This window comes from Sturnus vulgaris, chromosome Z (assembly GCF_052056855.1).
Source record: "Sturnus vulgaris isolate bStuVul1 chromosome Z, bStuVul1.hap1, whole genome shotgun sequence".
In the NCBI taxonomy this organism is placed as follows: domain Eukaryota; kingdom Metazoa; phylum Chordata; class Aves; order Passeriformes; family Sturnidae; genus Sturnus; species Sturnus vulgaris.
In genome coordinates this window covers 43,184,386-43,256,474 of record NC_142283.1, presented here as the reverse complement: position 1 = coordinate 43,256,474, position 72,089 = coordinate 43,184,386, and the positions used below count along the sequence as shown (strand labels likewise).

The 72,089-nt window shown below is 39.7% G+C and overlaps 1 long non-coding RNA gene across 2 annotated transcripts; it reads left to right on the top strand.

The window, feature by feature from the left end:
- The first annotated feature begins 17,704 nt into the window (after positions 1–17,704).
- Positions 17,705–64,930, top strand: LOC148219824 (uncharacterized). Of its 2 annotated transcripts, none has more exons than XR_015799282.1 (3): positions 17,705–18,004; positions 52,144–52,254; positions 64,586–64,930. It is a non-coding gene; the product is annotated as an uncharacterized LOC148219824 (long non-coding RNA). The 2 variants fall into 2 exon arrangements; XR_015799283.1 differs by lacking the exon at positions 17,705–18,004 and adding an exon at positions 42,503–42,960.
- The last annotated feature ends 7,159 nt before the right edge of the window (positions 64,931–72,089 follow it).

Below are 72,089 nucleotides of genomic sequence, written 5' to 3'. Positions count from 1 at the left end.
AAAAAAAAGAAGTAAAGTGATTTGTGTGCATGATAAAAGTGTTTTTCTGCAATAACACAGCATGTGGTCAAGAATTACACAGGTTGCATTTGCCACTTTGTATCTCCTGCCAGACGAATACAATTCAGGGCCTGTTACCCTCGCCTGCAGTACTGTTTCATAGTTATGAAGTCATGACAGCTGTGATTGCCGGTGTAGAGAATAAAGTCTGTGGAAAAAGTCTGGATAGCTTCCCACTGTACACAAGCCAAAAATAAGTTAGCTGGAATTAAAACAGAAGAGGAGAAAATTTGCAGGGGGAGAAAAGCAAGGGAAGCAAACAGCATTTCATACTGGGCCATGAGCTGAGGCAAATAGACTCTGGGACAGATCCTGACTCCACTGCCATCTCTGCAGCATCCTGGAACTGATAAAAAGTCTGAGGTGTAAATAAGAACCCATTTTGGCCAAGTGTACTCTACCTCATGGAAATTGGTACTTCCCATTTCCTGCCTCCCTGGAGATTCACAAGTCATTTGAATTAATTTCATTCCCAGCTTAACAATAACTGTGCAAACACACCACCTCAGTTCTTGCACCTGAGGAAACATTATGATCTATAAACTCACAATGTCCCACTTGAACATGGGGAGCAGGTGCTAATCAATAATGCGTTGCCGACATTTAAACAGACACAGTCTCCCAGAGCTGGAACAAACGCCACAGCTCCCTCCCCCCTCAGGTTCAGAGCTGTATGATTTGCAAAGCAGGATCTGATTTCCTCTTACTTCATCAACCATCTGTGGAAAAATCTTCTCATATAATCAAAGAGACAATGCTTTGCCAATGAATATTAATGGAAAATGTTTCTGTTATGTTCTTGAAAAATAGTGCCAGGGTATGCAGAACAGTATAATGATCAGTACATCGTTTGGTTCTGCACGTTGCTGTGTAAGTACCACAGAGAAGAACGTCATTGTTTGGGATTTTTTGCATCTAGTAACTGATATTTGCCACAACAAAAGACTTATCATGAAGGTGAGATCTGTGTTCTTCAGAAGGCCTTGGAGGAATCTTAAAGAGAGGTTATTTTTTTCTCTCAAAGAGAGGGATGAAAAAAATACCTAGGGAGAGTGATGTGCTGGATACAGAGAAAAAGAAGCTGATTGCAGACCTTTCATGGACCACAAAGAACCACTCTGCTTATCTGTATCTCTGGCTGATGCAGGTAGACAGTATAATTTGAAATCAGTATGATTATTGTGATTGCAATTGCACTGAACAGCATTTACCCCTCATCCCAGGAAAAGCAAGTGTGGTGACACAAGATACATGGCAAAAGCTCTTGAGAAAAAGGCTCAGTCAACAAAGGACAAAAGCAGGACTAAAATGGAGGACTATTCAATTTTGACTTCAAGGGCATCAAGTTGTCCATGACCATATTTAAAGGGTGTACTTCTGCCTTACTCAGGGAGAAGAGCTTTAACTGGTTCTTACAATGACAGTTCACATGGGCCCAGCATTATGCTGCTGACCAATTTCAGTTGCATGTCTCAGAAATCGTCCCTTTCCTCAAACCCCTGCTAGATGGTGATAAAGTTTCCTAGAACATACCAGTGACAACAGCAGCAATGATTTTTTTCTTTTTATTGCTCCTCCTTATGTGGTCAGAACTCATCTTTGCCTTATTTAGAAATAAAGTTATATATTATGAAAGTATCCATTATGTTAACACAGAGGCAGACTCAGACTGTTTGACTTTTCTAATCTTTATTTGTTTATGATTTTAAAATATTTAAAGCCAGAAAAAAATAGATTGAAAAATTAAACATGGTGAAAGCCACATGCAAGGGGAAGATTAGAGAATTAAGTCTTCCCCTTCTGTCTGTCCTGCCTCAGCAATTACATCATCAGTGTAGCACCTCCCTCATGCAGTTCTGTGGGGTCTTGAGAAACAGCTGACCTGCCATCAAAATACAAGAAAACAAAGATATTAATAGGTGATTTTAAGCACTTGTTAAAAGTTTCTCCAATGCCATTTGACAGCCAGGGATTTGTGCAGGGCTAAAGGAGAGGTAAGAAAATGTGACCTGCTGCTCGAATTTTGAAACTGACTGTAAACAGGAGAAAGAAGAGCCAGTAACAAAGCTGGGAAAATATCAAGGGCAAAATTTGACCCATTCTGTAACTGCAGCTATAGTACAATCCTACAACATGTATTACCACAAAGAAAGCTAAACTTTCCTGTGTCCAGATAATTCAGACAGATATTTCCACTTCCACACCAAACAGTGCATTAAATATAAACACCTAAACATATTTTTCCTACAATTTTCCTTCACTACATTTTTCCTTTGCATTTGTTTTCTTCCTCTGTCTTATCTTTAGCTTTTGTCAGGGAAACAAAGTTTCTGAAGTTGAAGTCTTTTCTCACTTCATCCAGAGGACAGTGCCAAGGCTGCAACTGGTCCATGCTTGGCACCTAAGCCAGCAGTCTCAAAGTCAGAGTGAGGCTTTCAACTACCAGAGTTGGTCACTGTCCCCAGGCTAGTCCCTGACACAAATGGCACAGCAGAAGAAGAGAATAAAGAAACCTGTGAATTGAAGCACTGGATTTTAAAACAACAGACATATGCAGGTTTATTTCAAAATGAGCACCAGCACACTTGACCAATTGGATGGGGAAGGGTGGGAAAATAATTTAGCAAGGAGTATTCTGATGGTAAAAGTGCATTGCCCTGGCCTTGCAGATACAGGCTGAGATGTTTTATTAAGATGTAATTATGCTGATTTCCAGTCCTATAGAGTAGACTAAAAGAAAAACCAGAACATCACTTGCTCTGCGGCCTCTTCCTGCTAAATACAGAGAGCATCCTTGGAATACTTCTCATTTAAAAACTTGATTGCAGTCGGAAGACCTTTGTTTTATGTAAGACTACCCCTCACTTCTCTGAGTCCTTAGGATTACAGGAGAAGGAAGTTGGATTGTACAAAGATATGTCCTTGAGGCAAGTGATAGGGCACTGCGGTTGAACAAAGGCAGGGAAGAGTAGCCCTTGGTGCTCATCAAGACTGCAGGGCAGCACTTAAGGATTTCACTCTGTATCATGGCTGCTCCTCTGCTTCTGTGACTGGCTTTTTCAGAGGCCATTTCCAATATAGGCACAGAGTAAACTGAAGCAACACGATTTTTTGTTGTAGGGCACACGGTCCACTTGCATTTGCTTAAATTACAAATCATAGACATGCTTCCTCTCCATTCCTGTTTTCCCATTGATCTCACTTTTATGCATTGTATTTGCTGTGCATTGCACAGCTGCCTGAACTTGAGTCTAGCTTCAACTTTTCAGCTGCTGTGTGTCCTTCCCACTGCTTGATCCTAGTTAGGATTTGGATGAACAGGTTAATGCACCTGAAGTCGAATTTGGACGAATGGGTCCAAAAGTTAACATAAGCCTCATATATTTTCTTTTTGTGCTGTTTTCTCCCTCCACACAAAAGCATTGTACATGTGATTTCCATGTTCCTTACCACGCATTATGTTCTGTGGGCCTATAGTCTGTGGCAAATAACTATGCACAAAAAAACCCAAAGAAGCACTGGGCAAGATCAATCCTGGCATCTTCTCATAAATACAAGTTCTCAAATTCTCATGCTTCATGTAGTGCATAATGCATTGAAATAATAATCCAGGGAAACAAATTAAATCAAGAGCAAAACTGCTGTGTGTTTTTGGTTGTTTTGTTGTTGTATTTCTGGTTGTTGGTTTGTTGGGAGTTTTTTGGGGGTTGTTTTGTTTTGTTTTAGTTTTTGATTTTGGTTCTGGGGTTTTTTTTGTCCTGGGGACAGAACAAATTAAATGAACAAAACTATTTTACTTTTTCTTATCAACCAGAAGGAACCTCTAAGCTTACAAGGTTTCCATTCTGAGCAAAAAATACCCACATTTCCTTTTTATTTGTTTTTAATGTTTCTGGAAAGGGTAGGCCAATTTTCTCTACTTTCATTGCCCAATGAAGGATGACAGAACACCGGAAAGGGCACAAGTTCTTGTGACTGACCCTCTGTGTCTATTTTACTTACATAATAAAACTCAAGAAATGCATAAACACTGAAAAGCAGTACAGTATTGACAAGCACAGCTGGATCTCCATATGGTCTTTTTCTATACAGTATCTAGATGTTACCTGTGTTTGCCCATGAGATCAGGGCAAGTCAATTGACTGCTATTATCAGAGTCCCCATGACTCTTTTCAAGAGTCATGACATAAAACCCCTACAAAGATAATTTCCTTTTGTGCAAAACACTAGTGCACAGAAGGAAGACTCCAGTCTTTTCCTTTAAAGCTGCTATACAGTGGAGAAGAAAAAGGTCCCTGCAGTGTGCTGTGTGCTGTACACTATACTCATTACAGCTCCTGTGAGCTGCCTTCTATGGCCCACATCCAGGAAAACACAAAGTGTGCATTTCATTTTCAGCATGTGCATAGAGTCATTAACTACAAGCACATTCCTACATACCTTCCTCATTGCTTCTTTTCATTGTACTATAGAATATAAAAGGCAGTAGTGGCTTTCAGAGGCTAAGAATGTTTCGGAGGGGACATAAATTAAAGTTCTGAAACCTCCTCACTCTACATAAGAATAGCAAGACAGTAATATTCTTCTGATTGACATGACATTCCTGCATGGAATACTGTACTGTGAACAAACTTTGTCAGGCAAACTTCTGTTTGCATGCATGTTGAGTCATGGTACTAAACTGAGCAGTAGGTTGAGAAGGGAAAACTGTCAAATGATGTACAATGCTCTCACTCAGACAACATTATGCAGCTATCTTGCATCTGTAAAGAGACTAACTTTTTCTTAAATTATAGCACTGAAATAGTAATACAGTCTAGTCCAATTTATATTCCAACATGCACATGGCTGCCTTCATGCATGAATCTCCCTTGTTCCCCCTAGGCAAGGATCTGCCAGGAAGGAAATGCCTTCCTGAGACAGAATTGCTGGGTTTGAGAGCTTCCTCTGCAGTCAGTTTCGCTGAGGAACTCTTCAGATGTCATTTCCTGCCCTGTGTCTCTTCCTGCATATTACCCTGTGATATGTCATGTGGGGAGATGTGCAAAGTGAACTCCTGGCTCCAATGAAGTCACAAAAGACAGGTGGAATTATATTTTATCACATTTTCATGCTTTCTTTAGTGTCACTGCAAAATGACAGTCTCTCCTTCATATACCTCCGTCTCAAGCTGATGCAAGTACATTATTATGCTTACTTCACCCGTGGAAGAACAGACATAAGCTAGTACCATGGCCAAATGCAGTGCTAGAAGAAAAGTTTTAAATTAAGTAGTAGTGGAGTGGTGAGCTTGTGCCCAAATCATTAGACAGTGTCATTTATTTTGGGATCTGACAGAGACTTGCTGCACAAGGACAAGCTGCACAGGCTCATGTCCATTTACAGGAGCTGCCTGTCCTCTCTGTTGCAAACTTTCTGTGGACACTGTGAGGACTGCCCAACTTTCAGCAGCTTTTGTGATTGGAAGCCCAGAGAGCTGCCACATAGCTGGCAGCTTCTGGGCATGAGAAAGGCTTCAGCAGCAGGGCAGCTGTGCTCAAGGACTAGTCTCTCTGGAAAAGCTGGTCTGTGCTACTGTACTCACGATCAGTCCTCTTTGAGCATTGTAAAGCATGGCAAGTGTAAATTAAATCATCTGTTAACATTCCCCACAAAAAAATAAATCCAGATTTGCCCTGGGAATTTGGAGAAACATTCAGTGTAGGGCTAAATTTATCAAAACTGGGTTTTACCCACTAGAAAATATCCTTGTATTGCAAAAAATAGGAATGTATGAGCATAAAATTCAAGCTCAGATTCTGAAGTTCCACAACCAATCAGACTTTCCTTTAACCAATATTATTTGTCTTATATATGGCATATATATGTTTCAAAGTAGCCTCTTTTACACAGTCCAGTAAACAGTAAACAAAATCCCATTGCATTTGATTGGGAAAAAAATGGTGATACACTGTATGTGCCAGATATCTTTTGAAACTTCCCTGCAGAAAAGAATACACACAGGCACTGAGATTTATTAAAATCCAAGACATTTTTGAAGAAGTCAGCTTTACTAATGAGACAGCCTGAAAAACAGAGATTGTCCATTCTGGCATATGTGCATCATATGAAAGCCAGTAATTTTTTATTATCTCAGTATTACCAGAAATGACATTAAGCTGAAACACAGCTCCAGCTAACAAAAGCTTCAAGTATGTACTAAGACCTTTTAATGCTAGAACAATAAGCCAGCTTTATTACACTGATTATTGATAATATAAGGGTTGTACTGGTATTTAGTCATAACTACATAAAATTATTGTTTTTCTGCCATAATCATTGGCTACACGATTACAAGGGACCAATAATATGTTTGCAAGTAATTACTGACAAAGATTTCTTTTGTTGTATATAAACGTAGTAAAGGCCTCAGGCTAATTTTACCAGCATGTTCATATGATATCACTTCCTGAAAATACATGAAAGTTAAAAAAAAAAAAGGTATTTACACAAAGGAAAGGCTGTACAAGTCCTACAGAAAAAAAAGTGACCTCAAGAAATATCCTGGGTTTCTACATCAGAAACCTGTTTTAACATTGAGGTCATTGCAAGAGGAATTAAAGTAAAAACATTGTTTCTGTATTGACGCAAGGCTAGAGAGAATTTCTTTAACAGTGAGTAACCCGGTTAGAGAACCATAATTCAATGTTAATATTTTCTGAGTCGCTCTGTTGATTTGGCGAGACTTTGATTTCCCATGTTTCTACACTGTCACTTTTATATAGGTTGGAGCCAAATGTAATCAATCTCTGATCTAAATTACTGGTAGGCAAATCTGAATCAATTCAGCTGATTTTATAGGCTATTCTATTGAGTTTGCAGGCTTCTCTCTTAATTTCCCCCAGTGAAGCATAATTTGGTCAGTTTTATGTTTGCAAGAAAATGCAATTATGCATGACAGACATGCTTATCCTAAAAAGTATTATGGTAAATATATACTGTAAAAAAAGAAAATATTACTGTCAAAATATACTGAAAATATACTGTAAAAAAGATAACAAAGATACCACTCCTTTAAATCCACAAAGCCTTTTTATGATGTCCTAAAACCTGTTTTGACTTTTTGCTGGCTTACCCACATACAACACTAATTTTCTAAAAGATTTCTAAACCCCAGATGAGTGTAGAGTTGTATTTGAATTGAAAAAAAAAATGTTGTTGATACTTCTTTTCTGGCAGAAATCTCTCATGTCTTGTCTTTGGCCAACCAACATGCTTCTACTTTCCCTCCAATTCTGGGTAGAAATGATCTTGAATTTCTTTTTGCATAGGAAACTGATTTTGTTCTTATATTGCTGTATAGAATAGTGTCAAATTTCCTGTGAACTCTTGAGCTATTCAGAAAAAAATAAGAACCAGCTCCGATCCAACCCCAAAATGAATGATGCCACTGAAACTGGCTATAGTGAACTTACTTGTTATATAGTTTTTTCTTTACTCTCTGGATTTGGCTAGCACCAAAGCTTACTAAGCGCTGTGAAAAAGATTAAGAGGTTTAACAAAAAATTCTGATGAGATTTTCTGTCAGTTCCTCTTTAAGTATACAGTCTTCTGATGAATACTACATGCTAAAATGAATTAGAGCAAAGGTGTGAAAACTTCCAACTTTGAAGTGCAACTCATTCTTAACTCTGGGAATCTAATTTTTCTTCATATGGGTCGTAAAAATATGACTTTTAAATGTTTCACATTAATCCAAAATGCCTTAATGCTTCATGTCACATCACTAGGGCTGATAAGGTAAAATATTGTGGCATTTTGGGGTCATTCAGTTATTCTATGTAGGGTTACAAAATGGAGACATTTCTGTGACACTTCTGATAAAGAAAATCATAATGGTCCTGACCTTTGCTGTACGGAGACCTCTTTACACTAAACTGAATATTTGCCCTTCAATTTAAAGACTGCAAAGATAATATTTCCCTTCTAAACGTGTACCACAGGCCTGTAGATTACAAGGGATGTCTTGTCACAGAGCCATGATACAATATAGCAAAGCCATACTTCTCAGCATGGGTAGTTTTTCATCCTCAGTGTCTGAGCTATGCTCCCTATCTCTGTCCAGAAAAGAAAATATGGCATAATATATTGCAATATAATAAAATAAAGTGAGACAATTTTGTATGTAAGAAGGCCCGACTAATGTGCACTCACTACTATAACTCCATAGGTGTACAGAAAATATTGGAAGCAGTTTCATGGAAAATTACTTTAAGAATTCATTACCTGCCTGAGTGGAAGTATACTAAATCATGTCCAACACAGAGACAACTATTGTGTTTGCAAAGAAGTGCCAAAAACATATTTTGAGTAAAGGAATAGTTCTGGCAGATGCGCCAATTTGCTGGCATAAAGCACATCTTTCCCTAAGGGTTTTCAACAAAAAAGTGCTGCCAGTCAGAACCTGGACCTTGACATCACACCTCCCAAACTGACACTTTATTTTCGTACAAATCTGTGAAGGTGAGTATCAAAGAAGGAAAATTTTAATTTTTCACACAGTCATAGACTCTGGTGGTTGCTTAGTAGTGCAGAATTTGCAAACATCCAATGATGATAAAAGCAATACATCACAAAAACACAGAATCACATAGTTGTTAGAGTTGAAAGGGACCTCTGGAGATGATCCAGTCCAATCCCCCTGCCCAGGCAAGGTCACCTAGAGCAGGTTACACAGGAGCTCATCCAGGTGGATTTTTAATATCTCCAGTGAGGCAGACTCCACAAATTCCCAGAGCAGCCTGTTCCAGTGCTCTGCCACCCTCAGTGTAAAGAAATTCTTCCTCATGCTGAGGTGAAACTTCCTGTGTTTTAGTTTATGGCCATTGTTCCTTGTTCTGTCACTGGGCACCACTGAAGAGTCTGGCACCATCCTCTTGGCACCCACCTTTGAGATATTTCTGTGTGTTAATGAGATCCCCTCTCAGTATTCCCTTCTCCAAACTAAACAGGCCGAGCTCCTGCAGTCTCTCCTCGTAACAGAGGGGCTCCAGACCCCAAATTGTCTTTGTGACCCTCTGCTGGACCCTCTGCAGTACTCCTTGTCTCTCTTTTACTGAGGAGCCCAGAACTGGACACAGCACTCCAGGTGTGGCCTCACCAGGGCCAAGTAGAGGCACAACTCCTTCAGCCTTCTGGCCGTGATCTTCCCAGTGCATCCCAGGACACCATTGGCCCTCCTGGCCACCAGGGCACTGACGGCTCATGGACAGCTTGTGATGCACCAGGAGTGCCAGGTCCTTCTCCACAGAGCTGCTCTGTAGGAGCAACCTCTGCCCTGTGCTGGCACTTGGGGCTGTTCCTCTCCAGGTGCAGCACCTGACACTGGCTCTTGTTGAACTCATTTTCCCTCTGCCCAGCTCTCCAGACTATCATGGTCCCAAGGAATTGCAGCAGAACCTTCAGGTGGATCAGCCACTCCCTCAGTTTAGTGCCCCAGCAAACTTGCTGAGGGTATTTTCTATCATTTCATCTGGGTCATTGACAAACAAGTTGAACAAGACTGGTCCCAGGATTGATCCCAGAGAATGCCACTGGCTGTTGGTCTCCAGATGGATTCTGCTCTGCTGATCATGACCCCCTGAGCTCTGTCACTCAGCCAGTCCTCAATCCACCTCACCATTCATTCCTCTAACTCCCATTTCCTGAGCTTACCTGAGAGGATGTTACGGGAAACAGTGTCAAAACCCTTGCTGAAGCCAAGGCAAACAACAACACTGTTGTTTTCATCAGTCTGTCCTGCCATACCAACCAGACATGCATATTCAGAACTGTATGTTTTCTTTATTTCTTTAAGCCTCTGAAGATCTGAACCTTAAATTAGTGATAAAACAAATATTCATACAATTCATTCACTGCTTTTCTGGATAAATTTGAAGGTGCTGTGCTAAAATCAGGTCTCTTGTGAGCTCATAAACAAAAGGCTGGCCATTAGGATTGCCATTAAGTTATCTGTGTGCCATTAGGATTCTGGCACACAAATAACCAGGGCAAGTACCACACCCAGCCTTGCCTGTTTGCTCTCCTCCACTGGGAAAGTACTGCAGGAAGACAGGTAAAATAATACAAGCAAGAACTCACTAGAGATCTAGCATATAAATACCAGTTTGACAACAGCATATCTCTTGAACTAAGCATCAGTACAGGTTTCTCAAGGGCAAAGCCTCTACTTCAGCTGCAAAACCACCTGGAAAGCACTTGGCTTCTTAACTGGCCACAAAGCAGAGCCCCTGACACATGCAGCAAAGGGATGGATGGGGAGGGTGCCAGAGTTGGCAGAGTGTCTGCAGGCTTGAGTGTCTGCACCAGCACCAAACCCGTGTGTGCAACCACTGTCCTTCATTACAGTTGCTGCAGCAATGTTGTCTGACATTGCAGCAGAGATTGGGGCCTATAATAAATTAAGAGCATACACACAAACCCCAAAATTTAAATAGCTTTGAGGTGATAAGGACAGTAGAAAGTAAAACAGAACAGCACTTTATTCACTTGATAAGGATAGTAGAAAAAGTGAAAATTGTTCTACTTTTCTGTGAAAATTATTTTACTCTTATCAAGAGTATTTTACTCTTATCAATGACATCAGAACAGAATAGCACAGCTTTGGAGAAATAGATGAAGGATGTAATGTAGGGAAACAGAAACGATGCAAAACTCAAGCAGGGTGCCAGCTCAGCTCTGCAAATCTGACAAAGCAGAAGTTATCCAAAACAACAATATTGCACCTACTCAAAAGTGGAGGTCAAGGAACAGCTACCTAAAAAGGACACTGGACATTGAAGACAGTCCCCCAGTAAGCTTGAGGCTGTGCAGGTCACCTGTCTGGTTTCTTAGAATGAAACAAGAGTTAAATGTTATGAACAACATTTTAGGAGCTTTCACAAATATATAGGAGTATTAATTAGGATGGTAATTTGTACTGTATCAAATAACACAGTTATTAACACCTCCTTCAAACTCTTCAACCTTACTTACTAAACAAACATCTTTCTGGAACAATAAGAGTTGAGGGATATTTAGGGCTTGCCACCAGCTGCTGTTTTATTGAGTTTCTAGTCCAAATTGTTTTGGCTTTCCACCTTTCTAAAGTCCACAAAAACCCTTCATCCCCCTCAAAAAAGGCATATGTATGGGAGGACTTAAAATCTTAGTAGGCATTTTTCTACTGGTTCTGAAAGGTTTTAGAGAAGAGATTTTTGGAATAGGATTTTAATTTTTAAAAAGATTTAAAATCTTTTGTTGATGTGGAGAAAACAAAGAGAAAGAAAATCAAAGTTAATTTGTCCCTCTTAGCTGACATATTGCAATGAATACTAGCATTCACTAAACTAATCTTGAATAACAAACATTAATCATGTTTTATTGCTTTATTTAAGTATATTAAAACATAAGCCTAGACAGCTTTGTACCCATGATGAGTAATAATATTAGACTTGTAGTTTTCTCTATAGAAAAAAACCCTTCAACCCTTTTTCATGCACATACAAAGATACAAGATAAAATACAAGATATAATGAAATAGCTAGGAAGAGGTTACTATGTAAAAATGCCTGGCAAACAGTGAGAAATTCTGTTGACAGCCCAGGTGAATTGAGTTTACAGATCAGTTTATGGAAGCATATGATCAGAGCAATATGCAGTCTTCGATACTTTCTGCTATATCTCTAGTCTTGCAAATGAACTGGAAGGCTCGGGAATATAATTGGATGTCCTGAACATTTTTAGGAAAACCAGCATATTTGAACTGCGGTCACAGAACATTCTAATTCATTTGCCAAGCAGTATTTTTCTGAAGTCTGACTGAAAAAAAAAAAAAAAAGAATCCACTGCAGCTTATAGCCAAATGTAGCCACTTAGAAATTTATCCATAACTATTCCATACCACCATTAATAATTTTTACATTAAATCCTGTCAATTACCAGGTATGCATAAACCACAGTACAGCTGCTGGCAGAAGTACAGGACTTGCTGGAGCTATAAAAGCAGCCTAGACACATTCAGGTAGAAAATTACCGTGCCTAACTTTTCAAAAGTTGAGTACAGTCCACCCCATAGAGGGACTTATGGAAACACTTCTAGCTCTAGACTCATATGGGGCCCGGAACAAGAGAGGCTTAGTTTGCCCAGATTCAGACCTTCTGCATAAGGGCTTACCTTAGCTTTTTAAATACATCAACCAATTTTTTATTTCATCTGTCCTTGAATCTAATGAGTAGTCTGGACCTGCTTCTTCCAATATATTATCCTGCAAGGTATTTTTTTGACCTAAGGATGAATGTTGTTTGCACACGGCTGGACAAAGACTCTCTTGGTTATCTCACATGCTGACTGAAGAAACTACATCCTAGAGGTGTTACAAATGTTGCAATCTTATCATTCCTTTCAGTGAGGGAGATTAGATAAATACACAAGGATCATATCAATCCAAGGGGAGGACTGGACTTTGCCAGAGGTAGAGGTAGCAGAGGGTGCATATTTCTCATATCACCTCTTTTTGGGGTGATCAACTGGAGACAGATCTCCCTGTTACAGTTGGGTAGAACTTGGCAGACAAGTAACCTTGAAACCTCCTCTGCCTGCAGCATGAAAGAGGGATGTGTCATATCAGCTGGAGAAGTCTTCAGACGAGGTGGTGGAGACAAATGCAAACAGCATGCCTTCCCACAGCCTCCCTCCTCTCATCACTCATTCTAGTCTCTTGGGCCACTATCCAGTGCATATCTGTCTGCTGCTTAACAAACTCTAGCTGTGGTTTCAGGCTGATAAATAATTATGCTAATTAACAGGTTGAAGGAAAATGTGATGTTGTTTCTGTGGAATGTTCTGAGAGGCTGGAAACACTTAAATGTAAAAACGACATGTGGTGAAATAACCAATAATTTGCTTAAGAAACCCACATCTGGTATTCCTGCTAGAAACAGGGGTTAATAGTCTGTCAGGGGCAGGCAGTGGCAGTGAGTAGCTCTAGGATAAACAAAAAAGCCTTAACGGCAGGAAATGGGCTTGTTCTCCTAGCATAAGCATTTACATTGGCTGCTAACCAGCAAGAGATGTAAAAGCAGTTGTTTAGCTTACACTTGGAAAAAAAATAGAGACAGAAACAAACAGACTTCTTCATTTTGTGTATCTGTGAAAAAAAGTTATAGCAAGTCTAGCTAAAAATGGTAATAATATATATGCTCCACATTTCAAGATGGAGCCATAGACTCAGGACAAGATTCCAGTCATAAAAGGGGGGAGGGATTACTAAAATTATTTTTGCATTATTGAAATAACTGTCATAATTACATGCATGAGTTTAGTTTACTCATGCAGAAAAGGGGAAAGAGCAAGAGAACAGAAGAGTGAGGAAACTTGATTAATTGGTGCAAGTTGACCTCCTGATTCTTTTATCTTTTTTTTTTTTTTAATATAAGAAGATTGATCCTGTTTTTTGTTTTGAGGAAGGTCCAAATACCACTTGGTAAGAGGAAAGGCTTTCCCATTTGACACCACTGTAGTCAGGAAAGGATACAGTCCACAATGTAGTAACACATGCTTGTGTTATTGAGGCAATGCTACCGCACTTACAAGCTTAAAAGAGAAAGCCACATTTTAAGATGGGATGAAATGTAAATAATGTACTCATTTGACAAGATTCAGATGAAGTTCTCTGTGTGTGGCAAGCTGAATCTGTATTTATAGCAGTTAAAGAAACACACAAGATTCTCAGGATACACTGAAGACTGTGAATAATACATTCTTGGTTCCTAATTTTGTTTCAAATAAACAGACAATGTTCTACCTTAGGTGGTGTTTTTCTTCTGAAATTGTGCAACTCTTGCAAAGATTACTGCTACAATCTGAGATGCAATTTTCACACGAGAAAACATGACACCTCAGCAGATGTTAGCAGCTTTCTGTTGCATGTTGGACTGCTTGACATCTCAAGCTAAATTTTCTTTCATAGTCACTCTCAAAGATGCATATTATCCCTTGTCGAAATAAAGTGTTGTGGTCACATTCCAGACGAGAGAAATGTGGTAAGTGCACATTAACACCATAGTATCTAAGTTGTTCTCTCTTTCACTATGCTGGGGCATATTATAGCCTTGCAAATGACAGGCTTTCACAGCCTCATATTTTAGTGTCATATCTTATTCTATAATGACACTGTGTTTTTTCAAGTGATCCTAGAACAGCTTTGCAACCTTTCTCAAAGCAGTGAGGAAGGAGGTCTTGAGGTCTTCAAGGCTACATGCTGATACCTGAGGTGGGAAGCAACAGCAATGAAATTCCTCAAAAGCATCATTTGTCAGCCAAAGCAACTAATATGGCTCAGTTCATATGGATGTAGCTGGCACTACGTCCTCCACCATGTAATGTTTTTAGGTCTGAGGCTGAAGTCTTCTGTACAAAAGTTGAATCAATTCTGGTGCTTTTTGAAGCATTCTGTAAGGCACTCAGCTGCAGAGTCTGTTCTTTAGCATTGTACTCTTATGAAACGCCAGATCAGAGAAGCTTACTTCTTGTAAACAAGAAATGTCAGGGAGAGGCCATCTCAGACAGTGGCACTTCCACTTTTTCCCCATGCTGTGCTTACACTAAGCTGAGATCACACAGCCCTCTATGTGCAATATGTTTCCATGGGCTCATGTCTACTTACATTGTCTTTAGATCATCACATGAATAGCATAAGGAGACAGTAATTGATGCCTTCTAGGAACAAAGCTGAAGGTGGAAACCATAACATCTATGCTCGACTTTTTGTTCCTCTGTGTTCTGGCTCAGATATGTAAATATTAGTCAAAGAGTCCATTTCTGAAACCAAGACTACATCTCATTTGTGAATGTATAAATTTAAGATTCCAATAAAGACAGAGCCACTAATGCCAGGAATTTCTGTTCACCAGAGACTGATATCCTGGATCTAAAATGGCTAGTAACAACATGAAAGAGCAGGTGATAAAAATAAAGTAAGTTTTAGGAATGGCAATTAGATCTTAACTGAATTCTTTGAATTTCAGTAAGCTTTTTCTTATATCGAATTCTGCTGAACTGTGGTTACCTTTTTGCCTTTTGTATATTCTCAGTCAGAGGACATCCATCATATTTTTGCTCATAGGAACATTTTTGTGATGAAGAGGATGGGAAAGAAATGGAAAATGAACAGGAAAAACATGGAAAATGAGCATTAGCATGAAAGCAAAGATCAATCATTAAAAATGTAAATCTTGCTGCACATTGTTCAATGAAAGCACTACTCAAGGAATATAGTCATTCACCACAAAAAAATCACTCACCAAGTAACTGTCCTTATTTCACATAGTACTTCCATTTACCATCAAGTTGCCACAAAAATGGTTTGTCTAGTACAATGAGGTAGGGGATCAATATAATTTCATATGGTTTATTCATAACTTGAATGAATTATGAGTTAACTAAACTGTGAAACAAGCAGCCCCAATGCTCAAGATGGCAAGCAAGAACAGTCCTTACACTTCACTACGGGTCTCTAGGGACAAGACCACAAGGACAGTCACAGTGAGGCATGGGCAGCCTTTCTTTTTTCCTGTAAACCACATGTGGGGGGGTTTTATTTATGTTGGCATGCAGTGAAGGCAGAAAGCAGCACGGGAAGATTCATCACCAGCCTGCGGCACCCCAAAGCTCACAAGAGTCTATAGCCAGGCCCTAGACATTTGACTGCTCACAGCACCCACTCCTCCCCAGCACTCCTAGACAGAAGCTAAGTTTCAACACATGGTCAGATATCTAGGCTTGGGATCTAAAATGGAGCCTCACAAAATGTTCTTTCTTCCCTCAGAAAATTTTAGACAGCAACCAATATTTGGTTTGAAATATGGGATGTTCATATCTACTACATTTTATTCAAAACTCTGCAGACTTTTTAAAATACCTGCATAAAACCAAAACAAACAAAACAAAACAAAAAAAAAAACCCACCTTTTTGCTCAGCTTTAAACATTACTATGAACTTGACTTTCACAAGTGATTTATGTAGGGCTTGCATAAATACATCTTAGAAAGTTTCCCAAGGGTTACCAAAACAAGCTTGTACTCTGCAATGCATTGTGTTGGAGCATTTGATAAAACAGAAAGAATATCCCTTTTTGGTTCTCTTTTCCTCAGGAGTGGAATTTCTGTGATTGAAGGAAAAGCAGCAGGAAAATCAATTTTATAGAGTGGCCTGGGGAAGCTGTTCATTGAAGAATAAATATGTTTTCCTAGCAGGTGATACGGAAAGCAACTAAACACTTTGTCTTTAGACTACATCTTCCAAACATAGGGCCCACCTTTTGCTCTTACAAGAGAGATTATTTTAAGCTGGGTAACAAGAGATCAAACACTCTTCCAATATTATGACAATAACCAACAATGACCAGTTGGGGTAGTTTTTATTTGTATTAATATCCAGTCTTTTTAAATGGTCTTGGCATGCTCTTGGCCTCAGGAACTTCCTGTGATAATCAGCACCAGAACTGAATCATGCATTGTTGTAAAAAAATATTTCTTGAACTAATGTTATTTTGCCAGTTTGTTTTAAGATCATTAAATATTCTTTTTTTCCTAATGCCCCTGAACTTTATTTATAATTATGACGACCTCATAATTATAAAAGTAAAAATTAAAGAGTACTTGTGAAAAAATAAAGTTTGAGTTGTGGTTTATATAAAAACCTAATTACAGAAGTAATTACACAGTCCAGGACAAAATGCCAGTATGTACCTGAGTACATGTAGACCTGCATAAAAATATTTGCATGGGAATGTCACTGAGAGGTTTCTTGACCATATGTTTCATGTCAAGTTATTTTGCTGCATATCAGTATCTACATCTAGGTGTGAAGTGCACAACTGCATCTTTTTTACATGCAAAGTTACGAGCACAATTTGAATTAGAAAGTTTCTTTTCAAAAGAAGTAAAGCTGCTTGTGCCTATGCCTTTATGCAATGAGAACTCCCAGTAGTAATCAGAATAAGTGATATGTTTCTCAATGTGTGTAGCAAATATTCCCAGTGATCATTTCAAAAAGAGCATTTAACTGACTTAACAAATGGAATGATGATTTAATGCTTGCAATACAGCAAGTTTGTGAGTTCCAGTGAGAACTAAATGCTCTGTAGCTTTGCCTACAAGTCCTAGGGCTGAGACATTGGCTCCTCCGTTTCACCGACCATTGGACCTTCTCAGTGGTATGGTAGGAAAGTAATTTGAGCTGCTTCCTTCCTTTCGTGCATTTTGAAGCTTAAAATTAAAAGAGATATTCCCCATGCACAATTAATGTTAACATTAACATGGATGACACGCAAATCTAACAAGGGAAACCAGCCACCTTCCCTTACTCCTTTCATTTGCAGTTTAGGGCTTGTGCAAATTGCTTTTCTTTATAAAGCTGGATTTTTAAAAACCAAGCACTTTCAATAACCTTTTGAAAAAAGGCTATTTTCGCTAATATTGGGCCATGTCATTGTTGGAGGTCAGGACGTTTCCTTTTATTTTCTTTCTCTTAGGGAATTTTTCTCTCATTTTGTTGCTAAGAAACCAGAACAACCGCTACTTAGAAGAGAGAAAAGAATTTTCCAGGCTCAGGGGAGAAGTGCACCTGGCTGCATTTCTCTTATCTGAGGGTTTCTCTTGGAGCAGCAGAGATAACTCGAGAATTGGGCTGGGAAAAGGGGCTGGGGCAGCTCCGAGCTCTCTTGCTCTCTCGGCTCCTGAGGAGCGTGGTCATGGTCAAGCTGCTGCCTGGGGCGGCAATCTGCTGCCACCCCAGAGCCCAACACGGTCCTGCTTCTTCTGCCGTGGGTGAGCCTGCCCTGATATTCCAGCTGCTGCTCTGAGTTCCTACCTCTTCACAGCTCCTTTTGCTGTCCAGAGGGGCACCAGGATCGGCGGTCCCAGGTATTGTAAAGTAACTCCCTTCTCCATCCCTTTCCACAGCCCGTCTGCCATGAGGGCGTGCGGGAGCCGCGGGCGGCCCCGCGCCACAGCGCCCCCTGCAGGCGCGGGGGAGCCACGGCCCGCCCTGCCCGCCGGGAGCCAGCAGCGCCCCCTGGCGGCGGCGGCCGTCACCGCAGCAGCGGGGAGAGGCCTTGGAGAGCGGGAAGAGCCTGCCCTGGGATGGCGGCTCCGCTTGGCCGCGGCCGGCGCTGGCCTGGCTCCTGTGTCTGCTGCTACATGCACACATGGAAAGGACTCGTACTCCTTTTCCCACAGCTTTGCCTGAAAGGCCCTAATATCAGAGTTATATAATAATTCGGAGCAAAGGGGGTCATATTCTCCATTTCAATGGAGGTTCCTGCCTCCCTTGGCAGACACCTGTCTTTCAAAACATGACAGTCATACAATACCTTCTAATCTGGACATTTAAAATTGATGTCTTTGCATATGCAAAAAGTATAGCTGTAGTTGATGGAATATTCTATGTATTTCCCCTCCAGAAGACTGGTTTTAAATTTTAATCATTTTTGAATTGTAGCCTAAGGTTTTGTGTAATGCATATTGAAGCTTATTGGTGAAACAGGGCCAAAAGAAGTAATTATTTAATCAACATTACAATTAAAATGCTGATGGCAGTATCAAACACCTGGTACTTCACCTTCCTGGTAAAGTTATACATTTTATGTTTCTAAACCAGTCAGTCACACTCTGAAGTAAGCACATTTAGAGAATTATCATGAATATAAATAAGCTTAAGTCAAAATTAGAAATCATCCCTCAACATGTTTAGGTTGGAAAGGCAGCCTTTACATTTACCACATCCCTAATATCCTACCTGAGTTTTGGCACATCTGGGCAGATCAGAGCTCTCTGACACCAGGATGTGAACCCGTTCAGAAAGAATCTCCTTTAGGGCTGGAGAGAGTTCAGTCCATTAATTATCTCACCTTGCTCTCTACTATAAGCTTTTCCAGGCATCCAGTCCTGTGGTCAGTTGTCTTTCTGAAAATGGGCTGAAACTTTGAAAAAGAATAAAATACCATGTTGATATTCAGTCCAACGTGGGAAGTCAGTGACGCCTTTCCTTTACAGCTGGGCAAAGATGAGCCCCATTGATGTGGGATCCCAAAGCTGGTAAGGTATGCTCTAACACCTGCAGGGTTTCTTTCCTGGCCATCTGCTTCCACCTATACTGCCATGACATAATTGAAACAGCAGTAAAGTTTTGAAGACAGTTAATAATGTGTTTTGTTCTGTTTTATTTTCCCCTGGAACTCCAAAAATCATGAAAAATGCAGATTTTGGGGAAGGAGGGAGAGAGGGACTAAATCCCTTCCCAGATCTAATCTTTTAGTGAGCTCCCTGAAACTCAGAGCAACAGCAGCTGTTGAAAAGTGCAACTGTCTTTTCTACATGTGATTAAAGATAGTCAAATATCAAGTACAATTATCAAGGGGTCAGTTAAATCTAATTTCTTTCCGCTCTACATATATGCACAGAGGGAGCTTAAGTCCTCTCTCATCTGGTTTCTTCATCCTTAAAAGAAACAAAAGCACACTGTGTAGTATTTCCTAATTTGATAGTATCTTTATAGGATTTTAATATCCTCCTCCTTGCCAGCAACAAGCCAGACCAGCAGCAAACACAGTTCTGTTATGAGCTGCAGCTGTTTGGGGCCTGTAAAGGTCTGCAGCCTGGAAATTTCCAGTCGGTGCAACACAGGACAGGCTCAGCATCATTAGCAAAAGTTTGTACTTTTGCAAGCAAATATTGGCTGCCACAAGCAAAATGCTGGCAAAATTGAAACTACTTAAGCAAGCAGACTAGTGTTGAAAAGAGTAGGGACAGACAGCTGACAAGGTGGGGCAGAGATCCTAGCAGTATTCAACACAGGACCTGTGTTGTAAGGCAGGGAAAATCTCATCTGCAAAAACTGTTCTGAATGGCAATTGTAATGGTTGTCATGGAGCACTATGTGCGTGATTAATATGAAACATTTGGGACACTCATCCACGGAGCAGACCTATTTCCTCCTTCTCTTCTTCATGAGGCCAGGAAAATTTTGCTATAGCAATGACAACACACTTGGGGAGAATCAGAGTAAATCTTAAAAGATACAGCCTTTGTTTTTCTTTTTTTTTAATATATTCTAATGTAGAAGTTATTTGCATAGAATTTACATTACCATAGGTAATAAAATTCTCCGTAAGAAATTTCAGTTGCTTTAAGAAGTTACCCAGAAAACAATGCCCAGGTTAACTGAACGGTGTGACATAGCACAGTCTTGTTTTGTGATCCTTCTGTAGCTCAGATGCTTCTCACTGTCCTTGACATGGCAACTATGATATCTTCACACATTCACAAATACGAACAGGGAGAAAAACACTCTTCTTCCAGAATCTCAAAAAAGAAAAAAAGACAAAGTTAAAAACAGCTACTCATCTTCAAGCTCACTTCTGTTCTAAGGGTCGGGTTTTCTCGTCTTTCTGCCTGTATTGTTCATATCATGGACTTTTACCATCCTCTGCACACCGTACTCAACTTACCCAGCATGTTGGAAATGCTGGTGAAGGATTAGCTGCTGAGGCTGGCACAATAAAACACAGAGAAATACAGAAGATTTAGCCACTTGCTCAGATGGCTAAAATGTTTGCCTATCCTTAGACATTAGCTTAGCCTGCACCTGCTACCTCAATATGTTACAGAGAGCACAGTGCAGTGCAATAATACCTGTTGTGTCACCATAGAGACTGGGCCATCCTCCCTCACTTCGTCTGTAACATCTGTACATACACTGTTTCACTGAAAAATCCGAAAACCTGTCTTCTGATGATGGCTTTCACCTCAGTGTGAAATCAGCTGGAAAAAGGATTCAGATAACACAAGATATGAAGACAAAATTTCAGCATGAGGATGAAGAATTTGCAACACTTCCTTAAGCCTAATGCATTTTCTGTAAAATATAATCTATACCAACTTAAAGGGAGAGAAATGTCACTTTTTATTAGGTCTGAAAAATATAAACTAATTTTAATTCCATAATGCCATTTTGTGGTTGCTGTTAAACTTGAAAGAAGGATTACGAAAACAAAAGTATGTTATTCTGTAAACCAAATCCTCAGCCAGTTGTATTTTACAATTAAATCTCTGCTTATTCTATGTATTAGAGGTAATATCTTTGTTAAACAAGCTCTTTTTGCCTGGAGGTTCAGCATTAACATGCCCTTAAGTCTCCTTTAAACACAAGTAGCTCATCACCCTCATCCACAACAGCTTTAATTGTTGCAAGCCTTCATGCAAAAAACTATGCCTTTCTTTCTGCCTTAGCAGTTCTTTCATCAGCTTCTGTTGTGCACATTAGCCAGAACATATGAGAGCAAAGAAACTACAAAATTGGTTTGTGATAATATTTTGAGATAGCTGCTCAATTTTAAGGGTTTACCTTTACCAGGCAAAAAGGTGCAGTAGAGAGACAGATGGTTTCAAATGCAGTGTGATCCTTGCAGTAATTTTATGGGTTACACAAGCGAGCCTCAAAACTGTTTCAGAGATTAGCTGTACCAAAATGCCATGAAGGTACAGTCCCTGTTGCTATTCTCTCTGTATCCTTGTCCTTGCTCAGTCATGTTGGCTGAACTGAGACTGCAGCCCAAGCTAAGCTTACCTCTCTATTAATTACTTCCTTACTCATGACTATACTGCACTTAGTGTCACAGGCATTTCGTATCTCTCCCTCCCCCCCATTCCAATTTCAAGTCCCTTTTTGCCTTTTTGTGCGCAGTGGTTTCATGTAATGAATCCATCTCGTCAGGAATTCAGCATCCTTTCCTATACTTTCCTTGCTGTGTAGCTTCCTTAGGGAGAGACTGTGGCCCAGGGCCTAAAGGAAATAATGAACACATAGGAAGGTTTTCTAATGGTAATTCTGTCTGACCTTTCTGATAGTGACACCCAATGGGACATGGCTGCAGGAGCCACCACTTTCTCAGAGCATAGCAAGTGAATGAGATCTTATAATGTCCACCTGGAAGGTAAGAGTACAGGTTTCAGATGCTGAAACCAGCACAATAAAGAAGAACATGATAATAGAGCCTGTCCCCTGAATGCCTGGAGCAAGAAGGTCACTGGAATGAAATTTGAGAGAGGCATTGTTTCATCCTTTATGTCTCTATAACATTGTAATGAATGCTTCAGTTACATTATAATCCCATACTATTTTTCAGAAAGATTCTCTCCCTTACAGGTCAAATGAGCATTTAATTTCTAGTTCAAATACTCTGCTGATTTGTAAAACACTGAGAATCCAAGAAAATTCATGGAAAAAAACCCATGTATATAGACAATTCCATAATGCTAACTAACTTGCTTTTCATTTGACTTTCTGATGCCACTTGCACACTGTCTCATCTTTTTTTTTTAGCCTGATTTTCTAGAAACAGGTACGAAATATAGAATTACAGAATCATTTAGGTTGGAAAAGACCTTTAATATCATTAAGTACAACGGCAAACTTAAACTTGCCAAGTCCACACTAAACCATGTCCCTAAGTGCCACTTCTATACATCCTTAGAATATTTCTAGAGATGGTAACTTGAGCACTTCCCTGGGTGGCCTGTTCATGTGCTTGTAATTTCTCACTTACATAATCATCCTTTTCTTCTGAATATGTTGTAGTGTAAAAATTTCCTTTTACCATCATTACATGAGTATCTTCAGAGTACCAAGCCACAATTTCTGTGCTGAATCCAAGATGTAGTACTTCAATTAAGTGCATTGTTCTAGCACATTTTTACTGACTTTAAATCCAGAGGGCTTTAAACAAACATGCTTTAGGCTATAAATATATTCCTATCCTCTGAAACCTTAACATGCTAAAATGAATCTTCTAGCCTATGGCCGTCTTGAATGAAAGCTTGGAGAACCACCTCAACAACTGTTTTAACAAATTAGACCTAAGAATCCTATAATGTTCAACAACATTAAATAATATGTTATAAGAGCCTTTTTTAATTTCTAGAATTATTTAAATTTTAAAAAACTTATCACGAGGCTTTTAGACCCAAATGTTTGTGAGCCAATACCTCTTGTTGATCATCATCTAAAAACAGGAGTACAAACATATCTGTAGATGAGACATGAAGGCTTGTATCAATCTGACATTCCTTTAAGAGGAAGTAGCAAACATTTTCTTTGGCAGAAAAGAAACAAAATATCTTCTTTAAACCATAACTAAAAAGGTTTATTTAGGCTCTTAACATGAGTAAACTAAGGATTATGGGAATTTAGTTCAAAAACTGTTGTAAAAGACTTGTCCTAATAAGTAAAGTGCCTGAAGTAGATACCTAAAACAACAGCAGATGTCAACACATCATAATGAGACATATTATTTTGATTTATACCTTTGATTTTTGCATTACTAGTTACAGTAGGACATTTAAAAAAATTTCCTGTTTCTATTGACCATGAAATTGTTTAACAAAGTTTACAAAACATTTACTTTTTTTTAGCATCTGTTATCTATTGTTGTTCATGCACACTCCTGTATGTTTATGAGTTTCATGCTAGAGTGGTTTTGAAGAGAGAAATTTATTTTTCTGTTATGTATAATCTACCTTCAATTGGAATAGAAAATAATGAATCTGGAATAATAATCTGTTTAACTGCTGACAAAACAGATTCTGGAGTACTTTCAGTCCAATATTTTTCCATTATTTTATTCATTAGAAAAGGGAAAAGGCAAAGTATGCAAGCTAATGCTGAAATGTAGGTATTTCGTTCCCAAATATAAAATATTTTATTTTCTCATGGCTGCTAGCAGGTATATCTGTGTTTAAACTTCTTTATTTCAAACCATTAAAAAAACCCAAACTGTATTCTTTTAAAAAACTAGCAGAATATGGTTACACTAATTTTCAGGAAAATTATTCTATAGGATTCTTTAAGAACTGATTTTTTTTTAAATTATGAAAATAAGCCAGGCCAGTTTCTTAGCTGAGCTCTTTGCCGTGATTCCAGCTAGTCCCTAGTCCCTCTAATTCCTTTCTGTGCCTTTGGGGCCACATTTCTCTAGTGCTCCACATTGCAGCTGGGCTACTTGATCTTGCAGTGGACCGACGGTCTCAGGCAAGCTCCAGAACACAGCTGGAATTCCTGCTTCCAGGGATGCTCCTAGTACAAGGTACCTAATCGGTTCAAGTGTCCAGACTAAGATAGCAGGAGGTACCTGGTATCTCTTCCCGTTGCTCCTCCTGGGCTATTCTGGCGTGACCCTGGAGACTCCTGCTAAGATGGTGCAATGGGCCAACGAGGTGATGGGTCCTGCCCCTGGCTCCAGGCTGCATTTACACACCAGCCAAGCAGTGGGGTCATTGCATGGAGCAGAAGGAGTAATGACAGTGGTTCCTGAAAGATATTTTAAAGGACAAAGTTGCCGAAGTCTGTAATGTGCTCGGTGGCTGTGGTCATGAACCCTAATCATAAGCTAAAACAACTTCTCAGTGTGCCACCAAACTGCAACCTTCACAACCTACTCAGTAATGATTTTTTCAGTGCTCATCTCAAGACACTGTTCAGTAATGCCTTCCAGAAGGCATATCCAAACTCCTTTCTCTCCTGAAGGACTGGCAAGACAAGTGTTTTGCTGATTGTTTTTGAGGACTACACTGTCTCCTCAGGCAGCTCCACCACATATGAAGTTGGATTCTGGTTGCATGGTGAATTTTACTTCCCATGCTCACCGCTCTAGTCCAGTGGGACCAAAGAGTCAGTGAAATGCTTACATATATATGTGAGCCTTGGCAAGGTTTTCTGTGGCTTTTTAAATATGTCCAATGACTTCAAAGTGTTTGGTGAGCTAACTCAAGAGATACTAATCTTATTCAAAAACTAATTGGAAGAGAAAAAAACCCGTAAAAAATCACTTCACTTGGCTAGATGTTGCTAGCTGACACCCTTCTTTTTGCAAATAGGTCAAAGCTGTTCTCCAGGAAGAAAGCCGTCATGATGACAGGTGACACATTGCTACACCAGGCAGGAGAAAAGGAAGTTGTCACAGTCCTGGAAATGGTGATTAGTACACCATCCTGTCACACAGCTCAGGGTCTGCCCTGTCCCCACCATGTCCCTGCTCATTTTCTGCAGTATCTAAGAAATCAGCACCAAAAAAGTCATACCTGTGGTCACATAAACACATAAACACTTTCACTCACAGTAGTGCTCTCATTATCTGGCCATCAGAGGCAGCTAAGGCTGAGACAGCAGATATGTTATAGGATCCTGTCTGCCTAGTGTGTTCACGGTCCACTCCAGCCGGGAATGACTTCCAGATGTTTATGTGCTGCAAACGCACCTCCAGCCCACAGCCCAACCCTTATTGATCACACTGGACAACACTGGCACCGAGTGGGAGGAAGTGGTGGCTCAGTCAACAGCACAGAGGGTGTTGGTAGACTTGATTAGGGAAACAACAAGTTTTCCAGAGAAGTTAGCTAGGGAAAACATCCATTTTTGTTGCAGGAGAAAGGTTTATTTAATTAAAAAATTGCCCATAAATATCTGAGCCAAAACAAAACCTGAAACAAATAAACAAAAAAAAACCACAAAAACCCAAAAAACCCCAAACCCAAACCAAACCAAAAACCCAAACAAACAAAAAATAATTAAAAAAAATTTAAAACGGGGAAAAGAAAAACCACAAAAAAACCTCAGCAAAAAGCCCATGAGGCTAGAAAAGTATGTGTGCCCTTATGTGATTTCTCTCGTCCAGAAGAGCCTTTCTGAAAGAAACTTGCATTAAAGGGTTAACTGTTAAAGAATACAAATGTTTGGGTCTTTTTGTGTTGGTTTGTTTCTTTATGGTGGCTTTGTCAGCAAAGATATAAAAGTCTGTATAGATAGTAATTTTGATTTTAAATGGCATGGTTCAGGTTACCTCAACTGCATGTCAAAGATTAACTGAAGCAATGCTGAAATAATCAGGATCTGCACCACCAAACAACTGTTTCTGTGTGCAGTCAACTCCTGTTAAGAATTATGTACGATTTTCTGTAGAAAGTGTCTTCTTGAGGTATTTCTGTGAACAATTTTTAACACTAACCTCTAAAATAAGGATTGGAATTAATTTGCTGTAAAAAAGACTCCCTTCTTTCCAAGACAAGATCGGGCTCCTCCTACTGAAGGAAATAATTTATTCTTCTAGTGACAATCTTCTTGCATGCCTTCAGTTTTTTAACATGTCTAAATTATGGAATAATTTCTCTCCTAATTTTTCTTCTGCAAACCCAGAAACGGCTCTTTTCTTTTTTTTTTTCTTTTTCCCTTTTTAATATAAAAAGAATGCAAAACCTTTTCTTGTTTTTCCCCCTAAGGTATAGCCGTGCCATAGTAATTTCAAGTGCTCTCTATGTAAGATTGCAAAATGTAAAGGGTTACAGGTTCCCTTTTCAATTCACAACCCCAGTGTTATTGTGGAGGAATTGATTTATATTTTTCTGACAAGCCATTATTAATCACTCAGTGTGTTCTTGCTATAACTGCAGGGATATGAACCTCTCTGCCACAGAATGTGTGTCACATTGCAGCCTACACCTGCGTGGACTGGCAAAAAGTGTACAGCTACACACTCATCCAGGTCCTTTGTTGCAAATGTGTAGTTATTTTGAAACTAAGACCAAATCTTAAAAGTATTTAGCAAACTAAAGTTGTAAATTGGACATCTTTTTGGATTTTTCAAAAGAACACAGGCATAAATCTCCCACTAGATGCTTATCTGCATCATTAAGCCCCTAAATTACATTATAAACTTGTTGTTTTTGCACTTTTTTCCTCACCAAATTACTTAGAAACCAGATGTGCCTTTCCCCAAATGTATTATTTGCAATTATGTACGAAGTACCTTGGCAGAATTACATTCATGCTTCGAGCTATTTGGAAAATGTTAATTTAATTTGCTTTTTTTTTGTTATTCATGTGAGCAACCAGTCACCTAAATCACATGTTATCGTTTCTGCCTTCTTACAGGCTGCCTAAATGTTTTTACTAGGAGAATTATGAGTATCAACGGCATTAAGAAGCAAAGCCCAGGTGATTTGCAACTGATAGGAATTTGAGGATAATAATTATTCCTGTTTAAATTCACTAACCCTGTAGGTGATCTAGGCATATTTGTGGCTTCCATCTCCTTACATCTAATATAAACCCTGTCACCACAAATCACAGTACTGCATGCTTATCCTCAGGAGTGTTTGCCAGACACTCTTCTTTTACTGTTAGTTGCTCACCTGACTGATGGTCCAATAAAGTCTGCATTGACAAATCTGGACTCTAAAAATTAGTGCCTTATCCTGTGCTTTGGAATTGAAAGAAACATTTAGATGTGATACATGCACTTAGGGGCTTAATGACAGACTTATGAGCATACTAAGTAACTCAGTGTTGAAGACTAGTGTGAGCTGCCTGGACATATATGTCCATTAATTCATTTTTATTACCAAATTTAATTTGAAATTGTGGTCATTTCTTACTTTTTGAAATTGATCGAGATAATAAAAATGAACTATATTCCAGGTAACAGTTAGGCCCAAAGCAGTGTTGACATTCTGTGGTAAGAAATGTAAATATTTACTTCATGAAAGACCTGCCAAGCCCACAAATTCTGTGAAAACATGAGATTTCAGTTAAGTAAGCAACAGGCTTTCTTTCACAAAAATAGCATTCTGGTAGCACTTGGTTTTCATGGGCACTTTTCACCAGAATTGCAGCATTTCATTTTACAGAGAAAAAGAATATTTTTGAAGAAGTGCTTGGAATGACTTCTCTTTTGACCAGATTGGAAGATAAGCACATGTATTTTTGTCTGTTCTGTGGTTTTTCCAAAGATTGCATCTATTTTTTAAGTGTTCCAGGCTTGGTGCATCATTAAGATAACAAGTACTCAGCTTCCTCAGCATCACTCCCTGCCTCCTCTGGCACATTTCCCTGCAAATGCATCTAAAGACTTGTTTCTCTGGATATGGAGGCTGGGACAAAAAGAGGGTGCTGCTCTCTTTCCACGTGTCTACTGCAAACAGTTTGGATCATTCTGCTTTGTTCTTTACAGAAACAGGAGCTGTGAATTATCTGGGGACTTCTGTGTTTTATGACTTTTACCTGCCAGTTACAGAATGACTGAACTCCGTTACACCAGAGAATTGCCATATTTGAGCAGATGGGCTTAAGAAAGTGAAAAAAATACAGAATTCTGTTTTCTTCTTCATTTGTGGCTGTCTGGAGTAACATGCCATCTTCTTTCTGACAGAATACCACTTGTAGAGAAAGCCAAGAGTAGTCTTACAGAGGTAAAACAGAGCTATTAAGGCAACTCAAGGGAGCAGAGAGGAATTTCAGTTGTGCATATTCCTAATTTCCTGTTTCAAATTTTTTTAGTCCTTTAAAATTACCAGGCAGACCTGCTCTGCAGATTGGTCATTCCAGAGCCTCTCTGTAAATCAGCGCCTTCATGACTATAGCATAAAAACCTCACTCACTTCAGCATAATACAACAGAAGGGTTGGCAAGTACAAGTGTAGCCCCTCTGCCAAGGGTCTGTGGTCCTCATCAAATCATTCACTACCACTCCTGGAAATGTGAAGACACTCCTGCTTAAAAGAGGGCGGTGTCTGAGTAATGCAAATATGGGCTGTATATTTAATCCCAACCAAGACTGGTCAGGCGGGAAGCGGAGTAGAAGAGCAGTGTGGCTTTCCACTGGTGCTCCTGCTGTGGTTTGGGGGTTTAAAGCGACCTTTGATTTCCCAGCCTTCCTGCCCCACATCACAGACTCTAATGTTACCACTAGGTAAGGATAGGAAACATTTTTATGATGGTAGAGAGAGAGCAGAAAGGGAAAAAGAAAGGTTGTAGCCTTGTGTCTCTGCAAAACAGAGTATCTCTCAGTACTGGTACAAACCATTGTTATCTTCACCATCCCCACCAGCCCTGAGGAAGAAGACCTTTTTGTACAGTAGTGCTTTTGCCAGAGCATCCAGGCACATGAAAAGACTACATTTGGGCAAGGAGAAGTGCAAACATTGCACTGCACCAGCTGCTCCATGGTACTTCATTAAAGTCAGCTCCATGGTAAATGTGAGGAACATGATCTCTTTTTTGCCTGAGAAGTAAAACACCCCAAATCACAGAGATGTGAAACAAGTAGCAGGACACTCAGCAGGCAGCTATATCCATTAGTCTAAAAACTTGGCTGTTTTTTTCTGCTAACCTTCTGCTATCTACTATGTGGCTGCACAATGCACTGTGAGACACAATGCAGTACAAAAACAGAGCACTAGCAATGCATATAGAAAAAGTTTGGTTTGGTTTGTGTGGAGGGAGCAGAAAATACAGAAGAAAGTCTCCCTGTAGCCTCAGAACAAGCTCCTTGGAAAACCATAGCTTAGAGATAAGAAATGGCTTGTGAAATGACAAATACAAAAGGAATTTAGCTTCTCCTCTTGGTAGACCCTCTTATCTATCTTCAATATTAGTGGTTCATTTTCTTTTAGTGTCCATAGGCCAGCTTTGAATGTAAAATCCCTCAGGGATTGGTTAGAAAGTAGAATTCCCTTCGTAATTTGTGCAAACTGTAAAACCCTCAAAAGATATTAAAACCCCTGTAAAACAACAGCTGTTGGTATATGCTAGATAGGATGCCTTCATAGAATAAACTATATATTTGTGCCTTTCTGCATATGCTGGTCTCTTTTCCCCGCTGCTCTGAGAGCTCACCCTGAGCCACAATTCTATCTGGGCAAGGCTTGGGAACGTGCTCCCTCACTGAGGGCTGCAAAAGCAGTCTCAGGGATCCCAAAGGGACCCCAAAAACCCCACCAGTGACAGGTTTGGTTTCCCTGTATTTTCTTAACCTACTTCAATTCAAATTAGATGATCTCTACAACTATTGGCTTCATTCCATACCATACTACTGACCCGCTCCCTAGAGATATTTGTTTCCAAACCTCAAGTTATTTCCTCTAAATTTAACCTAAATTAAAGAGCCAGAAGAGGGATAAGTGAGTGGCGGTCTCTAAGCAAAAAATCTGTCCAGGTTCCAAATTTCCAAAGAGGTCATTTTTCAATGAAAGGACTGCAGTGCCGGAGAGGAGAGCAGAGATGCACGATGAAAGCTTTTCCAAAAGCTGGTACCTCTCTGCTTTTGCCACTTCATGCATCTGCAATTCTAAAAAAGCTTCTCTTGCATGCTAACTGTCCTGGCTGTAACATCTGCACAGTGGATTTAATTTTTTTTCCCTAATGCCCCACTTTTGCAAGTGATCAGGCCAGCTAAAATGGACAAAGCAACTCAGGAATACCATTTCACAGAAGTCTTGGCAAAAAGTTAAGCACATTCTTGTCAGGTTCCTCAAAGCTGAACGCCTGCAACAGATGCAGGGGGTAACTGGAAAGCCAGCCAATACCCTCATTTCTGCCCTTGAGGCTCTTCCCACTTTCTGCACACAGACCTAACCCCATAGGAGGTCTTGAGAATGGTCAGTGAAAGACACTCATATTCCCTGCTGAAGCACTGAGCAACACAAATGTGGAGGCAGGTGGAGCTGGCCAGCTTCTTCCTGCCATCACCTCATCAGGCCTCTGATGAGGTCTCTGACATCCCCTCCAGGGTAGGAGGAAGCAAGGCTCTTCCTTGAGAGCCTTGCTCTCTGTACTGTTAAAGCACTGCTAAGCAGACAACTTTAATGCCAGTTTTCAGTTGCTCATTGAAGACATTCCCCCATGCTTCTTGCTTGTTTTGCCATCTGTAAAAAAATACAGGCCTCAGAAGAAGGACAGATTGCCAGGTACATGTACTTAAACTGCTGTTGTCTTCTACAAAGCCCTTTCCCTGGTTTCATTTATCTCCATATTTCGACCATTTATTGACTAAAGCCTTTATTTTCACTGTGAATTCCACCCCATAGTACAAACCTTTAAATACATGTAAATGTATTCCAACCACAATTTCCACTGCCCAGTGCAGTGGGTAAATTTCCCTCTACTCAGTACATTTTAAGGTCACTTCCATCAGTTCAAACACTGATTATTCATTATATCAAATATCTGAGCTGATAGCTGATGACAGCCAGGAAACCATAAGCTGCCTTGAGGCTTGTCTTCCTATCAGCCCCTGCAGCTGGGTGATGAGGGACTTTTTTCCTGCCATTGAAACTATTAGGTTGCTGTAGTTTGTTTGGTTTCAGCTTACCATAATTGCTGCCATTTCCACGGTTGATTTGGGCTATGTTTGAAGTTGATGTACAATACAAAGTGTGCTGCATGTGTAGCTGCTCTCCACGTGTCAAGACACTAGAAAGAGGGAGAGTGTGTGTATATGTGTATGTATGCATATATATAAACATCTGCCATGTAGCTGTCTTCTACTTACATATGTTTCTGAGCAGTTTACTCTACCAAGGGCATCTGAGTGTCTTAACTGCCCTCAGTGATTCAGGTTCCTGCTACTGGGGAGATTAACTTTGGTTGGGTGGAAGCAGACAGCACAAGAAGGGGAAAAGTGGCATGACTAGCAGAGAGTAATATATACAGAATTCCAGACCACTAATCTCATGAGCAGGGAGGTATATGAGGATGTGAAGCCATCAGAGTGGTATTTGTTCATGTCTCTAAGACTTCTGTCTCTCTTTGAGGAGCTCTAATTTAGTGCAGCCACAGAGCTCCCCTTACCACAAGCAGCAAGACCAACAGATAACCATGGCCCTCAGACCTGGAGGGAACCCTAGCCCAGGAAAGGACAGGCAACAGCTGCCGTAGGAAGATAGGGCAGTCCTTCCTTGGAGCTGCTGACACAGGATTATGAGGCAAAAACACTTTCTTGGGTGACTCTTGCTGCATCTTAAGTTCTCATTTGTAACTGAGTGATAACAAAGGTGCTGCCCATCACTTTCTCATACATTTGTGGTACAAGGTCCCTCAGGACAGAATCATCTTCTAGAAACAAGACAAATAATTGGAAGGTGGATACAGATTTTTATTATCGATTAATAAAAATATATGCAGTCTTTTTGTGAGTCTTACTTGCCCTATGCTGACAATCATCACTTTGTCCCTTTAAATCTCCAGGAAGTAATCATAAAAGATAAAGACAATGGAGGAAGCCACCACTGGAGGGGCTTTTTTGAAGCCGTAAGAGAACCAGAGGAGAAAGAAAGAGTGCCCATGAGCAGGAGGACAACTCTTTACTGAACCTCATTCTTTTTATGTTGTTTGCAGCTTGCAGCACACCTGGGAGCACAGCAGCACATCATCAGGCAAAAATAAATACAACTAGATAGATAGGTGATAGAAGTGCACACACAGTATGTTGAACTAGCTGTAGTGGGTGGACTAGAGGTGGTTTTTCATATATGTGTGAAAGCCCTGCCCATGATAGCGAACAGGATGGAAGCTGCCATGTGTTGCTTCAGACCTTGGTTTTCCTTGATGCACAAATACATATAGCGCAGATACCTCAGTGTGCAGCTACAATGCAAAGATGCAGATTGAACCTGATGCAAAAGCTGTGAACTGGTGATGACGCTTTGTATAACAAAGGGCACAGAGACCTGTGGTACATGTCAGGTGACCAGACACTCAGAAACACAACAGGAGCTGAAACTCAGGAGGAAGATCTGAGACTTTCCAGAGGGTATAAAAGCTCAGGGATTCCTTTTCTGTGGGTTGTCCTCAGAGGCACCAGCCCGAGCTGTTTCTCTGTTACTGCACTGTGAATAAATGACTTTGTGGAATGGGACAGCTGAGACTCTGTCATGGAAAACCTTGTCTGGTTGTGTGAGTGTGGTGTGCAGGGAGTCATGTGGGGCTCCCACTGGGTCACTGGAGCTGCCTGCTCTGAAGGGGCTGCAATTCAGTGGTGACAGTCTGTGGTGGTGGGACTGTGGCTGCCAGAGTGGCTCCTGCATGTTCAGACTGGTAAGTTTCCTTAACAGATGGGAAGAAAGAGTTATTTAATGGCAAGTATCTTCCCAGAGATGGAGACTGCACTGAAAAAGGGTTCCACTGTCCCAGTGTCACTGGTGGACAAGCTGAGTGAGATTCCTTGTGCCTGGCACCCCTCAGCCTCATGAGGTGCCCTAGGGAGATACACAGGGCAAGCAGCAGACCTTCTTAAACTGATTGCAGCTGTTCATATGTCTCCTCTGTGACTGTAGTTAAATCACAGAGTACAATGACCTAGAATTCCTGTCTCTGTACTGAACTAGCCCAACACTCTGCCTCCAGTTCCGTCCAAGAGCAAATGCTAGCAGAGGAGTGGAGGAACAGGAAACAAGTACAAGAATAAAATAGTTACAGCTCTGAGGGCTGTTCCTGGGGCCCTTAATCTCCACAGCCACAGAGCCGTGCCTAGATGTGGCTCAGGCAGTGGATGGCTGGAGGCTGAACCTTAGCTCTGCTCCAGAGGTGAGCTGTTTGGCCTCCCTTCATCTTTTTTGCATAACTGGACCTCAGTACCTCATTCAAGGGCTTGCTTTGAGATCCACAGGCTAAACAGCCACACATGGATTGTAAAACCAGAATACAAAATGGTGTAGCATCATAAAGGATGAGGAACTCAGGGCCTGGTTTCAGAATAGTTCCAGTCTCCCAGATGAATCCTGTGAATGAATGCTCTGTGCTCTGCCATCCCACATGTGCAAGCCTGCACCCCTTCTCCTACAGAGGCTGATGAACACCTCCATCCCCTCTCGCCATGTTGCCCCCTTAGTCCTGTGATCCTTTGCTCTCCTCCTTGCTTACTGATGTCTGCTCCTCTTGAATGCCTTGTCTCCCTCCTACATTAGTCAGTTCTGTCCCTTGCAGCCTGTCTGGTTGTACTGGCCTGAGACACCCAGCCTGCTTTTCTGTGTGTGAAACCTGAACCATGACTAAACAGCAGCTAATGTAACTGTGCAAGTTAATATTTGTTCCCACCTGTACTCTAATTCCCTCTCAGGATCTGCTGAGACATCACCGATGAAGAAATGTCTTTGGTAAAGCAAGGATTTAGATTCTAACCCCTCTGGGAAGGGACCAGTGCTCCCTTTTCTGCCTTCCTCATTCCCAAGTCTCAGAAGTCTCAGCACTATCACATTTACCTGCCTATTAAAAAAAAACATGGGAGCAAAATGCAGGGGACAGTTTCAGCTCTGCAAAAAATCATGGTAGATATCTAACATGAACCCTCCTTAACACCATCACCTTTACACAAAGACCCTCCTTTCCCTCCCCACTCAGTGAATGATTCATTTCAGCATCTCGTGATAGCATATAGCCCTCCCTGCCATCGCAAATTCAGGAAGCATTTTTGACCCATTTGTCCTCTGTCCAAGCTAACACATTTTTGGAAACACTACAGACAGGCTGCAGACACTGTATTTGCTGACACTGACCATAATCAGAAGCATTTCACATGAAAAACTACTGGCAGCTGCAATGCTGACTGTGGAAAAGCTGTAAAGAAGTTGCAGTAACAAGAAAGATAATAAAACAACAACAAACACTCCACACACATTTGGAATTGTTTTGTCATTCAGATGAGGCTCTGCTTCAAGCAGCCCTTTTCCTCCATCATGCTTTGCAGAGGTCTCTCTGAGCTTGAGGGTGACACCTCAGCTCAGGACAGGGTGCCCCACCCAGACCTGCACTTATTAAAGAAGGCAAGAAGTGGCCACTAGTCTACCACCCAAATGTCCTGTAACAAGCCATATAACGTTTCTCCACACCACGAAGGAATGGTGATGTCCAGATCCATATCATGAGATATCTGTTGTTTTGTTATTTGATATTTGTTGTTTTGCTGCTGCTGTTGTGGGGAGGGACTCTAAAGTCTCTTTTTTCCGGGGACAAAAAGAAGAAATAAGGAAGAGAAAATGGCTTCATAAATCCTACATCTGAATAAGCCAAAACCCTCATATTGAATGAAAGATAAATAATTTCTACAGTGATATTGTTCTGTGAGGGAAATCCTATACCTCTTCCTACATGCCCATACTGATAAAAAGACTAGAACAGAACATTTTCTACTATCCTTATCGAGTGAATAAATTCATTTGATAAGGATAGTAGAACAGAACAATATTTTACTCTTATCAAGGACAGTGGAACAGAACAGCACAGCCTTGGAGAAATAGATAAAAGATGTAACTTAGGGAAACAGAAGTCATGCCAAACACAAGCAATGTTCCAGCTCAGCTCTGCAAAGCTGACAAAGCAGAAATTATCCAAAATAATGATGTTGAGCTTACTCAAAAGCAGGAGTTGAGGAACAGACACCTAAAAAGGACACTGAACATCAAAGAATGATATAAGGACTTCCAATAAGGGGTGTAACTATGTCAAATAACTGAAGGAAGTGGGGATAGTTAATAAATATGTAGTGTGTATGATAAAACTCTTTATCTGATCTCAGCATACTTGATTAGAGGAAGGATCCTCTAAGTGACCAGCATGCTGCAATAAAGAATGCCTGCTTTCTAATACTCAAAACGCAGTTAGAAAATTTCTATCCAACCAATTTCAGTATCAATACATTCACAGAGTGTTCTCTCTAACCATCAGAAGGGATGTAAAATCCACCGAAGCATTAGGATTTTACAGCAAAAGAATCATTGAAACCAACAGTCCCACTGACTCACGTCAGAGGTCAACATCTTTGTTGATGAATTAATGCATTTTTTTAATGAACGTCATATATTTTAACATCTCCCTTCATTAAGAAATGGGCATAGCAGGCCCAAATGAGTGCAAATATAAAGCAGAGTAGAGTTTCATGTTAGGAGCTAAAATGAAATCCAGGGCTTACCTCAACCTGATTTAACTGTAGTTAAAACTATGATGGCAACATTGATATTGTGATGTCATATGATACAGGCAGACCAACCTTGAGCAGAGAGCTTTAAACAGGGAATGACAGGGGATAGTGGTGATGACACACAGTTACCAGCAAAGAGTTCATAAATTAGGATTAGTCAATAAACCAATGTGTGCAATATTCAGGTGATGTTGGCTGTGAACCACCTGATCTTCTTTTGTCAACTGGAAGAAGTCTCTTGTCTGCAGGCAATAATCCACTAGTGCTAGTGTTAGATCATGCATGGTGATGGTCTTGTCCAGCCCCCTCTGCTGGCATAAGGACAGCCTCAGCTTCTCGGTGACTTTGTACCACTGATAAGGGAAGATTTTCCATAGTAAGACAAGATCTGACTTCTTGGAAATCAAAAATTGCCTTAAATGGATCTGACCTAAATCACTTTAAATACAATTTGTTAAAAGAGCACAGTTTTGAAGGGGAGCACGAATAAAATCCTTACTCTCTAATAACCTCTAACAAAGTCCCATAAACCAGCACGGAAAATTGCTTCTTAACAATGACAGAACTGTAAATGTCTGAAACAATAAGGTTCTCCTCAAGGCAGAGTGGTTAAAAACTGATGGAGGGATCTCCTAATGGCTCCACTCCCAACCTCTTCCATTTGTATCAGGTTGCATATTCTCCCTTGAGTAATGTCTACTGGAATAGATTGGACTGTGGAAAAAAAAGTATTTTTAGCATGAATGACTCAACATTAATAGAGTTAAGAGTTTCTGAATTCAGCATGAAAATGCATTATGTCAGGAACTAGTGACAAATCCTACTTCTCCAATGTCAGGTGGATTGAGTAATGTCTGGAAAAACTTATTCAAAAACAAGCATCTGGACATGTCAAAACAGTTTATATATCCTTTCCACAGTGTGCAAAAATGAACTTAACTATTCACTTTATTTAAGATATTCTTTGTTCTGAAACTATTTCCTACCATATTGTTAACATTTCCTATTTTTAATACAAATGCTCCCTGCAGCTAAAGCTGGCTTAATAAAAAAATATCTTGAGGCAAGAGGTATGAAGTAGCATGTTTCTTACCTACTTTCTCAGTGAGACTGGCATGGGCTTTTAGCATTAAAAATAGGACTCTTTCTTGATTTCCATTTGTTGTATTTTTCACAAGAGCATTACTGAATATTGCATGGGTCAGTAGAATCCAGACAACAAATAGGCTTGAGGGTTTGTCTCCCTCAAAGTATCCATACTTACATGAATGCCAGGCCGCCTGTGATGAAGTAGTGCCTAAGCTGAAATAAAGGCAATAAAAATGTGTGGAATTTTACTTCACACAAGTACAAACAACATGGAGAAAACCAATTTCAGGCTTCTAGGAGTGCAATTCAATTCTCAGATTTTATACATCCTTGTCTTTTCATATCAGCTGCTCAGGACCTTTAGAGATCTCTCTTTCCTGTTTCAAAAAGCAGTGTTGCCATAAGCCTGGATGGCTTCCTACCCAGTCCAGGATGCAGCCAGCACCCTTGGGAGTATGTACCATTCAAATTAACCTTAATATTCAACAAAGTCTTAACAAAAAAATGTTGATAGTTTGACTTCCCAAACACATGCAGAGCCATCTAAACAGCTGGAGTTTTACTGAGCTGTTTGCAAAACTAGAGAAAAGTTTACTATAGTTGACATGATTTTAAGAAAAAAGTCAGATTTTTTAAAAAAAGAGAAGTATCTAAGTTTTTATTTATTCAGTTCTGTCTTGTTGACTGCTTTTGTTTTGATACCTAATCACTCTGTTCTTCTATTCACTGTAATGGCATCCTGCCAAAAATAAAAATCTCCATCCTCCCTTCCTCCCTCTGAAACAACAAAAACACTTTTTCAAACCACAAAAGTTGTAAGCATTATAATTTAACTGTAGGTGGCAGTGAGAATTCCTCATACAACTGTATTTTAAACATCTGGATTGTGTAGAAATAATCTGCAAGTATATCAAGAACACTTCTGCCATGTGAAAGCTTCCATTCACATCTCATTCTCTCTTCACTCTTTGCCGTTCTCTAAGCCATTTGGCTAAGAAGGGTTAAGCGACCTCCAAGTACATAAAAAGTGTATGCACTGATTTTGCCCTCCTCCCCAAACTTTTTTTTAATTCTGAAAAAATGTGTAAAACACAAGACTAACATTCCTTTTAACAAAATATCAAACATTCTGGTCTACAGCAACTCTTCTCCCTTCCAAAATAAAATCCTCTTATATTTTTTACATATGAAGCAAAATTGAAACAAAAAAGTTATTGCTATCAAGTTTTGATCAAGAAGATATTTACTGCGCTGTCAGATTCTCAAATGGAAAAAAAAAAAAAAACCAAGCCAAATGTTCATAATTTTATAAACTACTACTGAGCAAAGACTCACATTTGTGTAATTCACTTTTACAGATACAAGTTTTATTCAAGAAGAATACTTAAATATTTGTCTGCTTCAAATAGTTCAACCCAGTAAAAATATGAGCAATTTTGCCCTCCTAAATCTTTTCTTTCTCTTCTAGTTTTAAGGTTCAGAGTTTTCATCTCATAGCTGTGACAAAAAGCAGGGCAGTATAAAATGCATATAGAGCACTGGCTTATAGGAAGAAATTATGTAAAGAGCTTCTGTTCTTTATCTTCCCTCACAAGAAGGTTTACATGAAACAAAATTATCAGAATGGTACAGAAAAAAATGTTTCATGCAAGATGGAATTGAACCTTGGGATTTGTTCCCATAAGCAGACTCTAAGGTCACCAGTAAGGGCTAGATGCTTGTATAAACCTTGAAAACATCAAGGACAACATTTTGGAAGAGGTATTAAAACATACTCTTCAGAACTTTAGCAAAACTACATCAGTAATTAAGACAATCCCATGTCTGAAAGTTTCTTGCACTTTTGTTTGAAGCATCTGGCACTGACAGCTCTCAGATATGGGATGCCAGACTAGACGGATGATGGATATAATCCAGTTTAACAGTCTCTACATTCCAGTTTCACTGTATAGAGGTTTTTTTGAGGTTTTTTTCTCCACCATGCAGAACATAAGATTTTCCCTTACAAACTTCTGCACTGCCTTGTCCCGGAACAGATACAACATAAAGCAGATTTTTACAAGCATAGTGTTATGAAAGACAAAAGTGCTAAGCTGTAACTTTAGCTAGTTATTTTGCCCTTTACAACCTTTTCTTCTTTAAAAGAGATTCTCATTATGAAGAGCAATTGTGAAAAGCAAGTGTTAATTAATCAAGTATTTTTGACCAATACAATGTTAAAAATAATAGAAAAATAGAAAACTATTTTCTAGAGATCTTGCTCAATTTTAAACTTTAGGCTTGGATTTCAACTGATGTCACTCAATGCATCTATATTTACCTCACTAGAGCCATCACAAAACCAAAGGGCAAGTAGGAAATTCCAAGATGCCTGGTCCCTGTCCCACTTGAATGGTAACAATCACTAAAGGACATAATTCCCAACATGTGCTTGTCTACATTCTTTTTAAAGGTGAAAAGCCAGCCTGTCATTTCACCTTTGCACTGCAGCTGTCATGGTGACTCTTCCATTGACAACTCCCCAGCTTACAGAAAAGCAGTGTCTGGGGCAAAGTAAGAATGGATTTATCTGGGGCTGCAACGCTTTTGACAGCCTAATAAATGCTTCCTTGCCTGTTTTAATGATGCCAATATTTTTTTATCCCTTAATAGAGTCCAAACCCCAAACCCTTAAATATTAAATTTTCAGAAGCACATCTGGTGTGATCCTAAAACTGAAATACACAGTTGGTGAACTTAATTGAAAGGCCTGCCTTCTCCAGCAATATGCACTTTCTGTCTGCAGCAGAAGAAAAGGTGGAAGTCTCTCACAATACAGTATTATACAGAGATATACAAATCTGACTTATCCTGTCCTCAGTAATATTAGACACATCAGGATGCAGATCAACTAAAAAGCATGCCTTAGGACAATTGCTGAGACCAGCAGCTGCTTTTCAGACAGAATATTAAGGTTGTTTCAGACTTTCCCTCAGACATACAGTAACTAGTTGCTCAGCACTGCATGGCAGGGAGGCAGAGAGTTATGTGAGATGCCTGGGAGAGCAAGAGAGGAGGGTACAATGCTGGGAATTTTAAAAATGCCTCAGAGATAAGGAGGAGGCTGCACACATATAGAAACAGGCAGTTGTGAAACCAAAGTCACTATTTTTTACCAGGGGCAAAACAGTTATCCACAGAGATGTGGGGATGGGCTCTTCAACTTGTGAATGCTAGGATGTGATGGGGGACAGGGTGGTGCAGGGATTGCTGCGAGACAGGGACCTCTCTGACCTTAGGACCATGTGCTCAACTCTCATTAAGCTGAACATTTTGGCGTCTTTTACATTAGTGCTTTAGGCAGGGTCAGGAGAGCATTGTCACTTCCCACCCATTGATTCACCATGGCAAGAGCAGTCCCAAGAGGTCACCAAATGGTTCCTTTTGGGGAAAAGCTAGACCAGCAAATGCATGCCCAGAAGTCAACACATGCAGTCCAGCCACTCCTCAACATCCTGTCCAAGGAAAATCTTCCAAGCACATAGTCAGTGTCCCCTGCATCACCACTTTCACTACACAGATCTGCTCTTCCTATGTTGCACTACTTGCAGCTGCTGGAAGATTTCCACCTTGCAACAGTCTGGGCAAATAACATGAATTTACAGACTATGATGGGCAAAAGGCTAGGCGTCATTCACCATTATCAGCTCTAGTTGCTATGTTTTCAGTTTCATTACCAACTAAGACACACAAAAAACCTATGACTTACTTTGCTAGTTATGCGTGGTCCATACCTGCCCATTGACGGACCTCCAAGGGATGTCTGTGCTCCTTCACAGCCTGCAGCGCTGTGCTGTTTAAAACCACATTTAAACCATCACCTTAAAATACACCCTTTAGTTCTTTGAGACGAACAGTGCAATTGAAGCAGATGAATGTGGTGAGGACTGCTTTGAGCAAAGACTGCACTGCCTGATAACCTACAGTCTCTTTAGCCTTTCTGTAGGATAATGTAGACAATAAGATTTACTTCTGTGTCTCCCCGGCATCATTTCAGTAGGTCTTGTGCAACAGCACGATGTTATTATTTTTCAAAATTTCAGGGAGATGTTTAAATTTTAAAACCATGTGGTCACTTATGAAAACAACAGTTCCTTTCATACTACGCCATAATATCTTTCACATTTTCTTTTACACATATGTCACTTCAAAAACAGCTCAGCACGCAAGAATAAATCAACTGTCACTATCCATTTAAAGATATCCTACTTGAGAATATCAGGATGTCTGTGGTGCAATATATTTAGACAAAAAACATTTCTATCCTTTAACAGTAATAATTTTTGTCCTCTCTTTCTTTTTGCCTTTTGCTCTTCAATTACAAATATGAACCATGTGGTTCTTATCTTGTTACTCAGTGCTACAGATAGGTAAATTCTGCATTTCCTCTCTAAGCACATGGAAGCTGGTGAGCCCAACCAGGGCTTCATTTTAAACCAATTAAGGAAAAGCAGAATAAACTAATAACAGCAGAAAATAAGAAAGAGAAAGCTCACATCAGTGTTAATTGTAAGGTGGCTGTTTTTAGGAGAGGAAACTGATGAGCTGAATGAAGAGCAGCATGGCAGTGCAGGCATCTGCCCAGGGCCTGGCCAGCAGTTGGCAAAGCCCTACAAGGCGAAACAGAATATGAGGAAGGACAGGGTCTCTGACTCCAGGTAAGCACAGTGCAATGACTGATGATGACACCCCTATCTTTTCCTAGTTGTTAATACTGTAGCTCACCATCATCACGATATCCCAGTGTCTGGCATGTGTACTTCTGGCTTTTATCAGTAAGGTGCCAACACACATCCTTCCTTCCAAGGTCTCCTCACTGAAGCAGAAGGAGTGCAGAAAGATCAGAAATACCTTTTCCACAGTTGAATAGATTTATATCTATCCTTTTCAAATTTGCAGTGATCCACAAGCATAGAGAGAGCCTTCTGTAACGTTTTACTCTGAATTCTCCAGGAAATAGTGCCACAAGAGCCTGCATCAGTCCCAATCTTGCTGCAAGGTGGTCAACCAGCTTGCACAGGGCAGTGCTTGGCACCAGATGAGGGCAGCAGGGGGTCCATGGGACACTGAGGAAGTGGGCAGAGAAGCTATTCCAATCCCATCTGACTGAAGGTATGCTGAAATGGGACAATAATAAAAATAGTTTGAGACCTAGCCCAAAGAAGTGTCAGTGACAAACACAGACCATGATGCATCTTGCTGGGGCAGGATGAGGATGCTGCGCCATTTCTTCAACAACACGAAACCATTAAACCCAAAATAACAAGAACCTTTACCTTACTTTAATATGACTGTGTTTCCATGGTTTCATTTTTTAACTATAAACATTTCACGCTTTAAAGATTCAAGGAATGATCATGTTACACAGACAATCTTCTTTTACAGAAACCCCATAAAACACCAATATGTTTAACTCTGCCTAGCTGTCCTGTTGCTACTTTGAAATACTCAGTAATCTCTACTAAACAGTCGTCTTCTCTCCCACAGGGCCAACATAAAAGTGGGCTCATCAGAAAAATAAATCATACATTATCTTTGCAGAAAAAAATGTTAGTTATGTATCCTTGCAATCAGCTCCATTAGGTTTTCATACTCTCTCTACCCCTTGCTTTCTCCCTGCCTCCCTCTCTCTTTTCAAGAGCAATTTTTAAAGCAGCAAATGGCAAGATTCCAGGGGTTATGTTACTGCCAAAAATTAATTTAAAAAACAAGTAGGAGGCTGTGAGCTGAAAAAAAAAAAAGAGAGAAGGAGTGGGAAATGCATTCCCTCTGCATCTGGGACCTTCGGTCTAGGCAGTATAATGGATGGCATTTTACTTTGAAAATACCTCTTCATCCTCTGTCTCTTCTGTCCACCAGACATGGCTGACTGTACTGAGCTTTTCCCTTTTTCTGCAATGAGAAGAGATAAAACTTCACTTCTGCAACTGCAGCTTGCTGATTTGTGCAGAAGTGAGTACTCCTACGTTTTACATGTTCCTTGTTTACAATAGTGAGATTGTGGCTGAGAAGTGGTGTGGAAAACTAGCTTTTAAGAAAAAGATTTTGAAAAGAAAAGTAACTGGATGTGTTTACAGAAGGGTTGATTCTGCCACTATGTAGTGGAGTGGATACTTTCAACAAAATTACTTCTGTTTATTTTTACAGCCTTTTCCTCACATCCACTAAAAATTAGTGCTTTTCACAGCAGCTCTCTGGGACAACTCTAAAACAAACAGACAGAAGTTATCCCCAGCCATAGCCTCAGCTGAGCCTGGGAAAGACTCAGCACACTAGGGCAGACACACTCCACTGACCTCATAGGGTGTTCCTGACATTATTAGTAACAACTCATTAGGAAGATGCGTTGTACCCTTACTGACCTCTTCTGTCTCTTTTCAGTTCTAAAACAAATAATTTCCAACTAAAACAATTGACAGACTTGTCGACTTAAGTGAATCACAAAATGATGCACTCTATTTTTTCATAATACCATACCATTTTATATGCTTCCTCGACCTTAAGCTGTTATCTTCTTGGGTCTGTTGGGTACCCATGATCTAAATCCTGAGCTGCATTATTTAGCTTAGAAACTGCCATTTAACAGGTTAATTTAAGACCATTTCCCCCCTATTTCTATCACCTTATTTTTATCTACCTTGTAAAATATCAAAGAGATCCTTCTATACTTCTTTATAGATCCCTTATCTTTTCTGGTTTCAGTAATTAATTTTCACTTTTTCATCAGCAATTTTTTTTAATGCTGCTGCTCACTGAACATAAAAGGTCCCACCATAAATCACCATATAATCACCTGCTGGCATCACCCTGCTCCAAGAATTGGTGGTTTATTCATACATTCCATTTCTTACTGTTTATCAATTATTTATCCATTTAAGGATCCTCTGTCCTATGTTATGTTCCTTAACAGATTTTGGCAAAAATTCTTTCAAAAGTCTCTGGAAAAATTAACAGTAACTGGCCAGTGAAATACCTTTTATGCATGTGCCTTTATGGCTCTTTCAAAAGTGCTATCAGGTTTGTGTGGATGTACAAAGGCCATGTTGACTCTCCCTACACTGGAGATTACTTAAACATCCACCAGTTTTATTGAGGGTGCCCCACTGGCAAATCTCCCTATGCTCTTGAAAGGCTAAGAAATTGACAAGCCTTTGAATACATTTAGGTTCAATAAATTAGTCTTTCAAATCCAGAGTTCAGTTCAAGGACCAAGGCTGGTATCCTCATGGCAAAGTACTCTTGGTTTAACCTTTTTTGTACTTTCAGGTAAGTTTTCAAATCCTTCTTACCTCTGCTACTTCACGACAAAAAGGAGCAATGGCTGGCCAAGAGACAGTTCCCAGGTTGTCTAGAGAAAAACTATCCAGCAACTTGAAGTATGAACAGCAAGTATTTACTTGCTCATGAGTTCCTTGAGAAATGTGTCCTGGAAACAAAACCAAAACCAAGCTGCCAAATTCTGCATTGGTATTTTACAGATAAATCTAAGATGTAGCCTCATATTGCATTACTGAAATAGTATTGCAACAGTCTAATCACCACTGACACTTGCTAAGGTTGCAGCACAATGCACCCATTGTAAATTCTTTGCAATAATTAAATACAGAACAGGAGACCTGGCTTTCCACTTGATCTTCTTGGAGCACAACCAGATGTCTAGATTGACCACAGATGGCCAGCAAACCTTCTCAGAAGCCAAATTTCTGTGTAATAGTTCTTCACATAGCAACAAGCAAATATTTTCTGTCAATAGAAGATAGATGAATACAAGATGGATACAAAATGAATGAAAACTGAATCCTGAGTCCACCAACATGAGGATTTCTTCCCTGAATCTACCTCCTAAAAAAAAGCACCAAGGTAGTTTGCTGCCTACAAGGAGATAAACGGCTTCAAAGAGCATATTTGACACTGGCTGAGCTACAGAATTAGAGTAAGATTGAGATTTTCCAAAGGGTGTGCCTAATGTTCAACTTTTTAATGTTTGAGGTCATTGTAGTGATCCAGACCTTCTAGCACTTCTGAAAAACAGATGCTTTTGTAGATAAAAAGATACAGAGAAGTAACAAACTGTAGATACCCATTCTTCATAAACATTTAAATTCTCTCAATTTTTATAAATTCTCTATCCCACACTTCCTTTTACTTCTGTATCTATCAGGCTCATTCCTCTTCCCTTGGTGAGCTGAGTCTGTGAGCAGGGAATCTGTGCTGCAGACCACAGGTCTTAGCACTTCTAACCCTCCCAGCTAAGATCAAGAACAACTCAGAAGCTACAAAGGCCCTCCCTCTTCAATTCACTTTCACTCTCAGACTCAAAAGTGACATCTTCATAGTTTCTGGGGAAAGCAGCTGTTCCAGGATATCATTCCCATGAGAGAGACACTGCCTCCTCTGACTCTGCCAAGCTCTTTCAGGATCCTGGAGATTACCACTGAGACATTCAATACAACTTCATATTTCATGGGGAGCCAACATAATTAGTCACAAATCACAATGGCACTTACTTGGCAACCAGCGTTGCCCAAATGGAGGGTTGCTCCACATAAAGGCTTTCCCCATGCAGTAATACTTATTTATAAGCATAATTCATACTGCTACCTATGGGCACAGCTCTGATGTGTAACACTGATCTCTGGGTAAAAGGAGGTACCAGCAAGCACAACGGGAGGAAATCCTGGAGAATATTCCTGCTGTTACTGTCCTGAGTCCCTTAGTAGATTCCTCGTAGGTGACTGTGCCCCAGAAATTGGGGGAAAAAAAGGAAATAAGGTCATAGCATCTGGAAAGTCTTCACAGCATTCTCCTTTTTCCATCTCTGTTAGCTTCCTTTCTCACCCATTACTAGCAGCCAGGTGCTAGTTCCAATTGTGTGAGAGAAACTGGTAGAAAGTCATGAGTCCTCTATTTTAAGAACATGGTTGGCTAGACATGGCAAAGCATCTTCCTAAACGCAATTTTAATGGAGAGCACTGGGGTTTAACTATTCCTCCATTTGCTTTTGAAGTGCATTTGGGATACATTCTGTGCTCCAGCTACTGATTACTGAGTATTTTAAGGGACAGTGATTACATTATACAGTATTTTCCAGGCAGGTGCCCAGACTTACAGTGAAAGGACCCTTTAAAATTGCTTTCCTTAGCACTCACCCCTTGAATTCTGCATCATTCCTCTTTAAAACAAGTGACAAGTCTATTTATCCATGGTCACACTACTATAGTGTGGAAGAAATTAGCTGCTGCATAGCTGGTTTTTTTCAAATTTATTTCAACGTACCTGTACATAAGAAAGCTGTAAAATAGGGGATTCACAGGATCCCTAAAAGCATATTTCTAGTATGTATCAAACCAGTATTGTGGGACACTTACACTATTTTCTTTTAAGCCACAAACCACAAAAAAGTTGCCCCTTGTAAATGAATAAAGGTAGGATGGATACTTAAACAAAAAAGTGACAAAAACAATGTGCAAATAGTGATGTCAACCCCATCCATGCCACAGAAAATGATGTCTGTTAGCCCTGAAGAACAAAAGTCATATACTTTTGTTTTCACATCTGGTCTGTTCCTGTACAGGAATTTGCAGAATCCTAATACAAAAAAAAAACAACAACAAAAAAAGAGAGAGATAGAGAAAAAAAAATGGAACCACAGGTCCTAGAAGAAAAAGAGAGAAGACAGACTGACAGGCCAGTCCGAAATACTGCAGTAGGACTGGCTCTCTGTCCCAAGCACTGTAAGACTGAATGGGAGAAGTGGTTGGTCCTAAAGAGAAGACAACTTGGGATGACTGAAGCTTATATGTTTATGTTATGTTATATGTTTTGTTATATGTTTATATGTATAAGTTTATATGTTTGATGTTATATGCTTATTCCCCAGGCAGTTCAACTCAGGCACTGCTACCAGCATGTCTTTAATCCTGTCAGTGATAATTCTGCCAGCTTGCTATTTGCTTTCTTAGAAAATGAAGCATGTTACAAATGCTCCCTTTACATTTGGTCCCGTGAGTTTCATTTTCAATGAAAGGCCATAAGTGCCTCCTGAAGATCTGTAGAATAGGAAGATAGAATTAGCAATAAGGTGTGGTGTAACTGCCTTAAAAGTGATGTTTATACAGCTTTTTATTTTCCTCTGATATTTCCAACCAAGCATCAAAGAGCAGAGAGAAAAACCTCTGCTCCTTGAATTCCCAGCATGTTCCTCCCTGCCTCATTACAGACACTGTTGAAGGACATAATAAAGCTGAGCTGACCTATTTCAATCTCATCTATCAGCATAGGCACAACTGGAAACAAGCCCTTCTGGCGTAATGTCAGCACTTTCAATGACAGCAAACCTAAACTATACAAGGGCAAAAGGCAAAACACCAGAAAGCCCTACTTGTGTTGAAGAAACCCTGTTGGTATCTGAGAAACCCTTTCGAATCTCTCTTTCTGCCCCCTTTTCCGCATGTGATGCAGTTGTTAGTAGTGAGCACTGAAAACTCAGTACACTCTGAAAACTGGCCTTGCCCATACATCCATCACATTTCTGACAGTGTTTGCACGAAAATTATTTTATGCACTGGTGGCGGAAACATGCAAAAGGTTTGAGAGCTGGGCTAGATCCTCAGATGCCATTAGTATTTGAGGCCAATTGGAAGGTACTACTGAGCATCCGTGGAATCCATGACACTGCAACATTTCCTCAAATAAGAGATGCAAACACCATTGATCTCTTTCCTACACACAGGCAAATATACAGAAGCACTCATGCCTTTAATTTTCAGCTGTTCAATACTCCTTCTTAAGACTCGTAGCATCCATCCCATCCAATCCTTCAAGCAAGCCAAGTCCTCAGGGAAGAAAATCTATTGCAGCAGTCTTGACACCCTGCATAGGCTTTTTTGAGACACAGAAAACCATGCAAAGACACAGAAGGTGGGATCCCAGAGATGTGGATCTTTAGACCAGCAGTGAGGAATAAGGCAGGAAGAAAGCAAGGCTGAAGGATCTATTTGAGGCTGTGAAGGCTCAAACTAGTTCTCAGGCCAGCTTTTGACTCTGAAATCCATGGATCCCAGTGCAGGATCAAACTCATAAAAACTCCACTGCCTTTGCCCAGAATAATTTGTGAGGGGTCCAGTTGTGTAAGGGGTAGATAAAGTCTTTTCACTTACACAGTCTTACCCCCCAGGTTAGCTGGGAACCCCAGAGGACCAGAGCCAACCCTACACCAAGATCTCGAAAAGGATCATCACCCCAATGGAACCTCCTATGGAATAAGGCAGAAAACTACCCATCACGAGAAAGATTTTCTTTGATATAAAATCTTGATTGTGATTTTCTTAATAGACACTACTTCACTCCAGATTAGATTTACTCATTTAGGTTCAAATGAGGTGGTATGGTAAAACCGACAGAAAGCAGCTGCCTAGATCTTCTTAGAACTCACCAGCACACATAATAATCAAGTAGGGCAAAACTAGGTTGTTTTCACCTGCTATAAACTAGTAACTCTACAAGTTTTTAGCATTAGCTTTAAGAGCCTATAAACAGCCTTGGTCAGATTTCCAAACACTATCATTTGGAGGCACATGGTGCATTTTTCAGCTGGGTGAGGCTGATACCAATGCACATGTAAGCAGAAATTATGACATGTACAGTTGCAACTGTGGCTGTGCTGATTAGTATCTGTATGCTGCAGCTAGGAAAATACATATAAAAGCAGCATTCAAACACACAGAAAGGAAGTGAAAATGTCAAGGGTACATTTCAAAGGAATGTGGTCTTGGTAGGGAACCCATGGTGTGTACCAGTTTAACCAATAACTGCCTACTGTATTTGGTAAACAAAATGAACCACAAGTGATAAAAATTTGGGATAAATCTATAATGTTATTTAATCATATTCAAAAGTACCCTGTTACTGTAATGCGATCCCTTTAAATTCTGATAGCCATGTTTTGTTTATCATAGACACTGCAAATTTGAATGGGGGACTTGGTTATGACAAGTTATTTCTGACTTTGGGAGATACAATGAGCTGCAACTGTTTCACGGAAGTCCTAGCCACTTTGTATGAAAATTCGAAATCTAGAGAGAGTGGAGTACTTAAACTAGCATGTTCATACTCATAAACAACCAATCCAGTGCAAATTATAAAATGAAGTTTCCAGAGGGGCATAATTTGTTTCAAGAGTAAATAAACGAAAAACATTTTTCTCTCTTTGGCTGCTAGTGTTATTATATAAGGCCAAAACCAACGGTAATGCGTTTTATCATAAAATTATAAATCAAGAAAAAGGATTTGGAAACAGTATGGGTTTTAATTGTATAAGCTTACAAGGAAGCCTTTCTTCATTTATAGCTTTAGTTCAAATACCATTACAAAGCCCATATTCTCTTTTCCCTTGTCTCCTTCCACTCCTTTCCAAGAGACATACCATCAGATAATGCTGTATTTTCCAGAAGGTCTGAAACACATGGCAAAGTTTTACAAAAGCCATCACTCCACACTGAATTTCAACACTTGGATCATTTACTAGGACAATAATGGTCAAAGTACCATGGCAATACTCCAGCCCTGTCCTCATGCAATCACAAAATTTATGATAGTAGAGTTTCCTCAAACTTCTATCTTAAGAAGGAGCATTTAAAAAGAGTCAATTAAAGAGGCAATTTGGGCCAATAAAACAATTATTTCACCTCATATACGGAAGTAATTTATTTTAAAGATGTTTCTGCATTTGTTTATCTATTGGTAACCCGATAGATAGTTCTCAAGGCCACTCTGTCAATTCAAAGGAAGATAAAACCTGTCTGTATCATTAAATTAAAAAAAAAATTAAAGGAAGGATTAAAAATTCCTTCTTCTTGGCAGCTTATATAAATACTATCAGCCTCTGTTCTTTATTAACCTACATTTTAGATTGAGAAAACCTTCAATTCCTAAAAAACCTTACAAGGCTATTTGTTCCAAATCCAACTTTAATGAACATCAGGAATCTCAGTGGAACCAGAAGTTGACCACCAATTTCTGAGTGTGCACGCTTATCTTCCAAGTGTTTGCTGCTTTGCACCTATTCACAGGACGTTTCTCTTGTAACACCTTACAACTGGATTTTCATAAAAGAAACACCAAGAAAGTTGGTGAAAGCAGTATGATTTATGACAAATTAAAGCATCTCTACATCTGACCAGATTATGGGAGGTAGAAAATTGATTGAAGTTGATATTAGATGTCAATGTTTAGTTTGATTCAAGCTGTCTTCCAACATTTAGGTGAAAATGTTTAATATCAAATTTAGGCAACTGTCTACGTTCTACAACAGCAGCTTAGCAGAGATAAACATTTTGTCTATCTGCATGATAAAAAAAGGAATAAGAAAAAACAATTATTACATGTCATGGGGGAAAAAAATAAGAAACGGTAAAATCCAAAGTTGGAATGCAAGCCTTATTTTTGCAGATAGATTAGATATCAGATCATGGCAGGAATTCTCTTATCCCATCAGGCATCACAAGTGTCTTTTTCTATAAGGTAGTGGATGGTAAATCTTGTCAAAGATTTGACAGTGAGATCCATATATTTCTAGAAGGCTCATGTGTATATTCTCAAATAATATAGGATAGCCACCAAAGTCTTCACTGCAAGTCTAATCAAAGAGAAGTCACTATTCCTCAACTTAAGAAAAATGGCTACTCAAGAAAAGGTTTCTGGTTGGTATCCCGAATACTATGGGTTTTTTGCATGGTTGCAAAATGCACCTTCAGAGCTTCATGTCCTAGAAGAACTGGGAGATTTTCCTGAAGGTAACTATCTTGAAACATAAGGTTGGTGTGCTCAAAAGTAAGCTACGGGTGCAAATTTCATAGTCAAAGGAAAATGGTACTTGCATCTGTGGGAATAACCTGTCCTCATCCATCTGGAACTCTGAGACCTACCATTATCTCACTGCTGCTCCTGGCTGCTCCCAATCTTGGTGTGAAGGAAGAACCAGCTCCTCTCCAATTACTCTTGGGCTTGGATCCAGGCTCTGGGTGCTGTTTTGGAGGGGAAAAGGGGCTTTGAGGAACAGATCTAGATCTTGGTTCTCATCTCAATTTCACAGACATTTGTAACTACAAACACAAAGAGAGATACAATACACCCCCCAAAAAACACATGGATAAATACAATGACACAACCGAAAAAATCAAAGCTATGACGTAACCACTGGGAAATTTTCAGCCTCCATTCCTACAGGAGAGAAGATCACTTGAGCCAAGCAGGCTTATATAGCTAATCTCAGGACAACATTTTAAAGCAAGATAATTCAGTTCTTCACAAGAATAATTTTTTCCCTCCACTTCATGTAACCTCTGACCTCATGTCTGGAGGTGATGGATAAGATTAGACAGAGCCATGGGAGAAGACCTGAGGATAGCTGATGGCATGCTACAGCTAGCAGTCATTAACAGGCAAGGTTTCCTCAGAGGGAAATAAGAATTATTTCAAATCAAGAAAAATAAACACCAGAAGAATCAGTTGTGCAGAGTGGCTCACATAAAATATGAATGTGGCTAAGGTTTGCAAGTCCGAAGGGAATCCAATATTGTGAGCTTACTGCAAAAGAATGCAGGCCCCAGCCCTAAGGTCTTATACAAGCTCTGAAATGAAAGAGTAAAGCCCTTTCTGAACATACAGAGAGCACTGCATTAAGGACTGCAGCCCACAACCTTTCAGGCAGTCCTCCAGTACTGCTGTGCCTTCTTTATTTGTCCAGCACAGGCAGAGGACAGGAGGAGGAAAGTGTTCCCTGGCAAGTGCTGAAGTGAGACTTTGGTATACGGAAAAGAAATCTCTCCTGGTGTTTGTTTTGGCAGGAATAGTTTTAGCAGACACTATTACAGTCCCATCCACTTGCAGAGCAAGGCTGCAGTTCACATATTATTAAAACTCCAGGGCTGATTGCTTTCCATACATCAGTGTTACTGGAGCTAGCAGAATGCAAGCAAAGTTGTTTGCTCAGCAAAGATTTTTTCTTTAAAAAATACAGTAACATTTTCTCTAAATAAAGCAGGTTGATTTGCTTCAATCAAGGGGGACGACATGGTCCTTCTAAATGGCAGTGCTGGGCATTCAAAGCTGAAACCCTGTATTGTTCTTTCCCAGGCACTCAAGCTGCCAGCAGCTGCATTGTCTCATTGCCTGACCTTGCGCAAGTGAACAGGGAGCCTGGGACAGGCAGATGATCCTGATCTATCATTAGAGCTGCACTTCATGGTAAGGCTGCTTGAAAATGTTGCTGATGCATGGGTAGTTAATCCTCTGCACAACAAAGAGAGCTACAGGGGTGAGAGTACTTTGTTGAGATATTCTAGCCCAGTTTTGTGCCTGTTAGAGTGAAGTCGTAACAGAGGCACATATTCCTACAGCTTCTTGGTGACTGGGCTCTCTGGGTGTCCATCCTATTTCCAGTCCCAAGTCACAGGTCATGGATGATGATGTAGGCTATGGATGCATCTCAAATGCAGGCCTGCCTAGTTCTTGACAAATCTCTGTGGGATTTCACCATGGACCTCTAAGCTTTCCCATGCTCTAATGGAGATGGGGGAGAGAAGTTTCCAGGAATGGAGGAAAGCCACCTTTCAGTTTTTCACAACCCGCTTGCCCTACACCTCCTCTCAGACATAGCAGTAATCCTAAGAGACATCCTCCAGCATGCAAATTCCTCTGTTCACAGAGTAAGCTGATAACTTCTTATAACCCAGAAACGGCCATTCCATGCAAAGCATGCAGCTCACTTACAAGCTTTGGTATTTACACTGCCATGTTGCCTATCTTTCATGGCAGATAAAATACGCCTTATTGGCTTATTATCCTGAAGTATCATATAAGGTGTAGTGTTAGTGATACAGTGGCATAAAAGAATAATAGTCATTCCATGTGAATGAAAAAATCATAGTCTTTCTTGGTCAAACTTACTTCAAAGTTTATTTACTAATGTCAAATGTTAAAGTGTTGCCTTCCTCCTGGAACATATTCTTCAATCTGTGTATACAGTACTTTTTAATTTTACATGCCTTGAAACCAGAGTGTGTTGTGTTATTTTGATACTTTTGATACTTTTTGATAGTCTGTAGACCTAAAGTGAGAGCAAATAATTGGTTTCCACATGTTAGTATATTCTCAGAGAGCTCAGACTTTCTCTTATGAAAGGAAAGGTCAAAATCAGAACCAGTGACCCAGAGTTTTTTACACTCTAGGCCTGTAATTGGTAAGAACTCAAAACATGTTTCTTGCTTGGGCAAAAAAAGCTTCTTTTGGAAAATGTATTAACACATGTCTGTTTCAAACAGTGATTGGCCAAACCAAACCTCAGCAGGTTTTCAAATTCACATCATGAGCTGGTGATATCTGTGATTCTTCCTCTGATCACATGCAGCCATTGAGACATGGAAACACTTGATATTTGTGTATCTTGCCTTACCACTGTCCTATTTACCACACTACAGTCATTGAAGACTGCACTGAGCAGTGTGCTACCTACAGCTTGCAATGGAGGGATCACATTCAGCAGTTTTTCAGATTGCTGAGAATGACTTATTTCCAACTGATGTTTCTCCCTTTCTAGTGCCTTGAGAGCTGTCTCACTTTAGGAAATATTCTGCAGGTGTCCTTGAGACCCAAGATCTGCTTTGCACAGAAAGTCTGGGAGTACATGTATAAATCTGACAAAAATGTCTCTTTGCACTCAGTGGATGCTGACTTACTGTCGCTTTCTTACCTATGAGAACTTTAAAAGACAAAGATAAAAAAGACCGTTTGACATTAATCATTAAACAGAACCTAATCTTTTAAAGACCATACCACTACAAAACCATGAACATTTTTGCCAAACAAATGGAAAAGTTTGAAGCACTGATGGTTTACACTCAGTACACCTCCCAGTCTCCCAATAATTAAAAAACCCCAAACAAACAAGAAAGTCAAGCAGAATGCAAGCAGCAAATCAGATAATCCTGAGTTCCTCCAGATGAGGAACAGGGATGAAAAAACTTTTAGGCTTGTTATAAATAATCATACCGGGGTACTTTAGCCTATTATTTCTTTTTTCCAGCACAAGTACAGAATTTCCGAATGAATACAGCAATGAAAACATTTCTATGTATTATGATTCATGTAAGGAGTACAAATCTCCTGCTACCTACCATAGGTACTAAAAATAAAACCAGATAATTTCTTTGCAGGTGGCAAATGAACTGGTTTACATTTATACAGTTCTGCTAAAATACACATTGTAAATATTTATTTTAAAATATCAATAATTTGCATTTTTTCATTAGACCCTCCTGCTCCTATCAGTGTTTATACAAAGGCATTTCCTCTGAAAAAAACCTAAGAGTTTTTCTCTTCTGTCAGAGTTCTTCCTTTAATATTTTATAACAAAAGACATGGTATCTACACAACCTCACTTCAAGCTACCTAGAAACAATTGGAAAGGTTTCTGTCTTTAATGGTGCTGAGATGCCTGGTTTGGCAGAGAGGATCCTACATGAGAGAAAGAATTCTCTTTAAAAATTTAAAATAAAAATGTTTTTGTACTTTAGAGAACTAAAGAAAGCAGAGCTGTTCATTCCCATACTTCTTTCTTTAAAAAAAACTTTAAATGGATGACATATTTTACAGAGAAGTTGGTCTGATAATAAAATGGCAAAAGCTGCAGGAATATTTTCATAATACAATTAAAATAGCCAGGTTGGAGGAATATAGAGCTTTCTCTGACCTAAAATTAAACTGGGCCACATCCAAGAATTTTTATTTTTCACTTCTGCATCTGCCAAAGCAAATACCGATAGGACACTTCTAATCCTTCTTGTTGAACTGTTCCTGACTCTTGGAAGTGCCTCTATTCCAGTCCTTTAAAAAAAGAAGCAAATAACCTGTGTTTAATAATAACTCTTCCCATGGATATCTCCCAGGATAGCCAATGATGTTGCTCAGTGGTATGAGGAATGAAATTACCAGAGGCATTTTCTGGGTAAAACAGCATATCCTGACTTCTGCATGGGCTCTCCTTACACGGAGACCCTCCAAGAACACCATAGCAGAAAGATAACCTGGTGTAGGCATCTTTGCATCTCCTAGAGGGCTTCCTAGTGTTTTGATTTCTTCTTTATTATTACTTCAGTCCTGCAAAGCACCTCTCATCCACATTGCCTACCTGTGTGAAGACCCTCTAAATGAAATCACAATCCACAGGAAAGGAGACCACTGCTGTCACAGCGTGGGCGTTTTGAGCCTTGTACCATGACGGGAACAGTTTGTTTTCTTCATTCTCTTCGCCTTTGAAAACCAACCAGCCAACCAACCAACCAACCAACCAACCAACCAACCAACCAACCAACCAAACTAAATATTGTGCTGGAGTCTTCATGTGTTGAGTACAACTGATGACCACTCCTCTTGCACCCTTTGGCCATGCTTCCCCATGGCCACATTTACTCAGTGGTTGTCTATATGTAATGGGGCTTGGGGGCTGCCCTTCAAAAGTTAAAGTCCTCTATTTCCAGAGCTCTGCCCAGGACCTTTGCAGCCTGCACTTGCCTCTGGCTTCAAAAGCCCTGTCATGCTCCATGCACATATCTGTGGCTTACAAATCAAAGCTGATTTGTAGTCAAGCTGCTGAGCCTGACTACCTCCCTCACTTTTATGTCTTAATATTGCTCATCAATATTTCCCCCTTGCCCTTGGTGAAATCTCTACCTGTGAGGGAAGGGGGAAATCCTCACCTTCCTATCTGGGTCATAACCAAACAGACCCCCTTTCAAACTGGATTTCTTCACATTAAAAAGCTCTGTGCATTTCAGCTGATCAATCGTACCAGAAAACAGCATGCAGTCTCCCCTGGAGTATAATCCCAACAGCATAACTCTTGCTTCCTGCTGTGTCTGTCTCCTTACCAATGTTCATGCTGGCAACAATTTAAGACAAATAATGAACCTCAAACAAGCAGAAGGAAAAAATAAGAGCACAAACCCAGCAATGATCCCATTTAAAGCCAGCTTGTTATCTCATGCTCAAGTGTACCAGGAATAGCAGAGAACTGGAGGAAAGGAAACACACACACACACACACACACAAAAAAAAAAAAAAAAGTAGTGCCAGACAAAAAGCTTATTCTACCCAAATAAAATACATGTTGCCAGAACTGTCCCTTATGAGCAGAAGAAGCTGGCAGAGAAGGGAAACTTTAGTTAGAAGGTTAAGAACAACAGCATTAAAAAAAATTTACTTGAAAAAATATTTCTTCCTACTTGATGTTCAAAATAAAGTACACAAATTCTTCTGTAAATAAGGACAATGATATGCAGGAAACTAAGTTACAAGCCAGGCTGACAGAAACTTTGTAGCATGACAAAAGGACATAACTCAGTGGCATGGAGAGTTCAAGACAGTAAGATTTCTAAGAGTGCTAAGAGTGAAAAGAATCGCAGTAACAGAGGCATTACAGACCCAGAAAAATATTCATTTACTGTTATTAAAATACAAATCCCAGAACTATGCCATATAACTTCATCATATAGCTGAGAAAAACCCAGAGACAAACTTCCCTCCTCTCACAAGGAAATTAAGGAACAAAACAACAATAATAAAAAACTTCACAAATCTACAAAAAAAAAAAAAAAGGTCAGATTAAACAGCTACTGAAACAAGTGATTTTTGAAAGGCAAAACTGAAAACAGGTATTGAAAACTTGCATCCAAAAGCCATACAAGAGGTCTGGATGAAGTATTCATGTTCATGTACTGAGATGGCTTAGAATATGATGAAAATTACATATTAGAGAACTCATTGAAAATTAAACGCTGCAAGAGAGGTCTAATAAATGGGTCTCCTGGGTAGTCAGAGAAACGGGTGTTGAGCTGGGAAAGCAGAGTGGAGCACTGTTGGGAGGTAGCACCTATACTGCACCTGGCTGGAGATCCACAGTATCTTGTTATGAACAAAATAGAGGCACTGGTGCCTTCCATTCTCCAGGGACGCTCCATATTGCTGGCACCAAAGGTGACGAGATTAATGCAACACTTACAAGGACCAGCCAAACTAAGAAGCATGTCATAAAATATCATCTTAATTGGAACTGTGGGTTTTGCAATAGCTTTTTGCACAATTAACATTGACAGCTAAACTTGCTATGAAGCCTAGAAAGATGGCACTGAAAAGAAACTTGGACTAACACAATTACAAGATCAGATTGTGCCTGAATTTGGATCACTTGGGAAGGTACATGGAAAGAATAGTGTTTAGTTTAAGAAAGTCAGCTCTACAATAATCCAGCTAGTAACAAAATGAGGCAGAGGTCATGGTGAGAGTCTACTCTGGAAGCAGATGTGGAAAAAGATTTGAGCTCCTGCTGGCTATTCAAATGAATGACTTTCCAATTCACCACTGGTCAACAAGTGCAATTCTTGGATTTATTAAATGCAGGGATTTTGAGAAAGATAAGAACAGTCTCTTCTGGCCATGTACTAATGTAATATCCAACACTAAAAGCAAATTGAGCCTCCTTTACAGACATAAAAATCCAAATAAACTTAGGGAATTTGACACAAAATGAATATAGGCTCAAGCCCCTAATTTTCTGATACTGAAAACAAATAGTCTTATCTGCAGAACTTTTCAACTGGCACTGATCTTTCAGTATATTGCAATATATTCCCCACAACTTTTCTGTCATGTGATCCTACAAATCATTAGGTCAGATGTAAATTTCAGTTATATATACTATACATTAGAGATAGATATATAGGCCAAGACCCACACTTCTTGTAGGGACAAGTGAAATTTTAGGAATAACTTTCCAGGCAAGTAGAAACCTGTACAAATTACAATAGGATTGAAAAAGAAGAAATTAAATTAGAATAGTTTATTATGGAAAGAAAATGCAGAAATTACAGCTGCCAAGAAAAGAAGGCAGGAGGAGAGAACAGAGGTCAGATAACTTCATGTACCAAGCACATTCGAGATAAGGAAGTGAAATAATACCCAAGGCGATAAGAAGAGTATGTAAACATCACATGAAAACCAAGTCTGCTGACTCTCGACTTCCAGAAAGCATTGGTGTAACCTGCAAATAACGTATGAGAGAAGCAACTGTCAGGCACGATACTTCAGGGAATAGAGAGAGATAAGCAGATGGAATTTTCCATCTTCTGGGGCAGAGCTTCCTGGCTTCCTGTCATTCCTGGCCCCCCGGAAGCTCATGCTCAGTAAAGTTCACTTCTCAAGGGCTCTCCAGCGGCCTTGCTGAAAAGCTCAAGGCTGCTGAGCTCTGCACAAACAGGGTTGTCATGTCAGGAGTGGAATCCTTTGGTGTCCAGCAATAAAGTACCGAGCAGCCTGCAGTGAACTGACTGAAGGCTAATCTCTCAATGCTATGTGCTTTTAAGCTCTCATGTGCAGGAAGGGGAAGACTTTTCTTCCTCGGCTGAATTCTTCTTTTTCTCCAGAAGGCAGTATTTCATTGTCACGTGCACAGTTTTTGGGGGATGAGAACAGGGAGAAGCTCTAATGATACACCACCTGCACTGGGTAAAAAGGGAAAAAGCAGGAGGAAGTCTCTCTGAAGCTTGGGAAGTGACCAATGACAGTCACAGCACAGTGGCAGTCATCTTGTGTACTGCAGACACTGAGTCCAAATAAAGATGCAGCCTTACAGTATAGAAGTTGACATTTCTGCATGACCATGGCCTCTCTAAAGTCCCTGGGAAATTTGCTGTGAGGGTCAAGAAATTACTGTGTCATTTCCAAATGCCCAGATTGACTTTTTGCTGTTGGGGAATGATGATTTGTAGAATAACCATTCCCCTTACAATGCTGTCCACAGGCTAAAAATGAAGTGAAGTACAAGCCAAGTGGAGTCATCATTAACAGTACAAAAGTTTGCATAAAACCTACTCACTGGGCAGTGCTGTGTCAGATAGTTCTGGATTAGGCCACAACAGACATCTCTGAATCATCATTTTTCTTAATGGTTTCTGATGTAGCTTTTCTACACCTTCTGCAAAATTACATGTATTTCACAAGTTTATCCTAATCTTAATACCCTCAGTTCAGAGAACAGAAGCTAGCTTCTCTGCTGATAAAGCAAATTGAAAGCTCCAAACCTCCCTAAAAAAAAGGCAGATTTCTGCTGTCAAAGATTTGTATTGACCATTGTCCAGCTATGCAAGTATTCCCAAAAATAATATCAAAGGCAAAATGTTTAAAAGCATTTAGTTCTCTTTGAAGTCAATAGTCGATCTTCTAATCCCACAGATCTCAAATATTCACTTCCCTGTAATATATCCAGTCTTCTTATTTGCAGATCATGTGGAAAGAAAAGACTCACAGAACATACTGTATGTATTTTTGCAATTAACATCTCCCCATCAGCATTATATGATCCAAACAGGTTAAATTTGGTCCAAAATGTCTTTCATTAGAAACCCAGTACTCCTAAATCTGCATTTCAAACAGTGGAGCTACTTTTATCTTTGCAGAGAAATAACTGAATAGTACCCATGATGGATGGCCAGTCCAGAAGAAATACAAAAGCAGACTTTGTCCCATAAACCATGTGTCATTTATGTTATTTCATTTACTCCCTATGCAACACACAAAAAAGTAAGAACTTAAATTTTTAGTTAAAATTTGAAGCAATTACACCTAACTTCTGTGATATTAATTCTAGCACATCTTGCAGGATGAACCACTGAACTTCAAACAAAAAAATACGAGTTTGTCAATGCAATTATAAAGTAAACTGAAGAATATAAATAGTCAGTGAAAGAGAAAAATAAGCATGCTTGAAGTGGCTGGTTTTGCAGGGCATGTATTAACTCCACAAGACCTTTCAGAGCCACTATAGACTAAATGCAAAATGGACAAAAGATGGCTGACAGCTCTAATATTTTCTAGTTTTCACCACTAAATAAAATCAATAAAAAATGCAAAGCAGCACACAGAGAGAATGAAGCAGAGAAATATTAAAGCATACCAAATGGGATGCTGTAACTTTGAAGAAAGACAGAGAAACCTAATAAGAGAGAGGAAAAACAGTTGTCCCAATGCTATCTGACCCAGCTAATCAGTGAAGAAGGAAATAAGAATACTGGCCTGGAATAAGAAATTTCAGAAAAGACAAAATATCCATAGCACTAGTGCCTCAAAATGTATCAACCCCAACATAAAAAAAGAATGAAAGAAAGTAATGAGCTCAAAATGCCAAATAAGCCTGAAACAAGTCATGAGACCAAACATAACAACAAAATCCTCCCCACTACAGCAAATCTACAATTTGTATCAGGAGTCTTACATCAAAAAATGCAGTATGTCTTCCTGGAGATTTCGTGAAAGAACGCCTTCCTTCCCTAGGAATAACTAAACACAGGTTCAGTGTCTTGAACTAGAATAGAAGCACCACAAAGAAGGCAGAACAAAAACCAAAGCCATAGTAAAATTATTTAATTCTGTTGGGTAAAACTGAAGAATAATTCACACCACAGTTTCCATATCTCTTAGATTATTTTCAAGGCAGGAAGGAGAAAAACTAAATTCCAGCTAAAAATTTTATTCACAAAATAATAAAAAAATACCCATGGGGTATAAGGACACATCATAGCTATATGATACTAACATCCCTGAAAAATAGATGGTATTACCTTGATTTCTACATAGAGAAAAAAAAATTTGTTTATCTCATTGGTCTTTTTCACTGGGCAAGAAATTAATTTCAATTACTACTGGATAATTTTAAAAGGTCTCATTGTTTAAGTTGTTTTTTTGGAACACAGGAAACACCTCTGTGAAAAAAAAAAGGTTGTTTTTTTTTACTTGAAATCCTCATGGATGAGAAGGACATGTAGCCAATATGTAATGCCTGTGAAAATTACAGCAAGAAGGACGTTAACTTGAAAGTCATCACTCTTACTAACAAGAGGTGAAGAGTAGAAAGTCCTGAAGACTTGAAGACTTAAGGGAAGAAAAGGATGGATAAAAGAAGGCACTTGTCTCTACCATAAAGACTCTCAGTATAACATCGTGCCTATGAATATAGTTATGCTACTTTGGGCAACAGGTCTTCGTAAGGAATCTGACAGTCTTTTATTAATCAATTCACTGGCACAAACAGCCTTATACCAGACCTTCTTCTCTAGGCTGCAATCCCAGAAAAATTACAGGGAGAAGAAGGTGTGCTGCTCCCAGAGCTTTAGGAAGTATGTCAGGGAACCAGAGGATTTTATTTTGAACAAGCCACATTCAATAAAGCCAGATGTTCAGAAACAGTTAAATAAAGGCCATATCTGAGAGGAGAAATATATAGCCTGGTTTTTGACAGGGTTGGGAGTCCTCTGGTCGGAATTTACATAAAAATAGACATATTTCTGTTCAGCCCTTCAGAAATTTGATCAGTGTTGGATATTCAACTGACCCTACAGGCTGACAATAATTGGAATCCTGTTTAATAATAATGATTGTTCTTTCTGTATCACAACGCCAAAATAAGCAGGTTGGGTTAACTCCAAATGCACAAGTACAGTTTGAAGCTTGCACCAGAAGATGTTGTTTATGCTTGGAAGTGCTTTGTGAACAGCCAAGCAATAGGACAATGGCAAAAACAACTTGTCTTCCTTTGAAGTCTTCTAGTTTGTGCATATTTGAACAAGGAAAAAGGAGACCTATCATGGTACATAAAGTTATGATGATTGCAAGTAACAGCAGTCACAAGGCTATTACCTCTTCATATACAGGAGAGACATGAAGCAGAGAAAAGATCCTCAAATTTCAAACACTGTGACAGCAGCACTGTAAGTACATTGGGGAAGCTGGCTGCATTGAGCCTGACCCGGGATGTATCACTCTTGACTAAATTACAAATATACACAGTGGCATTCCCAGGCACAGAATGGGAATGGAACAGCCCACTTCTGCGACAGTGAGGCACATATGAACAGTCTGTTCAGAATTATCCCAGGATCTTTTGTTCTGCCAGGAACAACAGGTTGTGTCAGGAACAGCTTGAGGAGAACCCTCATTGGAGTGGGCCTAATCCATGTAAATAAAGGCTCTAAAACCCTCCGACCAAAAACAACACCCCAGTAGATGATGCTCCAGGAAAATTTCATTAGCACAGTTACAATTAGGAGTAATTCTAGGCTGCTCTTTGGGCAGGGCAATTTGATAACACAAGCTGTACATGGACACAAAAGTGCATACAGACTGTAAGGCAGTCTCTTTTTCAGAAATAGTAATATAAGTTTATTTGGAAACAGAGAGAATGGCAACCCCTGTCCAACTTTATCAGCAGTATGAGAAACCTGTTTTAGACACTTCAGTCATCTCCCTGCACTGAAAATTTAGGATCTCCTCTCTCTCTTTTAGCCTTATCCTTAATGAATTTTCTTAATATTTTTGAGAAAAAAATGTCTAGTGTTTTAGCCAAGCCAAAGATTCTCCAGAAGGAAAGATCTTTTGATGACAATCTGTGGCATAAAATCATGCTGAACATATTATTCACATCAATCACAGTATGAAGACATTAAAACTAGAAATAACAATGTGGTGAATGAAATGTTCCCGTTTGCTGCTGATAAAAAAAAATGTGTATTATACGGGAGCAAAAAAACAGAGAGCAGCCGTGATTAAAATTAAAAAGGATTCAAATTTGTGCAAATGGGCTTCGACCAGAAAATCCTAGTTTCATACTGAAAAATGTTACCTGCGCTGAGCTGACAAGCTAAAGTCCAGGCTAAATAGTGTCGGGACTGAAGTAAAGGATGTTCTATCTGCCCCAAACTAAAAACAGTGCTCTCAGCTTTCTTCCTAATACTTGCCACTGTTACGCAGACTGCCCCGAGCAGACATTGGCAATGGCATGCTTGAGAGACAGAGAGATCTCAGATGACACAAGGATGTTTCATTTATTATTTATTAGTCAACTTGTAGGGAAAGGTTTGTGGTGGAACCCCACAGAGTAGACATGGCACCACTTTCTCCTGCTCAGGTGCTTTGCTGCTATGACATGTGGTTTACTATTTTCAAAGTCAGATAAGAGATCTGTTTGAGACAGAGAATAGATGGATCAAGCAGACTGGTAAAAACGATTCCTGTGAACACTTTCAAATGCTAATCGAAGTTAAAAAGAGAGAAATAACTCTCACAAATACTTTTTTCTGCCTGAACTTTGCAAATAACATCTTAGCCCTCTTGTTTTATAAATATACATACACAAGCACAAACACACTTAATACTGTCAGCACAGCCATGTCATCACAGTTGTGATAGAAGCCAGGTAAAGTCCATTCTATCTCAATATTTATCAGCATTTAAATTGTCATGTAATTTCAAATTATTTCATGTTTTGTGAGAGATGTTAAAGAGAAACAACACAACAGGCTCTCTGGCAATCTGCTCGATGCCAGTACAGGAGAAACTATTCTTGAGCGGCTGAGAAAATCTGTTTCTAGAGATTCCAACTTTTTAGTCCAATGCCAAAGGCTTTCAAAGCCTTAAATATGTTCTAAGAGTTGTTGTCAAACATTTGTAGTGAAAGAGGCTTGCTTTGTACTACATAGCCTCCTCCATAAAAACAAACAAACAAACAAACAAACAAAACAAACAAACAAAAAAAAACAAAAACAAAAACAAAACAAAATAAAAAACCCCCACACAAAAAACCTTAGCTTCTTCACACACAGAGGGAGAAACACCAATCCCTTTGAACCAGCCTGGGCCTCAAAACATACACCTCACTCTTTACTGTACAAGCAGATATACAAACCTCTTAAGAAGACAAATCTCAGTAATTAGTATGGAGCTAGAGGTAAGCAGGAGGTCACTTCCAAAGTAGACCAGTAGTTGTTGGCTGTCTAGATAGAAAAAGTCAAGTCTTTCATCGGGTGCCTGACATTTCCAGAATCTGAAGCATATCCTGTATGCCCATTCAGTTGGGCAATGGTATTCAGTGGTGATTGTAGAAACACACTGTAAAACAGGCAAAGATTATCTGAATTTAGAAATTATATCTTTTATCATACCCACTTCAATGAAGGGTCATCAAATAGAAGGGAGAAAAAGAAGCCTCAGGTTATAATCATTACTACTGAAACCAGACATCCTGAGTCATTCTGTCTTTCTAACACCTTTCATCTGCTTAAGCAGTTACTTAATTCCTACCTAAAAGACCTGTTTGCACATGGCCACTAGAGTGTGGCATGCATGAGTTTGGCTCCACACATAATGAAAAAGAAAGTTGCTTTTCTAGCAAATAAATAAATATTTTGGACATCAAGATTGGTAAAACATACAGAAAAATCTTCTACTATAAATACATTTGGCATACTGCAGCTATAGCTTAGGTCTACAGATGCCTAAACATTGATTTAAAGAGATGAGATTAAAAAATTACAAGGAGGACAAGAGCAATGGTTACTTAATTTAGCACCTTTTTTCTAGAAGCTGCCCTCCCCTGCATGATGGAGATGATGCAGGGACCGTACTGAAAAGCAAAAACGACCATTTGTTTGTGATATGTACTCCTTATATTAATAAACCTTCTCTTCTCTGACAGTCTGGTGGAAGATGACTTCTCATTGATCCACACTGAATTTTCTCCAGCTGCAGCTTTTGGCTTGTTCTTTATCTTCTCTCTCAGAGCCTTTCTACTTACAAGAACCGAGTCTCCAGGTTTGACTAGACTGACAAACTGACAAACTATTCATCATAGAGGGAAGAGCTGATGAAGGTAAAATCTCATATCACTCACTTATAAGATCTTATGAGTGAAGAAACAGTACTCAAAATCTGAAAGTGGCCCACATTCTTTATTGACTTTAGCTTTTATACAAGCACAAAAGACAGACATGCGCCATGGTAAGGACCTCAAGAATAAATTACAACATTCACAACTCCACAATGCCTTTGCTCTGCTTGATCCAGTAAAATAATTGGCTTTGTATATTTCCCTGTGCAGAATCCAGAGGTAAGTGCTTTACCATCATGTCTGTCAACAAGGTACAGCTGTCAGGGATTCAGCCTCAAAATAATGTCATCTGGAAAAATGCATCTACACGCCACTGTTGGCATAAGCATCCCATTTGACTTTTCCTGTGCTGAATGTAGCATTTTATATATGAATTATTTCAGTGAACAGATGTTGAATGGGTTAGCATAGGTATTCATTTACTCATCTTTTAGACTTTTGCCCATTGGGCTAGAAATTAGCAAATGCCTATGTCCTTAACATTTTTATCTCTGACAAAGCCAATTACAATTTTTTATTTTTTTTTTTTGTCAATACAAAACAGTTCCTTAGAGCTCCAAATGGACACGGTACATCACAGTCCTAGAAAGACATGTTCCCTCCTCCGGGAGAGTTGAAAACTGAAGTCACACACACACAAAACATTTTGGTCAGTACTGGACGACTTCTCAGAGCACTCCAGAAATACTGTTTATCACTCCTCCAGTTACTTCTTTAAATATTCCTCAGGCAACACCAAGACTTAATTCAAGATCCAGAAACCACATTTTTCTCTGCAGCACTATCTTCCAATATCTGTAGCTTTCAGTTACCAGAACAAAGTCACACATCCTCTGGTCATGAAATAATATTTTCAGGACCACATTCACTGCACTGGGGCATCCATCTCAGTCTTAGCGCTCCTTTAGATTTTAAGATTCTTCTCAGTTCTACCCTTTTGGTACAAGAAAACAAGCTATAAGATGAAAGAGAAACAATTTGGCTATTTCTTTCCTATTTATTTTGAGAATCTAAGTTTTTGGTTTTGACTGAGGACAGATTATTCAGACTATGAAAGAGCTGCCAAATTTATCATGAATGGCATTTAGCTGGCAAAGGGTGTATTAGTGCGAAATGCCTAACACACTGGGCATATTGTATTTGTACCATCTGGGAGAGTAAACAGTGACAGGAAATAACCACAAACAGGTGTTAATGTTAGCCCCTTAAGGGTCATTAATGAAGTATGGCATTGAAAGAGCCCACACACAAGTCCTGGCAACTGCAGAAGGTGGGATTCCAAGGAGTGTAAGAGTGTATTAATTTGTCACACACAAAAAAATCTGTTCTTGATTGCATGTCCTTTTCCCTCTTGCCATACCACATCCTTCAGCTGATCTCTTTTTGAATACTCCGTTCTTTTCCCTTTTAGGCAACAAGCTCATTAAGACAAACACAGTCCTGAATTACTCATCTTTTTCAGAAAGCCTATGAGCCTCTAAAGACAACTCCATGCTTTCATACATTCTTCAGAAAATACTGTCCCAATTCCCCTCTAGATATTTTCAGAGACATCTCCACCTTCACTCTGGCTTCTACAAAGTGTGATCCATATCACACTACATCAGTGTTTTCCCAGTGCTTCTCCAAGGCTGCCTGCCACAGGGAGAAGAGACCTGACAAAGGGTGCATGACAGTGACACCGCCTGCTTTTACAGTAGTGTCACACAAATCCAGAATAGAGAAGGTCCAGACAGCCACATGAGAATGCAATGGGTACTGTGAGGTGAATCTATCCAGACACATAACTAGTCACATCCTTTTGAAAAATATCAAAGTAGAATATATGGGAGTATTATCTTCACAGAAGGTTACTAGATTTCCAAAGCAAATGTTAATACTTACACAGTCATTAAAAAAAAAAAATTGGGATAAAGAATCAAGGAAAACAGACTAATCTGCAGCTACTTCCCTACTCTCTGCCTCATCCTATGCAAAAACATGCATTTTCCCAAAGGACCCTGTTTTCAGATAAATGTCACCTGGCTAATATATAGTATTAATGATGCCTCAGAAGAACGAGAGACAGAAAAGATACACAAGGAAGAAGAGGCCATGGAGTTCTTAACTTTAGGAGGCAGACCCTAAACCATGAGTTTCCCACTGCAGAACTTCAGACTCTCTCTAATCCAGGCTATCAGTATTACAAGGAATACTGGTGGGGATGTGAATTTAGCCATTCAGTTCATTAGCCATTCACTGCTGAGTGGATTAAATGTTTCCAAAGATACTCTCATTGATTTTGGCTAGTGTTTAAGAGTAGGAAAGGAGAATATTGTAAAGGCCAGAAAATAGTTCCCTTTCTTTACTTCTTTGTTAAAAGAATACATTAAACACAGTCATAGATACTTACCCAATTCAAGGGTTGACCACAAAATTAGGATGCAATGTAACAATTGCTAGCAAAGAATTGCTGTCACTGTTTAACTCTGCAGGGCTATGTACAACAATCCCCACCTGCAGTCCTTGGGCTTTGCACCAGTATGTGTCAGAACACCACAGGATCAGAGATGCAGACATGCCAAATTCCATTTTGAGAGAAAAGAAAGTAAAAACAGTTGGAGAGTGTTTGGGTGTATTCAGGGGAGTCAATGGAGATGTGCCTGCAAAGATCACAGCCCCAAACTTCCAGGAACTGGCCAGTGCCCAATGCCTTCTTGTTACTTGAACTAAACAGATGCACACTTTTTTACATTGGTCATTTTCTAAACTAAGTACTTAAAAAAATTAAGGGTGTGCCTTTCTATAAAACTGCAGCTCACCATTTTTTTGTTAATTATAACCAGTGGGGAAAGGAAACAAAATGGAACTTAAAGGAAATTGAATAAACATTTAAAGGGAGAAATCTATTTACATCACACCATTCCCCCAGTTCTGACATCTGGTTTATTTCCACTTCAAACAATGTAAGATTATTCCTGCATCAGTATTTTAGTCTTCAGTTAAACTTACAACCTTTTCTCCATCTATGAAGTTACATTAAACTAAGGAAAATCAAACACTCTGCAGTGTAAAATCTTTAGATAGAAGCTAAGAATACTAAGGTCATTGAAACTTGGCCCCTTTGTGCAGATGCTACTCTGCTGTTTTTAAGCATGTGAGTATAGTCTGTTTTTCCAAACAGCCCCTGCAAAATTCTGGGTAGAAAACAGACGGTTTGGGAATGCAGGAAAGCTATCCAGTAAATAAGGCTGCTGTCTCCAGAATCCCTGAATTTTTTGTTGTAGGATCTGGAAGAGTCATAGAAAATAAGGCAAGAGGAGGAATGACTGCAGATGAAAAATCTGGGAGAGTGGAGTGCTTAACTTTGGAGCATTAAATTTCTTGTAATGTTATTAACTTTGCTCTTTTACTGCAAAAATAGAAATTCCAGATCATATAGATTCCCATCTGGGGCTAAAAGAGCCCTTGCTAATGTATGTAAGTTGTTGACCTTTAACTAGATAAGCCAATGAAGGAAAATATGAAACATATTTTGCCAGTGTACTTCGAAATTGTTTTCCAGCCATGGAGGAAAATATAAATTGGAAATTCCACACACAACTCAGGTTCTGGCAGAAACCATTTTCTGCCTCAGGGAATGGTTCTTCAACAAGGTTCTTAGGCTGCTTTGCCTTGATATTGATGAGAGCTATCCTGACTATCTGTTCTAGCATCTAATCTGGAAGAGGCCCTCTATATACCCAGTGAGGGCAAGTACTCAAAAATGCTCATTTTGGAAGTAAGTATACTCTTGCTGTTCTGTGGGCCTCATACTGGTACACAGTACAGGCAGCTGGAAAGGTGTGACAGAGGATACAGAACCCCCAGTGCAAGCTGACATCTCTAGGCAAAATTTAGTTCCAAAAACGATTTTATTGAGCAAGCACAAATCAAGTTTTTTCAAAGGTACAATCTGACCAGATCAAGGCTAGGAGAAAGCACCATCTGGGAAAAGAGCAATCTGCCTGCCACATCAAGAATTTTCCTACAAAACATGCAGGTCTTCTCAATAACAACGAAGAATGTCTATTCTCCTGTACATATTCCCAGAAAAGGCAGAACTACTTAAGCTTAAATTTCAGATACATATCAACCCCAACCAGATACATAATAGAGACTATTTCTCCTTCTCAAGATGCAAACTTTCTGGAAAGTGAACACAGCATCTCAGAGAATACCGGCAGTCATATTGGAAGTATGACATAGCTGAAGAAACTAGTCTTTCAAACAAAGGTTTTTCACAACATGCCACTGGCAAAGTTTGTGTATTTTAATGAAATTTGTGATACACAATTTAAAATATATAAGCAAAACAGTGAAGAGTTAGATACTGAAGTATATCTCAAAATAAGTTTAAGCAAAGAAAAAACGACAGTCAGCTTTTATTAAATTAGACCTTGTATATGCTCATGCAGAGATAAGAAATCACCAGAGTCATGGTCCACATTAATCAAGTGTTCCAATGACAATTTTCATCAATGTTTTGCAATATTCTCTGTGTAACCTTAATACTTCATAGCCTTTCACACAGACATAAAATAAACATTTTCCTGTAAAGAAATACAGACTTTCTGCACAGAATTTGCTCCAAATTTCTCAAAATAGGGTTAACTCTGTCCTCTGGAGATCTAGTCTTCTTGTTTCAACTTGCATAGATTTTTAAGCCATTAGAAATCTTCTATGCATTCTAGAATAGCAATTAATTTTTATATTTAATATATCAAGTTTCCCTCAGAATACATTCACACAAATGTCTTGTAAACATTTTAAGCCAGCTGGGAGAGCACTGATCAAAAACCAGGTGAGAGTGATTCTCATAGAATTGGCCACATCAACTAAGATCTCAAAACCAAACAGTCTGAAGTTCTACTTTATAATTATGACAAAAAAGTCTGGACTTACACTGTTTTTGTGTAATTAGGGGAGATTCAAGCCAGACTAAGCAGTGACATTCAAACAAATCAAGACATACTGTTTTGTGAAGCAGCAGTTACTTTCTTCCTTCTGAAATTAACAGCCAAGGAGTCAAAGTAGACAGAAAAGAGAATGTGGGAAAGAGCAGAAAGGCCTGTGAGGGCTGATTTATCTGACAAGATAAAAAGAACTTGATTCTTGTGGATTTGCAGCTGGTAAGTAATTCAGGTAAAGGTAGCCTAATCCTCCACAATAACCAATACAGCAGTAAATTTTAAAGGAGCAAGAGTAATTTATTAGTGCGGTGCAGAATGGTATAAACAGGTTTTACTGGTAATTGCCTCAGAAAGGCCAAGAGTTAAATGGGCATCAGAACCTAAATATTATTTTCTTCTCAGAGAATTAAACTGTCATGGCAGAATTTAGAGAAGAGCACGTGGTGGCATAATGTAGAGAAGTTTGACCCAGGACTGTGTTTCTGCATAATCATGAAGTAAAGAACACCAGTAACTATCACACACATCAGTCGGTGAGCAAGAGGGGTTACCCTGGCTCCTTCACTTGGCTCCCCTGTATGCAGAGCCTCACACTGGTGGAAGTCTTTCCAAACAGCAGAGTCCACAGCTAAAACTCTCAGGTCACACTTCTTCATACACTGAAGACAAAAGGGGTGACAAGGACAGACAGTCCTCTACAGTCCTACACAGGGCCAAAGAACACAAAGCTTTCACTTATAAACAACAATAACATGACATGAACCTGGCTGAAAACAAAAACTAATCTGGACACAAGGAATTGCAATTAGAACAGAACCCTTATTGTTCAGAAAGACTGAATGCCTGGAAAATACATATATTTTGTTTAAATTCTGTCCTTAGTTACAATGCCACCTAGACAAAAAGTTTAGCTAAATTAAATAGTCTAAAAGAGCACCTATATTCTGCTGCACTACATCCAGAATATGCCAACAGCACCACTCTGTGGATTAATGGCGAATCTTCCGTAAACTTACAAGTTGCCTTTCCAAACCTTAGATCAATCACACTAAAGAAAAATTCAAATACATACATATATATATATATGTATGATTGTTACAGTCATATAAACCTGGCATCGCTAGAATTTAATCAATTACCTTATTTTTGCAGCAGTGTAATTGAGAATATAAACTGGCTTGCTCAGGCCATGCATGTGGCATACCTTCTACTCATGTCCCATAACTTCTTTGAGTATCAGTGAGAAAGGTCGCATATGCTGAATTCGTAACAGATACCTTACACTGTACTAAAATGAGATCTTGACTCTGAATCCCATCCTAGATTTATACCCGAAGTTTCTCATTAGTGGTAGCTGCAGCAGAATCCATGAAAGGCAGATCAAAGTACAATAAGAAATCAATAAATTTAAATACTTAAGCCAATCTTCAACTGAATTCCCTGGGTCTGCAAATAAGTGGGCTAAAAGGAGCTTTTTTTCTGGGTCTGGGAAGAAATCAGGGCTGAGACCGGGGGATGAAACTGTGAGGAACCCATAGAGCTCCATCTTAGGCCCTGTGCTCTTCAACATCTTGGACAAAGGACTGGAAGGGATAATAAGTTCACAGATGATATAAAACTGGGAGGAGGTGTTGATGCCCTTGTGGGCAGGAAGACCCTGCAGAGACCTCCACAAATCAGAGGACCTGAGATATTACCAACCACACAAAATTCAAGAGGGGAAAGTGCTGAATTCAGCATCTGGGATGGGGGAACCACACCGGGTGTATGGACAGACAGGGAAATGGGATGCTGGAAAGCTGTGCCATGGAAAGGGTCCGGGGGGTCCTGGTCTATGACAAGCTGAACCTGAGCCAGCAGTGCCCTGGAGCCAGGAGGGCCAACCCTGTCCTGGGGGCATCAGGCACAGCATCACAGCCAGGCAAGGGAGGGGATTGTCCTGCTGTGCTCTGAGCTGGGGCAGCCTCACCTCCAGTGCTGGGGGCAGTCTTGGGTGCCACAATATCAGAAAGATATTAAAGGTAATTATTAATTTAAGGTAAAGGGCCTTAAGGGGAAGATGTACAAGGAGTGGGTGCAATCATTTGGTCTGTTCAGCGTGGAGGAGGCTGAGGACAGACCTCTCTGCAATTACAGCTTCCCTGTTGTAAGGGACAGGCACTGATCTCTGTTCTGTGGTGATCAGTGACAGAACCTGAGGGATGGTTTAGGCTGGATGTCAGCCTCTTCACCCAGAGGGTGGCCGGGCCCTGGAACAGGATCCCCAGGGAAATGGTCACAGCACTCAGTGCTCTCAGGCAAACAGTGTGACTCCTGGGCCTGGTGCTGTGCAGGGCCAGTTTTATTCAATGATCCTTGTGGGTCCCTTCTAGTTTATTCTG